Here is a 64591-nt window from a genome sequence, read left to right on the forward strand (position 1 = left end):
ATGGTATCTTCATATGCAATGACTTATACCTGTATACAATGGCCTCAACACAACAGTGCATCTACATTGAAAACTGTTCTAATGTATTTTTCTGTACATCATTCCAGATAATCATATACATGATGTGTGTAGTGTATCTGTAGTCTGAACCATATCTCAGTGGTTGGGCATGTAATGAGAGGTCTGACCATGCAGCGTGTCCACAAGAGTGGAAAATGGTCCAGTTCGGTAACTGGGTAAGAGCAGTCCAGAGCTGGTTGGGAATATATGAGAAGATCAATGGGAGATGGGATAAAAGTTGGCTCTCTGTCCATTGCAGGGCTTGGAGAGGCTGTGAAGGGATGACAGGCTTCATTAGCAACAATACTGGGCAGCATGCAGGGCTCCCACAGGACCCTCAGTGCAGGATGATGGGACAGTACGCTAGAAAGGTCAAGCGCAGACAAATCAGCATCGCAGAATGAAAGCCTGATAGAACCATAAAACCATACAGACCAGTGCAACTTTCTGCCCGCAAATAAATGGCCTATCAATTATACAGATCTACTTTGTATCTTTGAATCAAGATAGTTAGAAATACAGTACTGTATACCTTCATGTGAAATGTTCACCCCCCCTGCTCTAATAAAACCAAATAGTGATATCTGATTATATTGTTAAGTTATGTGTGGATTTCACATACCACAGAATTAAAAACACAACTGATTTTGTAGGCTATACTGTAAAGCAGAGAAATGTACAGTATGAATGTGTCTATTATAAGATTATGCCGGGGCCAGATAATCACTATCATATTCCACAGTCTTCATTCTCGTAAAGCTACTCATATACTATACACATTAGTTTTCACTAACATGTCCCTTCTGTATAACAGTGACATAGACTTCCTGTGAAAGGCCCTTATGGCTAGGTTTCATTTCACTGTGTTGTCAAGCATTGAATAAACTCACTGAGAGTGGGCTATTGAAAAGCTTTTTTTATGTCCCTCTACTGATTTCTGACAGTGAAATCATTTACAGATCTCTTCTCAGTGTCAGCCATATTGACTTCTTAGTAATGACAGTGTCTCACCCTGTTATACACTGACAATTATCACCAACTGCTCCTAGTCCACCAGGCGACAATTATGCTCTGTATTATCATATTGACACTTCTGACAGCCTTTTGACAGCACTATCAGATAGTGTGAAGAGTTACTGTGGCAGAGCTATAAGCATCCGTAAGTACACTTTGAGCAATTAAATTAAGCAAAATTGCAGGCCGTTGTCCCAAGCCTGGGAAAATGTTTTGTCACGATTCAAAACACCTTTCTGGTGATTCCAGAGCCATCATTTTGTCCACTTTTGTATCCGCTCTACCACTCCCATTGTTCTGCAATGCTAAGTTATCAAACCTACATAATGGCTCACTATCTCTCCTGGTCCATACATGGACTACTTTATATGTAATTTTTAAGATTATGCAAATGTTTCGTTGAACTATCACTTGAACATATATTGATTTGAAAACATACTTTGTGGTTAAAAAGTGTTAACAACCCTGTGAGTATAAGCATTTTAGCCCCGTTTCCATTAGCTTTCAGTTCACACTGAGAATGTGGCGGAACATACACATAAAATCATTAAGTTTCCGTCTCTTTAAATTGTGAGTAGGACACCAGGTGGACGGCATTGGCAGCCTCTCAGGTTCTCTCAGCACCTTACCACCATGTTCACCAATTGTCTGGATTTTTCTCTTTCCACAGTTAAAATTTGGTCACAAATTTACAAAAGGGACTTGTTCTCTCTTGACCCCAGCGAGGTACCATCACTCGGTGGAAAACATTGTGAAAATATCAAAGGCAAGCGGACTCGACAGGGGAGAGGTATAAACAGCCTAATGATTTCCCCTGAGTTTCTGCCTAGGAGCAGTGTCACAGAAAGCAGCATAAATGGTGACATATCCTCACTTAGGCTCTCGGGGAAATCGAACACTGACACTCCCTTTTCAACTTGGGCTTCCTCATCAGCCAATTACCGCAGTAACGGAAGAGCGCACTCACATCTTGGGACGAGAGAGCCACTAACCTTCTGAGATTATGACTGTGTACAATGCCAAACAGGCCACACTGCACAGACTTCAGGGCCACCATGCCCTGAGGAGCTATTTAGAAATGAATAGAGGATTCTTCACAGCAGCTCCAGATCACACCTCCATGTAATAGGGCTTTTTTTGCCAGCTGCCAGACAGAACAAATACCCACAGCCTTTTCCCCCCAACTCTCCAACGGATGGGAATACATGAACAAACAAAAATATGTATTTGAAAAATTCTTCCTGTTTACTAAAAACTTGAATATCTTTTGGGAAAAAAACTGAGTTTATAGAGGAAGATGGAGGAAAAATGTTAGGCGGACGATCACTGCGATGTTTAATCATTAAGACGAAAGGTTGGCGCGGGAGCCATTGTGTTAAATTTATGCATTGCGCCACATTTATCATAAGCTGGATTCCAGGCTCAGAATGCAGAAAAGAAAAGCTGCTTAATAAATCAGGAGATACTGAGCTGTAAGTGCTTTCCACTTGAAAGCATTGAGAGAGTAGAGGTTCTCTTCTCCACACCACCACTCACCACTTCACTGATAACCTGTGGGTACAGTGCATGTGTAAACTATCTCAGTGCATAACAGATCACTGATAACCTGTGGGTACAGTGCATGTGTAAACTATCTCAGTGCAAAACAGATCACTGATAACCGTGCACAAATAAAACAACAGTAAAGCATTCATAACATCTAAAGTATCCACAACAATTCTATTACTATTAAAGGTGAATAAATTATGAACAGCTTCTGCATAATCTTATATGGAGTACATAGGACATTTTTACAGACCACATTAACTCCTGCTATATTTTATTTTGGTCCTAACCAGGGATGTATAAGGTTCTAAAAAGGTTTTAGTACAACAACATTTGTTGAACACACTGAAACAACCAGTTTATAACAGCCAACTACTAGGACTGAGAATATTCTCTGCATCCTCACCAGAATGGTGCTGCTGCAGTTTTCCGGCAGTATTTGTCTCACTAATGTTTCTGCTCTGCAGTCATACACTGTGTGTCCTGGGCTTGGAGTAAGGAGCCCTCCGCTCCCTCTGAAACTAATTAACTGGGAAGGCAAGGAGGGGAGTGCAGGGAGAAGCGAAGGGCTGGGAGAGGAGTGACGATGAGACACAGAGGGCTGCGGGTGAGCTCTCTCTCAACCCTGGAAGCCCACTCAGCCGAGAGACAATGGATACTCCACTGTGTCCAACCTATCTGAGCATCAAGGCCTCATTACAGCCATATCATTAGAGGATTATTTCCATTCACACTGCTTTTGCCCCCAGATTGCCAATGGAAGCTGGTCAATATTCAGATTTAACTGAAACAATACATACTGTATGTTCATAGTTTAGTATGTATTTGATATTGCATTAGTGAAGGGGATTATTAAAGGGTAAGATAGTCCTTTCTTTTCTCTGCTTCAAACCACTTTGGAAGAGGTCCATATTTCATCGACTGGATTAAAATACTGTACAACTATCAGAAAAATCTGTCATAACTAATGGATTACATATGCAAATGATTCTTGCCGCATGGAGGAAGTAGACAAAGATGTCCATTATCTCTGCTGTTATTTGCTCTTTTTTTAAAAACCTTGTCTAATATTACACAAGAGTGGCTAGTCTCAGCTCAAACTCCAGTGGATTATGCACTGTCCCGGTATTATTAGAATAGTGAAAGGTGAAGTTACCATCTAGTAGGCTCGCTATGAGCTATGGCGTTAGGGATGGGGGTGAGGATGGGCTAAAACTGTGAAGGTTCGGGCTAAAGTTTGGGTTAGGGTTAAAACAGAAAAAATAAAGTGCCTAGCACCAGGAACATAAACCGGTAAATTATGGCTCTGAACATCACGGGTTTAATCACTCTGATTTAATGCCTAAACTTAACCCTAGTGCCTAAACTTAATCTGAACTTTAACAACTACTCTGAATGAATGCCTAAACTTAACCTTCGAGGTTAATAAACATGGTCTGAACCTGGGGAGGGGCTCGCGTAGCCCCTAACCCTAAACTGCAAGTTATGGCTCTGAACATCATGGGTTCAATCACTCTGAATGAATGCCTAAACTTAATCGTCGAGGTTAGTAAACAGACCGCAACAAACTCCGTAATTAAAACGGCAACACACTCAGTAATCTCTGTTGCCTGCAGTTATGACAATTCTCTCAGAATGCCTTAGAGGTTGCGTTGCGTAGCTTCATGGTGAACTATCATGGCAACATTTAAATTTCTGCTGTGGGTTGGGTGTGATGGCCCTCTGGTGCCCAATGTCAATGGGGAAGGAGGAAGGCAGGCCAAAGTAATTGTGATTTCACACACCTGTCTCTTCCTGGCCACGTATATCGTTTTTCTAATGAAAATTTAGTGAGAAATAGTGAACTTCCCCCTGTTGTTTCCCTTTGTTTAGCTGGCTGTAGCCTATGGGAGGATATCAGTGGGGATGGAGGGGCCCAGTATTGGTGCCCGCCCAGCCCAGCCTGCCCCCCACTCGCCTGCAGGCCTCAGATCAATAACAGCTGAATGCCATCTGCTTGGGGCAGCAGAATGCCACCAGAGGTCCACGCCATGCATCTTCCCCTATTGAAAGGTTATTTTTATGCGAGTAAACAATTCATCCTCTGGCCGCATGCTTGATGCTCGTTTACCGCGCCCGATCAATACATTATGCAAAACGGGGGGGAGGGGGGGGGGGGAATTTAATCCTAAGAGCAAACCTGACGCCCAGGTGATGGCAAATCGATTCCCCCGACCACTAAACTCTGACATACAGTCAGGGTGTTTTATAGCCGGAGATGCAAATTATGCTCAACTCCAAATGTTGAAAATGTTTTGTCATTCCGAACATGCCTTAAACCTGCAAACAATGTAGACCAACGTGGAGAAGATGAAGATGTATTGCATTTCATAGAGATACGCTACAGACAAAGAGCAGAGTGGTAATGTTTAGGTATTACAAAAACAAAAATTGTCCCCTTTGGAATGAACTTCTCTATCTCACCTTTGCTTTAGCAGTTCTATGGGCCAGTGGCACCATTCTGCTGTCTGTCTAGTGGTGCTTTAATCCCTGCAGGGTTACAGGGGAGGGGGTTTAGTAAAGAAACAAGCGAGTGAGCGGCATGACGAGATGATGCGTGTGTTTGGGGGCATCATCGCTGTGATCTTGCCTGTCTGACACACAACACAGGCGTCGAGGGAGACAGATATTTCCAGCACACGCTCTGCTGGCCACACTGAACCTGTTACAGCTCCACAGGGGATTGTTTGCCTCTTATTAGATTTTCTACAGCACAGCCATTAGTGATAAATGTACTGGTGTATTCACTGTCAAGTTAATCAATGCTGCCAAAGTTTTGTTGACCTAACAGCAATCTATAAAGCAAACCGGCTCTTTTTTTCTCCCCCACTATGACAACTCTGTCCACCACGGGGTCTAAACAAGGCTGATTCCCCTTCAAAGGGGGTAGTGCAGTTTGAAGTACTGTCTACAAATTGAAATACTGTCTTTAAAAGCACCCAATTGCTGTGACGCCTCGCCTGTCCAAGAAATTGTTTAAAAACCAGGGTCACTCAAATAGATCCAGTTTGATGGTTAAAACACTGGCAAATCGATAACTTCACAGATGATAGAACGTTGTCAAGTAAGAGAAGAAAAAAAATCATGCAATTGTCTTGACAACCAACTCCTTATTTCCAGTGGCGATAGCTGTTAAAAAGGAAAGGCGTTAGGTCAGGGGGTAGGCAGAATGGAGTATGGAGTAGAAATAAGACCTTGTTCTCCAATCTCCATTGTAACCCACTGGGCACAAACTGGTTGAATCAATGTTGTTTCAATGTAATTTATCAACGTATTGTGATGTGGAATCAACGTGAAAAATACAATTGATTTGTAAACTGTTGTTTAGAGGGTGAAATTTCAACCACTGGATTATGTCATCATGGTAACCAAATTTCAACATCGACAAACATTGTATAAAATATGTTGAATTTGTACCTTTAAAACAATGTCAGATTTTCAACAGTACATCCAATATCAGAAAAAAAGCAATAGGCCGGGCAGCACCTCCTACTGGTGAATTGATCTAGCTAGAGCTACCCTCTTGTTTCCCATCCAAGGTTTTAATCAAGCTCAGCCATGGTATTCGTCTCTGACTATTACCAATGTGCTATCATGAGAATGATTGTTGAGAGATCTCCACTTAAAAACAAAATAGATTCACGGTTTCTATAGAAGTAATTCCAAAGGGTAGGGTTAACAGAGCAAATTAAATGTGACTATACTTTATTAATCATCAATGATGCTATTTGAGCAAAAACTGGTTATATCAATGTTGTTTCCACATCATTTCAACAAAACAAATCAATCTGATGACGTTGAATCAACATGGAAATATGATTAGATTTGCAAAAAGCCATCAACGTAGGGGAATTTCATTTTTTTTTTTCACCAGACTATTAACCAAAATCCAATGATACGGTGACATTTTTTGTTGATTTCACATTGAATTCCCGTTAGTTGACAACTCAACCAAATGTAAATCTGTGCCCAGTGGGTAGCATTTGCAAAGTCATCAACAGCAATTGTTTGAATTCCTCCCAGAATTCAACTGAAAATAGACAATACAATAGGCTAGGGTTTCCAGCACTGTTTGATTTCAAATGGAATGTTATTTAGGGATATTGAATTGTGTTTGGTTGTCAATGCAACCAAATGTCAACATTTGAAGGAAATGTATCTTCTGCTTGGATAGTTCATACGTGCCACTTACTTAGCATGGCTTTAATTCCAGTTTGGCTTCAAATTAATAATCGATATGTTGGATTCAGGTCTCCATCTCAACCAAAAAATCTAAGTAAAAGAATAGGAATAAATCAAATCAAACTTTATTTAAAGTTTGATTTGATTTAATTCTATTCTTTAACTGAGATATATAATATATATATATACAGTATATTATACTTTTATGTAATCATATAAAACATGCATGTTCAAGATAGCATGCAAAGGTCATGCCAGGTCTGTGGAGATCTTTACAATTGCTGTAATAATCTTGCAGAATCTCAAACTGCATTTATCACTTGCAACATGCAGGCTGTTTTTATTGTAATCTCAACTTTGATCCAGGTCATTTGGTTCTGCTAGTAGAAGAAGAACAGTGATAAAACATTAATCTATTGTATAAATAAACAAATTATCTGACATTTTATTCCCATTTGAACTGCTGTGCTTTTAAATGGTTGAAAGCGTAGTGATAGACAGTTGTTTGACAACTAAACCAAAAATCAAACACTTTCATTGGAATTTTGTTGTGCTTTATTATAATTATTTTGTACTTGTAGCCGTTTCTCTCCCCAATTGATAGTTACAATCTTGTCCTACCGCCGCAACTCCCCTACGGACGTGGGAGAGTCGAAGGTCAAGAGCCATGCACCCTCTGAAACATGACCTTGCCAAGCCGCACTGATTCTTGACACACTGCTCACTTAACCCAGAAGCCAGCCACACCAATGTGTCAGAGGAAACACTTTCAGCTTGCAGGCGCCCGGCCCACCACAAGGAGTCGCTAGAGCGCATTGGGACAGAAAAATACCGGCCAGCCAAACCCTCCCCTAACCTAGACAACACTGGGCCAATTGTGCGCCGCCTCATTGATCACAACACAGTCTGGGATCAAACCCAGGGCTGTAGTGATGCCTCAAGCATTGCAATGCAGTGCCTTAGAACGCTGCGCCACTCGGGAGGCTTTATTGTGCTTTTAGATGGTTGAACATATAGTGATAACACATTGGAAATTCAACTAACTTTTTGCTGTCTTTTTGAGTGGGTGAATATAGGTTGCAATCTCATTGATCAACGTCTCAACCGAATATTACCCAATTACTCATGTTGAAATGGCGTAGTGTGCCCAGTGGAAAGGCCAGCCAGATCACCTGTGATAAAAGTCAGTATTCGACGTCCATCCATGTCTGAGGACGTTAGAAGATGACTTGGAAACCGGCCACTAGGGGCAACAGTAAGCGCTGATATCTTCAAGTAGGTTTCGGTTTTGTTAGGGTATTGTGGACTGGGATGGGTATCCGATTCTAAAGGTTGCAAATTCAAATCCAACAATAGGAAGATATATTTGTTTAATCCCAAACTTTAACCTTTGCCTTAAAAAATGGAAGTTAATGCCTAAGAATTAGAGTTAAGGCCTGAACTTAACCTTAACTTTGAAATAGGACGTTGGGAACAACTTCGAAATTTGAAGTTTTAGAAACATGGATGGCCGTCTAATTTTGACGTGAGACTGTGAGAGCACCTTCCAAAGCAATTATAGATTTCTCTCATTGTCATTCTGTTACTTGTATAAACATTAAAATAACCTCTCTGTATAAATTGTGAGGGAGAGCTGACAATATTTGTGATTTTTTGTTCTGTATTTCTGCCCTTAGTGAGAAATATAATCTCTGTGCAATCACAGATAATTAGTTATGGCTGGTCTGCAGTGAAGCCTTGCTCCGCTTTCCTTGCCGGTGAGGCCCGAGTTGATAGGGGGCGCAGAGAGGCACAATTACTCTGGAGAAAAGAGAGACCACTATAACCTGGCTGGAGAATACTGATTAACCTTTTTCACGCTGTTGACAAATGAATTGGATCAACGGTGTAAGACTGCATTTATCACGGACCTATCTGCACTTAGGCCCCCATTCAGCAGAGGAAAAATAAAAACGTTCTGCTAATAAACCCAACTAGCATGCCACAACGCATTACACTGTCATAGACCTCCCAGTGTCGCATCGATCTTCTTTGATCGCCCACAGAAAACCAGCAGACTGCTGTATTGACCAAACACATTACAGAATGTTGAATTATTACTGCATTTGTTACCAACATAGCTAGATATTAAACATTCAATACAGTACATATACCATACTATATATCATTGAAAATGTCCTGTGTCTATATTGTACTATATAGTGGGTCTATAGTTTGTGTGAAACATGGTGGTTTCTAAGATAGCACTTGATATACATTCTAGGAGTCTGTAACTGTATTGTAAATTGAGCATAAAAAAAATAGTTGGATGTTTTCTATATTACAATGTGGTCAGCAGGACTAGCTATGATAAGTTTATTTATTTTTATTATGCACTCTTGGGAAATGTCTAAGTATTAGTTGCAACTATCATTTCAAAGCTACTGAAATGAGCCTGTGAATCTGTCCTTCTTTCCCGCACAAAGGTGGCCTTCTGTGGCAGGTTACAGTGCCATTTGCATTTAAGTGTACACTGTATTGACCTTCAGTTGCAGTGTCCTGACTGCATGCCATTAATGTGTTTCAGGCTGTGATGTGTTCACTCAGCAGATGTAGCACAGAGGGTCAATTAACCATGCTTGCTAATTGCACATCCATTCAGCACCCTTTCCCTTTGCCATTCTGCTTGCTTTACAAATTAAGAACAATTGGGAGGGTGGTGTTAATTTGGTCTCTCTAATGAGTCATCTAGAGGAAATAGGCTCTGCAAATGATGATACAACTCTCACCGAACAATGTCCTGCAACCCTCATCCATTTCCCCCTTTATTAACTAGATTTGTTTTCAGGGTATCTGGCCGGTTTGAAAGTAACAGCCCACCCGGTAACGAGAACAAAGCTTTCCCTCCTCCTTGTCTGCACTCTGGAATAATTTCAGAATAGCAGGCGAATCAAGAAGAAGAAGGAATTATTTTTCTTTATTAAGTGACCCGGGTCCCTTGGGGGACAAAACAAAGCAAACAATTAATCTTTTCCTATTGGTTCTGTGTTGGGGCAGCTGTGGCGCTTGGTTCAAGGCGGCCCATACCTCTGGCAGGCCAGGCAGAGTAATTAGACTTGGCCTGGGAATAAATGGACTCGACTGAGTGGCCATGCTCTGCAGAGATTTTACGTCCAACAGCAAGCTTACCCTTCTAATAACATCACCCTAGCAACCATCAGTGAAAATGACCAATCAACAAGTGCATAATCAAGCAGGGCTGGCCATATTAGATGCGGCAAGCTTTGGACAATTTTTTTCTGGAGAACATTACATTAATTGCTACAAGTAACAAAGTGTTTAATAAGATAAAAGCAAGCCCCCCTGTTCACAGTTGGCTTGGCAGCAAAAACCTCCTCTGGTTCAGAACAGAGACTCCTGTGGTTCAGTGACCCAAAATATCAATACAAGTGTTGGGCAATACTAGTCAAATGGACTACTGTTTTGCATATACCGTATGTCCCAAAATGTTGTTTTCTTTTTGATGAACTGAAGAAAAATAGCGATCTAGTTTTTCATTCTTTCTTTCTTTCAATTCAATCGTTTTCCAATATCTGTTTTGGATCCCAACAAATAGTTGGATACCTGTAGGATTGTACACAGAGAGGATTCAAATGATGAAACTGGACAGGTACATTGGAATTTATACTGAAAAAAAAATATAAAGCAGTTTGCTGATGTCAATGTTGTGAACAGCATGCCCCATGGTTGCGGTGGAGTTATGGTATGGGCAGGCATAAGCTACGAACAATGAACACAATTGATTTTATTGATTACAATTTGAATGCACAGAGATACCGTGACGAGATCCTGAGGCCCATTGTCGTGCCATTCATTCACCGTCACCTCATGTTTCAGCATAATGCATGGCCAATGTTGCAAGGATCTAAACACAATTCCTGGAAGCTGAAAATGTCCCTGTTCTTCCATGGCCTGCATACTCACCAGACATGTCACCCATTAAACATGTTTGGGATGCCCTGGATTAACGTGTACGACAGCGTGTTATAGTTCCCGCCAATATCCGGAAACTTCGCACAGCCATCGAAGAGGAGTGCGAGAACATTACACAGGCCACAATCAACAGCCTGATCATCTCTATGCGAAGGTGATATGTTGTGCTGAATGAGACAAATGGTGGTCACACCAGATACTGACTGGTTTTCTGATCCACACCTTTTTTAAAGGTATGCATATCTGTATTCCCAGTCATGTGAAATCAGTAGATTAGGGCCTAATTTATTTATTTAAACTGATTTCCTTATATGAACTGTAACTCAGAAAAATCTTTGAAATTATTGCATGTTACATTTATATTTTTGTTCAGTATAATTTCACTTTTCTCCTTGTCCATTGCAAGTACAGGATATAGGGCCATGGCAACTATAGTTTCACAGCCCATTGACAAATAATAGTCCAGTCTGTGTTGTCCTACATTCCTGGGCCTGCCCGCTCTCCAAAACCTGTGGACTCGGGAGAGGGAGAGAGCCTGGGCCTGATAGAAACAGTGATGGATTTCAGTTATTAGCAGATCAAAAAGATGGATGGTGCTCTGCTTCTTCCAATCAACATCATCATCTAGATCTATTTAAAGATAGTGGGTGTGCTAATCAACTTATTTAAGCCTGTGATAATATCAGGCAGAATAATCTTCTGTACTGTGCTGCATTCCCCAGTGATCGATAAAATCACTTGAGCCGGTACAAACCGAGGTAAGTAATGACTATCCCGGTCATTAATATTATTTAACACTCTTCTCACAGAGCCTAATGAAGAAGAAAAACTGTGTGTTCCTCTCCGCTCACTGTGCTTCTGTTCCAAATGGCACCCTATTCCCTGTGTAGTGCACTACTTTTGACTAGGGCACATAGGGGCAGTGCACTACGTAGGGAATAGGGTGCCTTTTGGGACGTATCCGTGTGTAATCTTACCGCTGCCTCCTCCAGACCCATCCACACATCCTCTCAAGTTCAAATACAGGACTGTTGTATAATATCTCATGGAAGTTTTATTGGGGAGAAACTAACATTATGGTTAAAAAAATATAACGCTTCATCATTGGGACAAACATTGCTTCTATAAGAAAGGCAAAAGGTTGTAGCACAGACAGAATATGTTGACTACATTTAATAAAATGAAAGAAGTTTCACATACAAAGGAAATTCATAAAACACAACAAATTAACAGACCAAAACTAGTGACATGCGTAATAGATAGTGCTGGTACAGTATGTTGAATAATTTGAAAGCAAAAAACTACCAACCAATTTTTGTGTGTGAAATCCTTAGACATGAGATAATAACATGTCTAGCCGGATATCTAAAAGGTTGCATCTTGCTACAGATCTATAAAGATGGGTACCCTAAGACTGGACTAGGGTACTATATGACAAAGACTTGATGTTCTCTTGTCAGTGATAGGGATCAGCACTCTCCCATCATTCTGTGAAAATGTTCGTCACATTTCTGTCAGTTTCTCCCGCTTCACCAAATGACGGGGTCAGCTCCTCAGCTCCTCAGAAAACCTCAGATTAATGCACCTTTAAAGCCATGACAGCTGAAAAACCCAAGTTTGATTCTTAGAATGTCTATATCTACATAAGGTCAGACACACCAGGAGCTGTGCTTTGGAGAATAATGTCTGCTCATCCTCTCAATTGATCACTATATGGAGTACCCTGGTTTAAATAGCAGGTTGCAAAAATCCCAATAAAGGACAGGTGCATAGAGCCAGTTTCCCGGACACAGATTAAGCCTAGTCCTGGACTAAAAAGCATGTTCAACGGAGACTTTCCATTGAAACAGGTTTTCAGTGCAGGACTAGGCTTAATCCGTGTCCCACAATGTTGCATGGTTATGGCTTTCTCACCTTAGGTTGTATAGGTTGTATAATTTACATTGTCAGCCTTGTTAATTTTCCGTATTTTCCACCCACTTTGGCTATCCTGGGGTATCTGGACAGGTAGTGTGGCCGGTGACAGTCATTAACAATGGCTGGTGCTGAATGAAGACAAACGGTAGACAAGGCCAGTTTCCAGTAGGGCTAAGCTGCTTACAAGATAAATACTCACAGGGTGACCCTTCAGTCCATGATGAACAACCTCTTGTGCTCTGCACAGCCTCCGCCCACCACCTCCTATAGCCAGACCAGACGCTGGGGGAAGGGGCCACTATGAACTCACCTTCTTTAGCCCTAGATGGAATGTACCATAGTAGCTCATTAGGATACCTTCAGGTGAAAGAAATGGTGGCAAAAAAGAAAAATAATATCATAGTATGGCAAGATTCTGTCACAAAGAACAACTCAAGGTATTGAGCTACTTCAATTCCATCAACTCGCCAATCCGGTCATAAAGCAAGGACGAAAATGGATGTAAAGCAGCAGACACCAGCTCCCTTTTCACTTGTGATTGAATTACTTGGGCACTCTGGATACCTACAGAACACACTACAAACCCCAATATTTTCAATATTTACATTTAGAATATTGTATTACAAGGATGCTCCTGCCTGTTTAAAAAAACGACCCATCAACTAAATGTTATATCAAGTTGGACATATGCTAGGTTTAAAGCTGTTTTTGAAAAGAGAAACACAATGCACCCCCTGCTCCTCCATGTAGTTACATCCAGAGGAACAAGGACACTATTTTGGATGGTTTTCGACACACCTTGCCAATTAAATCTCAAAGAGGGATTCTCTGCTACAGTAGCTGTAATGTTTGTGGTTCCTGTCTGTTCAGGGACCAAGGTCAAGATAGGAACCCCTAGGCCACCCTAATTATGACCCAAAGCCATGCCACTCAAGAGCCACTGGGGTTGCAGGGTCAGAGGTCAAAATCAGAGTGGGGGTGCCTAGAAAGGGATGCAGTCCACACCTATTGTCCATTGATGTCTAGTGCATACCTCTCTGATATACAAGACTTATACAAGAGATACAAGAGATATATACAAGAGATATACTAACTTGTAAGATAGTGATACATTGATGTTGATATCTGGTGCAGATATTCATGAATCAATGTCACGCACACAGTCAGTGTATTCAATTACTTCCTGACTTGATTAGTTTAGATATTGGAATATCTTCTGTTCCATTAAATAGTACTTATAAGGCCTATATTCTGAGTACTTTGGTACTTGATCTAATATCAAATTGTATTCAAATCGATGTCACAATAGATCCTTAGATTAAGGATCAACAATGTTTAAAGAGGAAGGCAAGACGTCTTTTTTATGGTTTCAAAATTTCAATTGGTTTCATTTGAAATTGCTACTGTATCATCTGATCTCTGGGTGCTAGCTAGGTTGCCATTAAGAGCTTTTTCACAAGATGTTGCATTCCCCATACAGCAACTGTCTTAACACCTATATACTCCTGCATATGTTGTATATCACTTGTCATGATTGAGAAAAAGAAAACCCTCGTATCATTTCTGTAGATGATCAGCTTCACTTCTTCCTCAGTATGAAAACTATTTTCCTACTATCTCCTACTGTAGAATCTAAAAATAAGTCAATAGTAAAGGTTCCCTGCTTCCCGCCAGCTTCCAGACCCCCAGCCCTTAACCTTTCCCAAAGTTGCAGATGAAATGTCAGCGGCAGACCCTCAGGTATAAGTTAGAGGCCTAACCGGACAGCACCATGGTATGAATCACTGTCATTCTAAATGTGGAATCAGCAATTCCAGACCCATCCTATCTGGACATTTAAAAGGGAAAAGGGCTGCTCCAGGAGCTTTGGTATTGATTTTTTCCCCGAACAAAGAGACTTTCTCTAATACATGATACATCATAATCACTTAATTTGTAACCTTGCCACAACAGATGTACAGGAGTTTCAAAACAGACATTTACCTGTAAGGGTACGGACCGACTCTTGTGTCTAACAATGACACACAGAACAAAAAGTATGTCGGCCCTAATGTATGGGGTATCTACAATATCCTCTATTGAAATTGTTTACACAATGAAAATGTTGGTCTTTATTTGGTTTGTTCATGTCTATTTTCCTTTTCTCAGTGAATTTGACATGATTGTAAGTCACAATGTACTGTCTATCTGCGTTTTGTCTTCAGTATGTTACTGGTAGAAAAAAATACACATCTGATGATGTGGATGGCCTCCAAATGATGGATGGCCTCCAAACAAAAACACTGTTTGAGGAAAGAGGGACAGTGACATATACATAACTCAAAATCGTAGTGTCTGTTTTTGTTGCAGCATATTATAATATTGTATTTATTATTTTCTGTCCTTTGTCCAACATTCTGAAGTAGAAAATGACTATAATTTATCCTTGTCGATTGTATATGTTTTAAATGTTTGATACATTTTTTTCTGATATTTATTGTAAAGATGTGGTAATTTAAGCTTAAGCCAGGGTTCCCAAACTGGCAGCCTGCAGGCCAAATATGATTTTATTTGACCCCCCAAGTTTTCTGAGCAAACAAAGATAATATATATATACTTTTTTTTAAATTGTTGGCCATAAAATAACTTAAAAACAGCAACGAATCAGCTCCAAATAATTTCAATTTGGGAAATCTGTTCCAAAGTATTCCCAAACATAATAGAGAGATGATCATAAAGAAATGTGAGTAAGGTTTGAAATGATTATGTTTAAGTCAGATATTATATATAATTGGGATTATTGAGGTCAATTTGCAGTCAATAAATTATTTTTAATTATGTTCCATTCCCCCTGACCATCCGTTCAAGAAAAAATCGGCCCGCGGCTGAATCTAGTTGATGATCCCTGACGTAAGCTATCATTTGCCAAGAACTTAGTTAATTATTAATAGCCAGAGAAATGCACTTTCTTAACAACCACATTTACATTTTCATTTTGATTTCTAATAGGAGAATCATCAAACAAAAGGTTCAATCAGCCCCCCCCCCAGCCCCCACCCCTCCCTCCCACCCACCGACACACCCCACCCACCCTGAACACTTTGCAATCTGGGCCAAGATGAGGATGGCGGCCCTTGAAGTGGCTCGGTGAACGATGTGAGACACACACTGATGCCTCCTCTGTCTGATCTGCACTGAATCTCCTCTCCTCCTCTCCTGGGCGGCGAGCCTCACAGCAGATGCCACACTGCATCAGAACCAGTTTGCCTTCCTCTCTCGGACAGTCTAAAACACTTTTCCTGATCTCTTTCATCTTGATGGATTGTCAATATATGGATTGTCTTGCTCTCTAATTCAGTGAAAAAATCTAGTTTTCCATTAGTCTCTGCCTCTCTAATTTTCACTACAGCTTTTCTAAGTGTAATTATTAAAGGCAGATTCAAGAAAGCAATTACTGAACTAGTGTTCGTATCTTTGAAATCTTAATAAGCAGACAGAATGGGGTGTGGAGAACACAATACGATGGTACAATTCCCTGCTAGCCTTGTTATCACCTGGCACTATCAATTTATGTTACTCAAATTTAGCGTTTAAGGGTGTTTACCAAAAAAAAAAGAAATTCAATACTAAGCCAACCGATGATGTGAAAGTAATAGCTATATTACATTGCATGACGCAGACATTCATCGGTCAAACATTTACAATTAAATGTTACTGTATGAAATGATAAACTCAGACTGGCATCTACAGATTACTGCAGTATTGAACTGCAAGAGATGCAAATTCATTTATTAGAACAACATGTAAAAGTATTGCAAAAAATCAGGGATGGACAGAGACCAGAAATTGTCTCTTTTTTTACGAAGCATTGTCATAGAAGTATACAACTGTATGTACAATGCAATTTATGTGCCAAGACAACAGAACATACAACACTTCCAAACTAAATGGGTACAACAAAAACATCATGAAAAGAAAAAAATCCTGAGACAAGACAAACAAAAATGTAAAAAATGTGTTACCCCTGAACCCCCTCAAGTTCAAATCAAATCAAATGTATTGGTCACATACACATGGTGTTACACACAGATGTTAATGCGAGTGTAGCGGAAAGTTCCTCTGCTGGTCAGGTCCAATCTCCTGATGAGTTGAGGTGGTCTGAGCATGGTTCTTCCTCTGACCCAGTGGGCAAAACTGGTTGGAATGACACCATTTCAGTGTGTCTTCAAGTCTTTGACATGAGACAGTATTGTTTTAGTCAATACAGTGGGGATGATACCATGAAGTTATCTACACCACAGTAAACTCAAGCTATTGTACCACATTCAAAATAGATGCTTGGTACTGCCCTGGTCCTCCCTGCAAAAATGTATACATCTTCTCTCTAGACCACAAGTCTCATCTATGAGGAATGGTAGGCACTTTATGTTGACCACAGCTCAGCTTTTCATTTATGATATTATGCCTCTCAATATACATCATTCACAACATCACATTATTCATGTACTGATACCGATGTCGACATTTTCATACGCTTTATGTGCAAGGTGTTGATTTGTCATGTCGTGCACTTCTAAGAACTTTGCTGCCATCAACAGAGACTCCCCACTGGGCACACCATGTCATTTCAACGTGGATAATTGGGTAATATTTGGTTGAGACATTTGATCAACAAACTATATTCACCCACTTAAAAAGACAGACAAAAAAGTTTGTTGAATTTCCAATGTGTTATCGATTCTAAAAGCACAACCAAATTCCGATGGAAAAAAACATCTGATTTTTAGTTCAGTTGTCACCCAAATGTCTTTCACTCTGCTTTCAACCATTTAAAAACACAACAAAATTCAAATGGGAATACAATGTCAGGTATTTTGTTTATTTATACAACAGATTAATATAAGAGCAGAACCAAATTACCTAGATTACAGTAAAAGTACAGGGTACGAGTGATCAATGCCATTAGTGATTCTGTACAGATTAATACAGCAATTGTGAAGATCTCCACAGACCTGCGATGACCTGTGCATGCTATCTTGAACATGCTTTATACGATTACATAAGAAGAAATGTATAGTTGCAAGTAACCTCAAAATTTAGCCATGGTTGTGTTGGTTTTGGTTTAGGCCTGGGTGTGACTAGGGTGGGCATTCTATGTTCAGTTTCTATGTTTTCTGGTCCACACCTTCTTCATACCACGACCGTTACAGTTCAATGGTACATTTGTTTGTAAAAGTGCTTTCCCTTTAGGCTATTTATTGTATTTCAAAAGTGATATTGTATTTGGTTGTCAACCAAAACTAAAAATTTGAAGGAGATGTATCTTCTGCTGAGAAAGTTTAAATCTGTGCCACTGACTTAGTCTGGCTTTAATTCCAGTTTGTCTACAAATTAATAATTGATGTGTTGGATTCACGATCTCCCATCTCAACCAAAAATCTAAGTCAAAGTACTAATTCAAACTCTGAGATGGAGAGATTTAAAACTATTAATTTGTAGACAAACTGGATTAGTCTACAACTCATTCAAATGTTGATATTTGGTTGAGTTGACAACCAAACACAATTCAACATCACTAAATCTCTTACAATTTGAAATCAACCAGAGCTTGAAACCCTATACCGATTGTAGTGTCAATTGTTTGTTGAATTCTGGGTGGAATTGAAACAAAAGCTGTTGATGACTTTGCAAATGTTATATACAGTGCCTTCAGAAAGTGTTCAAACCCCTTGACTTATTCCACATGTTGTTGTGTTACAGTCTGAATTCTAAATGGATTCAATTCCTTTTTTTTCTCAAACATGCACACAAAATACCCCATAATGACAAAGTGAAAACATGCTTTTAGAACTTTTAGCAAATTCATTGAAAATAAAATACAGAAACATCAAATTTACATACAGTACGTATTTCTCACCCCTGAGGCAATACTTTGTAGAAACACCATTAGCAGCGATTACAGCTGTGAGTTTCTCTGGGTAAGTCTCAAAGAGCTTTCCACACCTGGATTGTGCAACAGTTGCCATTATTCATTTAAAAATTATTCAAGCTCAGTAAAATTGGTAGTTGATCATTGCTAGACAACCAATTTCAGGTCTTGCCATAGATTTTCAAGTAGATTTAAGTCAAAACTATAACTCGACCGCTCAGAAACATTCACTGTCTTGTTGGTAAGTCATAACCACCATCGATAAAAGACAGTACTGTGCAGCTGTCTTCATCGACCTGGCCAAGGCTTTCGACTCTGTCAATCACTGCATTCTTATCGGCAGACTCAACAGCCTTGGTTTCTCAAATGACTGCCTCGCCTGGTTCACCAACTACTTCTCAGAAAGAGTTCAGTTTGTCAAATCGGAGGGCCTGTTGTCCGGACCTCTGGCAGTCTCTATAGGGGTGCCACAGGGTTCAATTATCGGGCCGACCCTCTTCTCTGTATATATCAACGATGTCGCTCTTGCTGCGGGTGATTCCTTGATACACCTCTACGCAGACGACACCATTCCATATACATCCGGCCCTTCTTTGGACACTGTGTTAACTAACCTCCAAATGAGCTTCAATGCCATACAACACTCCTTCCGTGGCCTCCAACTGCTCTCAAATGCTAGTAAAACCAAATGCAAAACCATACAACCGTTCACTGCCCGCACACGCCCACCCGACTAGCATCACTAATCTGGACGGTTCTGACCTAGAATATGTGGGAAACTACAAATACCTAGGTGTCTGGCTAGACTGTAAACTCTCCTTCCAGATTCATATTAAACATCTCCAATCCAAAATTAAATCTAGAATCAGCTTCCTATTTTGCAACAAAGCCTCCTTCACTCACACCGTCAAACATACAATAAATAAAAACAGTATGGGGATGAGGTAGGTGAAAATGGGTGGGCTATTTACCAATAGACTATGTACAGCTGCAGCGATCGGTTAGCTGCTCAGATAGAAGATGTTTGAAGTTGGTGTGGGAGATAAAAGTCTCCAACTTCAGGGATTTTTGCAATTCGTTCCAGTCACAGGCAGCAGAGTATTGGAACAAAAGGCGGCCAAATGAGGTGTTGGCTTTAGGGATGATCAGTGAGATACACCTGCTGGAGCGCATGCTACGGATGGGTGTTGCCATCGTGACCAGTGAGCTGAGATAAGGCGGAGCTTTACCTAGCATGGATTTGTAGATGACCTGGAGCCAGTGGGTCTGGCGACGAATATGTAGCGAGGGCCAGCCGACTAGAGCATACAAGTCGCAGTGGTGGGTGGTATACGGTGCTTTAGTGACAAAACGGATGGCACTGTGATAAAATAAGCATCCAGTTTGCTGAGTAGAGTATTGGAAACGATTTTGTAGATGACATCGCTGAAGTCGAGGATCGGTAGGATAGTCAGTTTTACTAGGGTAAGTTTGGCGGCGTGAGTGAAGGAGGCTTTGTTGCGGAATAGAAAGCCAACTCTTGATTTGATTTTTGATTGGAGATGTTTGATATGAGTCTGGAAGGAGAGTTTACAGTCTAGCCAGACACCTAGGTACTTATAGATGTCCACATATTCAAGGTCGGAACCATCCAGGGTGGTGATGCTAGTCGGGCATGCGGGTGCAGGCAGCGATCGGTTGAAAAGCATGGATTTGGTTTTACTAGCGTTTAAGAGCAGTTGGAGGCCACGGAAGGAGTGTTGTATGGCATTGAAGCTCGATTGGTGGTTAGATAGCACAGTGTCCAAGGACGGGCCGGATGTATATAGAATGGTGTCGTCTGCGGAGAGGTGGATCAGGGAATCACCCGCAGCAAGAGCAACATCATTGATATATACAGAGAAAAGAGTCGGCCCGAGAATTGAACTCTGTGGCACCCCCATAGGTTAGTCTCCCAGTGTCTGGTGGAAAGCAGACTGAATCAGGTTTTTCTCTAGGATTTTGCCTGTGCTTAGCTCCATTCAGTTTATTTTTCATCCTGAAAAACTCACCAGTCCTTAACGATTACAAACATACCCATAACAAGATACAGCCACCACTATGCTTGAAAAAATGTAGAGTGGTACTCAGTAACGTGTTGTATTGCATTTGCCCCAAACATAACACTTTGTATTTTTGACAAAAGTTCATTGCTTTGCCAATTTTCTTTGAAGTATTACTTCAGTGCCTTGTTGCAAACAGGATGCATGTTTTGGAATATTTGTATTCTATACAGGCGTTCTTCTTTTCACTCTGTCAATTAGGTTAGTATTGTGGAGTAACTACAATGTTGTTGATCCATCCTCAGTGTTCTCCTATCACAGCCATTAAACTGTAACTGTTGTAAAGTCACTATTGGCCTCATGGTGAAATCCCTCAGCGGTTTCCATCCTCTCCAGCAACTCAGTTAGGAACGATGCCTGTATCTTTGTAGTGACTCGGTGTCAAAGGGACATTCAATGTTTGCTTTAAAAATATATATTATTACCCATCTACCAACATGTGCCTTTCTTTGCAAGGCATTGGAAAGCCTCCCTAGTCTCTGTGTTTGAAATGCAGTGCTTGACTGTGGGACCTTACAGATAATTGTATGTGTTGGGTATGGAGATTTAAAAATCATGTTAAACACTACAATTGCAGACAGAGTGAGTCCATAAAACTTATTATGTGACCTGTTAAGCCAAATTTGACTCCCAAACTTATTTAGGCTTGCCACAACAAAGGGTTCAATTTGAATTCATTTGTAAACATTTTGAAAAACATAATTTCAAATAGACATTATGGGGTATTGTGTTTAGGCTAGTGACAAATAATCATAATTTAATCCATTTTAGATCCAGGCTTTAAGACAACAAAATGTAGAACAAGTTAAGGGGTGTGAATACTTTCTGAAGGAGCTGTAGGCCTAAATAGCATCATTGATTATATATGAGTCATAAAGTATGGTCACATTTCATTGATCTATTAAACCTATACCCTTTGGAAAGACTTTGATAGCAACAGTGACTCTATTTCGTTTTTAAGTGGTCTAATTAGTTCTCAGTCATTCTCATGATAGCACATTGGTAATAGCCTGTGACAAATATCATAGCTGGGCTGGGCCTGGTTAAAACCCTGGATAGAAGACCAAAGGGTGGCTGTAGATAGTTCATTCCATTTTCTCCTTGCCAGCCATTATTATGAGTCGTCCTCCCGCCAGCAGCCTCCACTGGTGGTTATAACTATGAAGATCTGACGTTTTTTTAAATGTACAAATTCAACATATTTTATACAAGGTTTTGTCTGTGTTGAAATTTGGTTACCATGATGACATTATCCCATGTTTGAAATTTCACCCTCAAAACCACAATTTACTTTTTTTTAATCCAATGTAGTTTCCATGTAGATTCCACCACCACAATACATTGACGAATGAACGTTGATTCAACTAGTTTGTGCCCAGTGGGAAGGAACTTTGTGTTTGAAAATGACCTCCGCAGTAGCCGTCAACGTTTGAGTAATTTCCAAAGTAGCAAAAGGAAAACTGTCAAGCTAGTTTCTGACATAAATTTCCATCCCTCAGTGTCAAGTGACACCAGTGAAAGGCCAGGGGAAACTGTTTATTGATCCGTGTAAAACTATTCAAGGGAGCAGATGAGGTTATATCTGAGATAGGCACTTACCAACCAAGACATTATGCTGCCCACCAGAGTGCTTTAAAGAACACAACTTCATTACATCACGCCACTTGTATTTATATCATTTTAAAGACCCTGCTGATTGGTTTGTATAGGTGTTGATGGGAGCGGCTTCCTAGCACATCAGAGCTATTAACTGATAATCGTGCCCATTCATAATCTCCTGCATACTAAATGCTTGGATGTCACAGTGCATTTACAGGGCCAGGAATTGGAATGTGGCCAGTTAATGAAATGGGAAGAACTCCAGCCCAAGCCATTTGACACTGCCAGCTGCACCCTCTCACAATTAAATTAATTCCATTTGCAATTCTGACCTTTCCCCGAAGCGAACAAAGAAAATAGGCAGCAGGAGACTCGATTTTGGACCGCTCACAATGAGGCAAATGATCTTTTCTCAACGCATTCATAATGGCTTTGATTGTTGGTGACATTAATAAAAGCACTTGATCAATATCTTAAATCAGATAATCAAAGAAGTTCTATTAAAATAAAATAACAAACTGAATTTTATAACATCTGCACTCTACTGTTTTGCCATTCATTTCAATGGAAAGAGCGGAAAAGCAGTTAACTGCTCGTATTGACATGAGTAGACAGTGAGGGAAAACTGTCAGAGTCCATAAAATGCCCATCACAAATGATAATGTGCTGTGCAGGAGTCAGCACCACAGCTCTCAAGATGGGAAAATATTGGCAAGTGTCAGATAGCCAATAGATTTATGTATGCAAATGCGCAGGATCAATATGTCTGCCATTGCTGAAATTCACAATGGCTTTTGTGGTTCTCAGGAATATTTTCTGTCAAATAAAATCAAGTCGCAGAAAAAACTGAATATGAAAGGAAAACAGTCCTAACCTGGAGGAAGAGCAGAGATATTGTGAAAAAGCCACTGTCAATGTTCCACAAGGACTTTCAGCATGATTAAATCAACAATGAATGTCACCAAAAGGACAAGGGAGAAGTATAGCTACATCACTAAACATTTACATTGTGGTATTGAAATTCACTTTGTGTCCTTCAAAAACATTTATTACATTAAATAAATATCTCTCCTCCTCCACGCGTCCTACAAAATGGTACACCCGACTACTTTACAAATAAAGAACTGAATAGATAATATGAACGAGAAATAAAAAAACAAACTAAGCACAAGGGGACAGACATGCTTGTAACAAGACAGTGGCATTGGTACCCATGGGAACTCAAGTCAAACGTAAAGGTTGTGGTATCTGCATAATCATTACCACTTGGACAGTAAGTCATTCTGTGAAGACAATCAATGTTTTTTTAAGGAATCTTAAAAACAAGGGAGAGTGCTTTAACGAAGATCTAGTGGTCATGTAAATGGCCAAGTTGACAATATTGCTATAAGCAATTGAGAAGTAATCTGAATTCACATACATATTCTAGTTTGTTAGCAAACAAAATACTATTATATTATTCGGAGTGGCTGCACAACCTTTGTTTGAACCACCCCTAAGGCTACTTTCCCCCCATTTTGAAACCTCCTTTTGATGTATATTATTCACCCCATAGGATAAGAAGCACCTCGTGTATGGCAGTCTCTAACTTTGACTAAAGTGATAGCACTCTAGGTTAAAATGCTCGTAAACAAAACACTTCAACTCCTTTAAATGCTGTGTCCACGCTTGCAGACAGTGACCCTCATTTGGAAGTGCAGATTGAGCCCAGTTTAATAGTCACCCATGGATAATATCACATCTTCTGCATTGAACCAGAACAGAACGACTTGCTCATCTGAGCACTTTTCTAGTTATCAGGCCTCATCTCCTCTGACTCCAATGACCCGGAGTCCCTGACGCCAGAGGGCCACATGCTCAGTGTTGAGCTGTGGAATTAAGGTTAGGTGGTAAGACACAGAAACTAACGGGAGCGCAATGGGAAGTCATTTCTCTTCCAGCCACAAAATGAGCAGGCAAAGGATCATCCGAGACCACATGAGCCCCACTATCAACAGATAAGAGAAAGAAATGAATACGATTGGGCACTGAACTTCAGCCCTCCCTTATCCTTTAGTATATGAACTCGAGACAGATTTAACAGAAATTTGCGAAATCAGGAAACCCTAATATCATGCAATCTATCAGTGAGTTAGCTGTGGTACATACTCTTTTCTTCACACTAAAAGTCAGAAAAAAATACTAAAATCAAAAATCTAATTGTATTTGAAACAACAGGTGTAGACTAACACTGAAACACTTACTTACCGCCCTTCTCAATAATGCAGAGAGAGAGAAAATAAAAAATAATAGAAAGATAATAACACGTAATAATAAAAGTAATAATAAATACACAATGAGTAACACTGTTTATAAAACTTATGTCGTTCACATCATTTAAGCGTGAATGTCATGTAAGCGACTGAGCAAACACTTTGGAATGAATGATCACCCGGTACAACTTTGACTAAAATATGTAAAGAAAAACCAAAGGCATAACCAGGCAGATTACACAAAGACCACCAAAAATAACCACTATGGGAAACAGTTTATTTTACATCATGTCCACAATCCTGCATAATTACAAAATAGTACAATCAGATGCTTTCAAATATTTTTTATCTTTATTATCTCTTTATCAGCACAACCTTATAGAAAAATACAAAGCCCAGAGAGTAATCATTGCTCACTGATAGTGACAGTGGAAAGACAAATGTCTAACCACTGGGACGACTGCTAGAGATCTGGGAGAAAGGGGGCTCACATTTGCAAGCAAATTATATTTTGGGAGAGCTGGCAGCAGTGTGCATGACAAACTGGTGCAATTTCAGCCATGTCGCAGGAGCAGGGCGATATTTGTCTCATGTTGGCAAGGGTTAGTTTCCTGCTGTACGTAGTGCTCTCAGATTTGAATCGCTAGGGGTCCAGGGGCCTTCTCTTGACAGGGCACAAATAATTACAGTACACTCTTTTCAGTGTACTCTATTATATTGTTCTTCTTATCTGTGGGCTGAGGGTGTACTTGATCAAGTAAGGTCACTGTATTTTGACCACAACACACCATTACATTGCTATTTGGAGATATGATAAATAAAGCCAATGCTAGACAACATTTTTATCTGTTCTGTAGCTTTTTGTTCATTCGGCTCTTTTTTTTTTTACCTCATAGTGTACATATACTGAGGAATGTTAAAACTACAAAGGGAAAATAGAGAGACATTCAGAGTGTTTTTGTGTAATTGATGAGGTAAAATAAATGTACCTACATTATTCTAAACCTGCACTGAATGCCTCCGATGTCAGGATAAGTTTTGGTCTATAGGATGCAGAATAGGCTTTTCTAGAATAATCCATGCGATCACTTTGTGTCTCCTTTACAGTGCAACTCAAACAGCACTCTTACAAACAGCTGATTTATTAACAATACGTTATTTACATAAAAATGTAATTGCATTTAACTAAAAGCAAATGACAACTTTAAATACAAATGTACAGGATATCACATCCAGAGTACTGAATACAGTGGGCTAGAAAGAGTTTTTTTCCCCATAAACAATCACATATAAAAATATGTTTTGATTAGCTCAACCCTGTCACAATTTATTTTTCCTTCTTTTTGATAATAAGAAGATTGATGCATGTTCCATGCAGTTCCTACATGGAACACAGGGTGTGTCAGTAAGAGAGAGACAATACTACAAAACAGTACGACAAAATCCTATAGTGAGATAAGGTTCATACAAAATCAAATCAAATTCTATTTGTCACATGCTTTGTAAACAACAGGTGTAGACAAACAGTGAAATGCAGGTCCTTTTCCAAAAATGGTGAGTTAAAGATGAAGATACACATTTGAATAAAACATTCAATTAGTGACACGAGGAATAAATACATAGTGAATAACAATAACAAGTAAAAATCGCTATAAACAGGGAGTACCAGTAGCGAGTAAATATGCAGGGGTAAAAGGTCATTGAGGTAGCTATGTACATACAGGGGTAAAGTGACTAGGCAACAGGATAGATAATAGAATGTAGCCGTAGCATATGTGGTGAGTGTGAAAGTGTGTAAGTTTGTGTGTGCGGCATCAGTGTGCATGTGTGTACATGTTATATATGTGTGTGTGTGTGTGTGTGTGTGTGTGTGTGTGCACACAGCAGGTATCGTTCCTCTTTACAAGAGTCAGAAGGGAATCTGAAATTACAATTCCATTTTCAATGCTTCTCTATGAGTACAAATTTGGAATTTCAGTTTACTTCCTGAATTGAAATGGAATTTACTCCCAACCCTGGCCCTGACTTTTATCTCACCAACAAACAATATCCTAACTAACCGGTTTAACTAACAATTGGTTGAATCAACCAAACGTTTGATGAGGTGGCATTACATGTCCCACTGAAACTAACTATGGGTGGATATATTTAATTCAAGATGTAGTATAAGTAGTACAGTACGTGACAACTTGTAATCATTAGTCCAAACAAATGAGTTTCTATTGGAGAAATTCAGGTGGGTCCCTCGCCGTTTTGTCCATTTAAGAACATTTTGCAACAGAATCGGCATAATGAATACACCCCTGATATGATTTTGGAGTGTTTCCTGTTTCAACAGCTTAGTCTCCTGCATTGTATCAAATCCTGATAAAGGGTAGGAATGTGTGTGCTATTGAAAACACCTGTGAGTTTCTTGTGAAACTGGGCTTTGTGGTTCCCTGCAAGAGCGCAAAATTGAGTGGTGTCAATAGTGACATGGTGCCATACACAAAGGCCCTTAAGGAGTGGACTCACTTCGTGTCTCTCATAATGGGCTGCCTCACATATGAATTTCCTCTTTTACAGATACCTAAAGCAATGCATTAATAAGACAGCTTGTCAATATGACAGCGACAATGCAAAGTCATGTGCACTGGACTTTCTGACAGCCTCTTTGAAGACGTATTATGCAGTTCTAAACACTGGACAGGACATGTCGGGATGGTTGTGTTCTGTATAAAGTTGTTGGGCTACAAAGAGACGTAATACTGGCCAGTAAAAGAAAATCAAGTTGTAAATTGGCCACTGCTTATAACAAACTGGTAGTTCTAGCAATAAGTGTACAAAACAATAGAAACAACTTCCTAATACGGAGTTGCACCCCCTTTTGTCCCCAGAACAGCCTCAATTCATGGAGTCCACAAGGTGTCAAAAGTATTCCACAGGCCTATGTTGACTTCCAATCCTTCCCGCAGTTGTGTCAAGTTGCCTGGATGTCCTTTGGGTTGAGGACCATTCTTGATACACACGGGAAACTGTTCAGCGTGAGCACACTCCAGTGTGCCTGGCACCTATTACCATACCCCATTCAAAAGGCAATTAAAATGTTTTGTCTTGCCCATTCACCCTCTGAATGGCACACACAAACAATCCATGTCTCAATTGTCTCCAGGCTTAAAAATCCTTAAATCTCCTCCAATTTATCAACACGGGTTGAAGTGGACTTAACAGGTGACGTCAGTAAGGGATCACAGCTTTCACCTGGATAGTCGGTCATGAGAAGACATTAGATGTGTTCCTAATGTTTGTACACTCAGTGTATGTCTCAATAACATGTACAGTGTTAGTGTATTAAAGTTTATTTGAATGAATGGAACTGTTAAAGAAAATAAACAAGCTCTCCTCAAAAACTATCATGTGGTCTGCATGAAATGCGTATGAAGCACCGTAGTAACCGAAAACTCCTTTGTGTACAGTAAAGACAAGGCCTGTCAGCAAAGTGATATGCACAACGACAACACCATTTCAAAACATCACAACCAACACCGAGATACATTCCTTTATTAGAATTAAAGTACTGAAACATTTGCGGCACGGGAATGTAAAGTCAAAAGAAAAAGGCTTTCAAATTAAACAATACAACAAAAAAATCTAGTAAAAGAAATCGTCAACCATTGCACATTAGGTGGCAATTATTAAATGCACAAATCATACTGGTAGTAAATAAGACAGAGTAGTAGTGTTTGATCAATCAGGGAGTGCGAAGTCCCTGGCTTATCACAGTCCTCGTGCGGTTAATCTCTCAACAGAAATGGGACAGGTGCTTCTTTCAGGTGAAATCATAGGGTAACAGAGCAATTCTCCACCAAAATTAAGTGGTTTTATTATGCATGTCAAAATGTGTATTTTGTTTCTCCATGCATTCTCTTGAAGGCGTGATCTGGACGTAAACATAAGAAAATGTGTGATCATCAGACAGGGGTGCTATGGTTGGCAAAAACGCAGGCAAGGCGGGCCATCCAGTTATTATGCGATAGCTTTGGCTTCGGGTAAGAACGCCTCCCAATACTTTATCAGCTGTGGAGCAGAAGGGAAAATACAGCGAGAATCCAATTAGCTACATGACCATGCTTTAGACTTTTAAGGTAATCCTTAGGAAAATGAAGTTCATGTATGTCTATTGTCAGTATAAAAAAAAAATATATAAAAAAAATCGAACAGCAAAACATTAGGTGGTATTGGGCCCATATGTTTATTTCCCTTTCAAATAGTATATTAAGGAAGTATATTATTTCAAAGTATGTTTTCAGGCATATTTTATTCTAAGTAGAGTATTATGCTAATTAGATAGTATGTAGAATTCTGGGAAAACATGCAAGATAAATACTGAATTGTCAACATATTTTAATACATTTCGTAATGAAACAAATTATGACATTTGTTACAAGTTGGTGCAAGTGGTGTGTGTGTAGTTATGTCATTTTACTCTCCCACTACACTATCAATAGGAATCCAAACCCAGATATGCTGTACCTGCTGTTGTGTTTGCACAAGCGACTCCAGGTATTTAATAATGACAACTTTGAAGTCCTTCACTCTTTCTTTCTGTAACAAGAGAGACATGGTCACAGGTCAGACAAAATTACATTTTGATGAGAACACATACGGTCGGTGTAATAAATCACTATCATAATACTGCAGACTTAAAAAATAATATATATATATATATATATATATATATATATATATATTTTAGTTAGGGCTGTCCTGATATCACAAATCAACAATTCAGTGTTTATGGAAACATCAAACTACCAATAAGGGTAAACATTTGCACTTGTCTTATTTCTAAACTTTAGTTTAACAGGCCCCTCCCATCCACATGATGCCCATATTCTGGGGCGAAACCAAATACATAAAAGGTGTTTTATCGTGTTCATCATACCTCGAATCGGCTCACTTCTTTTCGAATGGTTTTGGAAATCAGCTCAAAGTCTTTTTCACCTTGCTGGACCTTCCCCTCCAACTGCAAAGACAAAATAACAAGTTCTCTCCACTAAGAAAGTCAAAGGTCCAAAACAAGTACACAAGTGTATAGATGTATTCTACACTGGTGTACTGGATTTATACACTAACCTGTTGCATAATTAACTGTTACTGGTCAGTTCCTTCTGTATACATTATCCATTAGTCAATTGCATTTGAAAAAAAAATGTAAAAAAGGTATTAAGTAATTACTAGTAATGAGGATAGACAAATTCTCAGGAGTTGTGGGGTAAAGTAAACTCACTATTCACTGGAGATGATTGACAATACCAAGTTAATGGTGAAGCAATGCATATTAAGTTGGAGTAAAAAAAAGTTTGAATTTAAGACAAGCCCATTTTTACGCTTGCAAATACGAAACAGTCCTGTTCGTATAGATAGTGTAAGACAGTCACATGAAGCAGTTTGCACAATGCTGTGCCAATTTGCACAGTCCATTTATATATTCAGTTCATTAGGTTTTCAACTCTCACTTTGTCAAATCCTCATCCCCTAGTCCAGCATTTCCCAAACTCTGTCCTTGGGACCACAAGGGGAGCACGTTTTGTTTCTTGCCCTAATAGTACAGACGATTCAAATAAAAAAAACTTGATGATTAGTTGATTATTTGAATCTGCTGTGTAGTGCAGGGGGGGTAACTAAAACGTGCACCACTTGGGGTCCCGGGGACAGAGTTTGGGAAATCCTGGCCTAGTCCCAAAGTGATCACTTGTCTATTGATATCATTATAAGTTTCAAATGAAACAGCCAAAAATAGTATTTTTACAAAGATGATCCATGTGACACTAGATAGGCACTCCAATGGGTGCAGTTTAGTGGTGAAATGGAGGGAACTGTAAGTGATGAAGAAAAGTAAATAAAAAAAGCCAAGCCCAGGGTCCTACCTCCTCAATCTCCTTGGTAGAGGCATGGCAGGGAAAATGCAGAAATTAAAGAGGCTGAAAATGTTTTGTTCTTAAAATAATTCAAACATGAACCCACTGTTGCCAAACACAGGTGAACTATAGAGGAATGGCATTCCACTGACCGAAGCAAACAGTTAATAGGGTAGTAGCCGTTACAGGAGTCACCCTGGTTAGCATGCAATGCCCAAGACAGAAAGGGGAGATATTCAACTTAAAAAACAACCCCTCTGTGAATATCTCCAGTAGCATGCGTTATGACAAAATGTCTGAATTAATCTACCACCCCCCGAATCTAATTGTCCTTAGTGTAATACTTATTATTGACCAGAGGGGGCAGTATGGTTCAAGATTTGGTAAATTAGTAAGTACATATGGATAATACAAAAATATGTTTTATTGTCACATACACAGGATAGGTGCAGTGAAATGTGTTGTTTTACAGGATCAGCCATAATAGCAGGCCCCCCCCTGGAGCAAATTATAGTTAAGTGCCTTGCTCAAGGGCATAGATAGATTTTTCACCTTGTCTGTTACAAACATCCTAAGCAAAGTATTTCTTAGGTTTCTCATATTTAATGCAAATATTTACTTATGTTTAAAATAAAGTTTAAAGTATGTGCCTACAATTCAGAAGCGTTTTAACAATTGAATCGATGGCAATACACATAGGGAGGAGATGTAGCAGGAGAGGAAAAGGAGAGAAATAAATAGTGTTCTCATAAAGCTAATGACATTTAAGTTGAGTAGCGGAACATGTAATGATGGCCTAATTGTAAGCATGTCAAAACTGATCATATTCAAATGAGCAATATAAGCTAACGCTAAATCATTTGTGACTCTTTAACCAGTTTTTCCAAGCTGATGCCCAAATAACGGATCTAGAGATGAATGCCAAAATAAACTCAAGTAATTGTTTTACCAAAACAACCGACACACTAAGGTTGGCTTGCTAATCCAAATCAGGGAGAGCAACTGGGGTTAACATGCTACATTCAAGTTGAAACACCCATTCAGGAGTACCTGAATTTCCAGTCAGTAATGGAATGTGAAATAAAGCTTTAGGAGGTGAATTTAATTAAGCTTATGTTTTGGGTTAGACTCCGCTTGATTGAGTAGCATCCAGATACTCTTCTCAATACCATTTTAATGTTGTCAACGTGAAAACTAACTTCTTGAATGCATTTCTAAATTTTGTAACTAACTACACTGAACAAAAATATAAAACGCAACATGCAACAACGTCAAAGATTTTACTGAGTCACAGTTCAAATAAATTCATTAGGCCCTAATCTATGGATTTCACATGACTGGAATACAAATATGCATCTGTTGGTCACAGAGAACTTTAAAAAAAAATTTAAAGTAGGGGCATGGCTCAGAAAACAAGTCAGTATCTTGTGTGACCACCATTTGCCTCATGAGGGCGATACATCGCCTTTGCATAGACTTGATCAGGCTGTTGACTGTGGCCTGTGGAATGTTGTCCCACTCCTCGTCAATGGCTGTGCGAAGTTGCTGGATAATGGCGGGAACTGGAACACGCTGCCGTACACGTCGATCCAGAGCATCCCAAACATGCTCAATGGGTGACATGTCTGGTGATTATGCAGGCCATGGAAGAACTGGGACATTTTCAGCTTCCAGGAATTGTGTACAGATCCTTGAGACATGGGGCCAAGCATTATCATGCTGAAACATGAAGTGATGACGGCAGATGAATGGCACAACAATGGGCCTCAGAATCTCGTCACGGTATCTCTGTGCATTCAAACGGCCATCAATAAAATGCAATTGTGTTCATTGTCTGTAGCTTATGCCTGCCCATACCATAACCCCACCATGTAGAACTCTGTTCACAAAGTTGACATTAGCAAACTGCTCGCCCACAAGACGCCGGTAGAGTTGAAACTGGGATTCATCCGTGAAGAGCACACTTGTCAAAGGTGAGCATTTGCAGAATGAAGTCGGAAACGATGCCGAACTGTAGTCAGGTCAAGACCTTGGTGAGGACAACGAGCATGCAGATGAGTTTCCCTGAGATAGTTTGTGCAGAAATTCTTCGGTTTTGCAATCCCACAGTGTCAACAGCTGTCTGGGTGACTGGTCTCAGATGATCCCGCAGGTGAAGAAGCCAGATGTGGAGGTCCTGGACTGGCGTGGTTACACATGGTCTGCGGTTGTGATGCCGGTTGGATGTACTGCCATATTCTCGAAAATTATGTTGGAGGCAGCTTATGGTAGAGAAATTAACATGGTAGAGAAATTAAATTCTCTGGCAACAGCTCTAGAGTGGACATTCCGCTCATTCAAAACAAATCTGTGGCATTGTGTTGTGACAAAACAGCACATTTTAGAGTGGCCTTTTATTGTCCCCTGCACAAGGTGCACCTGTGCAATGATCATGATGTTTAATTGGGGCGGCAGGGTAGCCTAGTGGTTAGAGCGTTGGACTAGTAACCGGAAGGTTGCAAGTTCAAACCCCAGAGCTGACAAGGTACAAATCTGTCGTTCTGCCCCTGAACCTAGGCCGTCATTGAAAACAAGAATTTGTTCTTAACTGACTTGCCTAGTTAAATAAAGGTTAAAAAAATATCTGCTTCTTGATATGCCACACCTGTCAGGTGGATGATTATTGGCAAAAGAGGAATACTCACTAAGAGGGATGCAAAACACATTTCTGCAAACATTTTGAGAGAAATAAGCTTTTTGTGCATATGGAACATTTCTGGGATCTTTAATTTCAGCTCATGAAATTTCAGCTCACTTTACATGTTGCGTTTATGTTTTTGTTCTGGGTGTCCTGCCACTACAGTGCCTTACGAAAGTATTCAGCCCCCTTGAACTTTGCGACCTTTTGCCACATTTCAGGCTTCAAACATAAAGATATAAAACTGTATTTTTTTGTGAAGAATCAACAACAAGTGGGACACAATCATGAAGTGGAACGACATTTATTGGATATTTCTAACTTTTTTAACAAATCAAAAACTGAAAAATTGGGCGTGCAAAATTATTCAGCCCCTTTACTTTCAGTGCAGCAAACTCTCTCCAGAAGTCCAGTGAGGATCTCTGAATGATCCAATGTTGACCTAAATGACTAATGATGATAAATACAATCCACCTGTGTGTAATCAAGTCTCCGTATAAATGCACCTGCACTGTGATAGTCTCAGAGGTCCGTTAAAAGCGCAGAGAGCATCATGAAGAACAAGGAACACACCAGGCAGGTCCGAGATACTGTTGTGAAGAAGTTTAAAGCCGGATTTGGATACAAAAGGATTTCCCAAGCTTTAAACATCCCAAGGAGCACTGTGCAAGCGATAATATTGAAATGGAAGGAGTATCAGACCACTGCAAATCTACCAAGACCTGGCCATCCCGCTAAACTTTCAGCTCATACAAGGAGAAGACTGATCAGAGATGCAGCCAAGAGGCCCATGATCACTCTGGATGAACTGCAGAGATCTACAGCTGAGGTGGGAGACTCTGTCCATAGGACAACAATCAGTCGTATATTGCACAAATCTGGCCTTTATGGAAGAGTGGCAAGAAGAAAGCCATTTCTTAACGATATCCATAAAAAGTGTTGTTTAAAGTTTGCCACAAGCCACCTGGGAGACACACCAAACATGTGGAAGAAGGTGCTCTGGTCAGATGAAACCAAAATTGAACTTTTTGGCAACAATGCAAAACGTTATGTTTGGCGTAAAAGCAACACAGCTCATCACGCTTACCACACCATCCCCATTGTCAAACATGGTGGTGGCAGCATCATGGTTTGGGCCTGCTTTTCTTCAGCAGGGACAGGGAAGATGGTTAAAATTGATGGGAAGATGGATGGAGCCAAATACAGGACCATTCTGGAAGAAAACCTGATTGAGTCTGCAAAAGACCTGAGACTGGGATGGAGATTTGTCTTCCAACAAGACAATGATCCAAAACATAAAGCAAAATCTACAATGGAATGGTTCAAAAATAAACATATCCAGGTGTTAAAATGGCCAAGTCAAAGTCCAGACCTGAATCCAATCGAGAATCTGTGGAAAGAACTGAAAACTGCTGTTCACAAATGCTCTCCATCCAACCTCACTGAGCTCGAGCTGTTTTGCAAGGAGGAATGGGAAACAATTTCAATCTCTCGATGTGCAAAACTGATGGAGACATACCCCAAGCGACTTACAGCTGTAATCGCAGCAAAAGGTGGCGCTACAAAGTATTAACTTAAGGGGGCTGAATAATTTTGCACGGCCAATTTTTCAGATTTTGATTTGTTAAAAAAGTTTAAAATATCCAATAAATGTCGTTCCACTTCATGATAGTCTCCCACTTGTTGTTGATTCTTCACAAAAAAATACAGTTTTATATCTTTATGTTTGAAGCCTGAAATGTGGCAAAAGGTCGCAAAGTTCAAGGGGGCCGAATACTTTCGTAAGGCACTGTATATAGCTGCCCTCCCTTGCAATTCTATCCAGCCTATTTGATCACACGTATCATTAAAATGTCTGTTTGCTTGTTAGTGAGGTGCACTTTTCGCTTACCTCTTTGATTTCATCCTGAGCCTGCTGTAGCTTGTCAGGCTTGTTTGCGAACTGGAGTTTGGACTCAGCCTCACGCTTCTTCTGCAGCAAGAGCTGGGTGTCCTGCCACTTGGACCAAGTCTTCATCCGGTGGTCAAATACACCCTACGGAAAGAGACAAAGCATACGTTTAGGTTCCCTGCTAACCTCACATTAAAAGGAATCAAAATGGGAATGTGCCTTTATTACAACAGCCAAGACAAAATGTTGAAAAGCAGAATTGGGGCCTGCAACACGGTTTATAGCAGTAGAAGGCTGGTGTGTAAGTTATTTTACCCTAGGTGAAATTCAACAACTAAAGAACATTGGAAATGTATTGCAGATAATGAAGCCTTGGTAAAGGTATACATTCATAGTACTGTGCTAGGTGTCCAATGATCAAAAAAAGAAGGTGATACGCACATCCTAAACCTGAGAATATCAGTATGGGCTAAAAAAATAATACAGATAAAGAAATGTGAGGCCCACACAGAATATATCTGTTCCCCAGTGCTTTATTCCAGCACAGTGGCACAGGTCTCCAGTGAATACCTTGACTGCAGTGATGAGACGTACATAGTCCCCCAGCAGCTCGGAGAACAGGTAGAAATCAGCGTAAGCCTGGTCCTGGTGCAGCTGGTCGATCTTCTCCTCCACCTCGGCCAACTGCGACAGGGCCCGCGACAGAGCTGTGTGGTCCTCGGAGTTTCCAAGCATGGCTGCCGACTTGGCGAAGGATGCCGTGTTTACCGACAGCTCTGAAGATGACGAGAGAAGAGAAAGTGATCATGACATTGTTCAGAAAGAGAGCAGGTTCATAGGTGAAGAATTGCATAGTGGTCCAATTTAAATGGTTCACAAATAATGTGCAAGACAATTAAAAAAAGGTCCAATGCAGCCATTTTTATCTCAATATCAAATCATTTCTGGCTAACATATAAGTAACTTACGGTGATTTTTAAATTAAAACAATCAAATATAAAAAAAAACAGCTTCTGAGCAAAGAGCAATTTCTCAAGCAAGAATTATCGGAGAGACTGTCTGGGAGTGGTCTGAGTGGGGAGAGGAAAACGGAAAACTAGCTGTTATTGGCAGAGAGCTTTGGAATGCGCTTTCTTGTTGGTCTATTAACTGGTAACTCCACCAGGCAGGCCAAAACTCCATCCCGCCAAAACAGACTGAAATTTCAGGCAGTCTTTTCAAACAGTTCTTACACTAAAACGGGTATTATCAAACTTTCAAACATGTACAGTATCATTCTAACCTCAGTGTGGAAATATAAAGTATATAAAACACGGGAAATCACGTTTTTGACTGCACTGGGCCTTTAACAAAATAACAACATTGTTCAATTGAGAATTGTATTACACATGGCAATTGTTTGATAATTGTAACACCAGACATTGTCCAGAATTAGACAGCACACGATATATACAGTTGAAGTCGGAAGTTTACATACACTTAGGTTGAAGTCATTAAAACTTGTTATTCAACCACTCCACAAATGTCTTGTTAACAAACTATAGTTTTGGCAAGTCGGTTAGGACATCTACTTTGTGCATTACACAAGTAATTTTCCCAACAATTGTTTACAGACAGATTATTTCACTGTATCACAATTCCAGTGGGTCAGAAGTTTACATACACTAAGTTGACTGTGCTTTTAAACAGCTTGGAAAATTCCAGAAAATGATGTCATGGCTTTAGAAACTTCTGATAGGCTAATTGACATCATCATCAATTGGAGGTGTACCTGTGGATGTATTTCAAGGCCTACCTTCAAACTCAGTGCCTCTTTGCTTGACATCACAGGAAAATCAACATAAATTAGCCAAGACCTCAGAAAACAATTGTAGACCTCCACAAGTCTGGTTCATCCTTGGGAGCAATTTCCAAACGCCTGAAGGTACCACATTAATCTGTACAAACAATAGTATCTATATCCACAGTAAAATGAGTCCTATATTGACATAACCTGAAAGGCTGCTCAGCAAGGAAGAAGACACTGCTCCAAAACCGCCATAAAAAAGCCAAACTACGGTTTGCAACTGCACATGGGGACAAAGATCATACTTTTTGGGGAAATGTCCACTGGTCAGATTAAACAAAAATAGAACTGTTTAGCCATAATGACCATCGTTACGTTTGGAGGAGAAACGGGGAGGCTTGCAAGCCGAAGAACACCATCTCAACCGTGAAGCACAGGGGTGGCAGCATCATGTTGTGGGGGTGCTTTGCTGCAGGAGGGACTGGTGCACTTCACAAAATAGATGGCATCATGAGGGAGGACAATTATGTGGATATATTGAAGCAACATCTCAAGACATGAGTCAGGAAGTTAAAGCTTGGTCACAAATGTCTTCCAAATTGACAATGACCCCAAGCATACTTCCAAAGTTGTGGCAAAATGGCTTAAGGACAACAAAAGTCAAGGTATTGGATTGGCCATCACAAAGTCCTGACCTCAATCCTATAGAACATTTGTGGGCAGAACTGAAAAAGCGTGTTCGAGCAAGGAGGCCTACCAACCTGACTCAGTTACACCAGCTCTGTCAGGAGGAATGAGCCAAAATTCACCCAACTTATTGTGGGAAGCTTGTGGAAGGATACATGAAACATTTGACACAAGTTAAACAATTTGAAGGCTGTGCTACCAAATACTAATTGAGTGCATGTAAACTTCTGACCCACTGGGAATGTGAATAAATAAATAAAAACTGAAATAAATCATTATCTCTACTATTATTATGACATGTCACATTCTTTAAATGAAGTGGTGATCCTAACTCACAGAATTTTTATTAGGATTAAATGTCAGGAATTGTGAAAAACGGAGTTGAAATTAATTTGGCTAAGGTGTATGTAAACTTCCGACTTCAACTGTAGTATATTAAATATACATTATAGGAAGAATTTTACTGGCAGTTTGTGAAAAAGCACTACACGCAGTGCAATCAAGTTTTGGGTGTAATTGCAGAGTTGCAGATATTTTACACAATGCTTGTGCATTTAAAAGAGCAGAATGTGGCCTTACATGTCTAGAGTATGTCTCTAAACTGGGGCTCAGGGTCAGGACTCATGGGAGGATTACCTTTCCGGTGGCAGACCAGACACTCCACACTAGCATGCAGTTTTCTGAGTTGCAAGTCGAGGTTCTCAAACTGCTGGTGCTTCTCCTCAAACCACTGTTGACACTCACAGAAATAAAATCAAGCTGAAACATAATACAGTTTCTCCACAGAATTAAATTATAATAGTATGAATAAGTAATGATAGTAACTAGTAACTATGTATGTTTTCAAAACATTTGCAATTATTGATTAATAAATAAATTAACACATTCAATTTGAAATTATTTTTACATACTGAGTCACCCTGTGCGAGATGCTAGGTTTACATTCAACACATTGACGGTGTAAGACAGGCCCCATATCCACAAGCTTTCCAATGCCAAAAACGCTTTTACAGTTTACATTTGAATGACAAGTGTATCAAAAATAAAGGCAGTTAATAAATTGCAATGAAGTGGAAAATAAAAATATAGCTTTTCCCAGTAAGGAAGGAAAGGACCACCCCCCGAGCAGCACCTGGCTTGTGCCTCTACTTCTTTTCACTCACACGATCTTAGAATTCAAGTGGAAAGCCTCATTAATTCGTCTCATTATTCAAGTCCAAAAATCAGCCCTTACCGCATCCGATTCATTCATCTTGATTGTCATTTTGTTGACAGCGTCGGCAGCTTTGTTTACCATCCTCAATATTCCGGCCCCACTCAGCGCCTGGGTGCTAACCGCTCTCGGCAGCTGGGATAAAATGACAAATAAGTGCAAACAAACCGGTTAACAGGCTAGGGCTCCGACCCAATCCCAGAGGGAGCCCCGCGCCAGGAGCTGTGTGGGGTTTTCTCCACTCCCATACATTTCAATGTTGTTAGAATCTAATTTAATCCATTTACTGGGAAAACTCTCAGAGGAACAATGGGCAAAAATAGCTTTCAATTGCTTTCAGCCATTTATCCTTCTTTTCTAGTGGCATTTCATTACATCTGGATTAATACAGTAATTTCATTGGAACATATTGCTGTGACACTGGCCATTTTAAAAACAAAGGTCACATATGTTCTTGAGCTTATCCCAAACTATTTCCAGAAGTTGGCTTTATTAAAAGGATAGTGAAATAGGGGAAAAATATCACCACAAAATAACAAAAAATGTGCTTTTTTAAAATTCATTCTCAAATTGGGTGTTGTTCAATTGGGTGCCGTACACAGATGGAGATTAAACGCTACCTCTGAACTCTCCAGGAACATCATGACATCCGGATCCTTCAGCAGGATGGGATGTTTCACTGTTCTCATCAGATACCTATTGAGCATAAAAGAAAAGGTTACATTGTGTAGATAAATCATTACCATTCTCAGTGCAGAGGTAACAATTAATTTTTATTTTTATTTTTTTTATTTCACCTTTATTTAACCAGGTAGGCTAGTTGAGAACAAGTTCTCATTTGCAACTGCAGCCTGGCCAAGACAAAGCTTAGCAGTGTGAACAGACAACACAGAGTTACACATGGAGTAAACATTTAACAAGTCAATAACACAGTACAAAAAAGGCGAGTCTATATACATTGTGTGCAAAAGGCATGAGGAGGTAGGCGAATAATTACAATTTTGCATTATGAAAATATGTATGAAAAAAATATTAAATACAGTAGGGCTAGGATTTGCCAGGGACCTCACAATACCATATCATGATACTTGGTCCTGTGTGGCTCAGTTGGTAGAGCATGGTGCTTGTAACACCAGGGTTGTGGGTATGCACTCACTACATTACGTCGCTCTGGATAAGAGGGATCGCTAAACTACATGAATGTAAATGTACTTCGGTGCCAATACAATATGTATTTTGATTTTCACAATTCTATATGTATTGCAATTTGATGTTCCAAACAGATTGCTCTCTATATTTCTGCTACAGAGAGATGAAAGCACATGAGAAAATTAGTTGATCCTTGTGCTTAAAACATGTCTCACCATTTATAAAAAGGAAGATGGAGAACAAGCTATCTATAGGATAAAAAACACCAAGGTTTTGGCGCAGGTACAGCAGACTAGTGTTAACTAACGGTACCTAGCAAAAAAAAATATATATATATATATATTTTTTTTTTTACAAAAATCGGTATGTGGAGACAAAATATCGATATAATAGCATCCAAAATAATATTGCACTATGGAACTATCACTCAAAATTGTCATCCAATTCAAATTGGCCTGACTGATGTCTTGAGATGTTGCTTCAATATATCCACATAATTTTCCTTCCTCATGATGCCATCTATTTTATTAAGTGCAGCTGTCCCTCCAGTAGCAAAGCACCCCCACAACTTGATGCTGCCACCCCAGTTCTTCACGGTTGGGATGGTGTTCTCCCCATTTTTCCTCCTAACATAATGATGGTCATTTTGGACAAACAGTTCTATTTTTGTTTCATCAGACAAGAGAACATTTCTCCAAAAAATGCACGATCTTTGTCCCCATGTGCAGTTTCAAACCGTAGTTTGGCTTTTTTATGGCGGTTTTGGAGCAGTGGCTTCTTCCTTGCTGATCGGCCTTTTTAGATTATGTTGATATAGGACTCATTTTAGTGTGGATATAGATACTTTTGTACCCGTTTCCTCCAGCATCTTCATAAGGTCCTTTGCTGTTCTTCTGGGATTGATTTGCCCTTTTCGCACCACAGCACGAGACCGAACACGTCTCCTTCCTGAGCAGGATGACGACTGTGTGGTCCCATGATGTTAATACTTGCGTACTATTGTTTGTACAGATGAACGTGGTACCTTCAGGCATTTGGAAATTGCTCCCAAGGATGAACCAGACTTGTGGAGGTCTACCATTTTTTTCTGAGGTCTTGGCTGATTTATTTCGATTTTCCCATTATGTCAAGCAAAGAGGCACTGAGTTTGAAGGTAGGCCTGAAATCATCCACAGGTACACCTCCAATTGACTCAAATGATGTCAATTAGCCTATCAAAAGCATCTAAAGCCATGATATCATTTTCTTGAATGTTCCAGTCTGTTTAAAGGCACAGTCAACTTAGTGTATGTAAACTTCTGACCCACTGGAATTGTGATGCAGTGAATTATAAGTGAAATAATCTGTCTGTAAACAATTGCTTGAAAAATTACTTAAGTAGATGTCCTAACAAACTTGCCAAAACTAGTTTGTGAACAAGAAATTTGTGGAGTGGTTGAAAAACAAGTTAATGACTCCAACCTAAGTGTTCCGACCTCAACTGTATATATCATCCGCCCATTGACTGACATGAAGGTCAGCGTTTACAAGTGAGCAGGGTGTCAGCTTTGTACACCTCACTGTTAAAGAACCTAATCCTGATGGCCAAAACAATTAATTTGAAGTAAGTTATTTGAATGCACATATATTAAAACACCTTATGTTACAATTAAAATTAATTGTTTTGGCCATCAGGATTCAGTTCTTTAACAGTGAGGTGTATAAATCTGACACCCTGTCCACTTGTAAACACTGACCTTCATGTCAGTCAATGGGCAGATGATAAAAAGGGCAGAGAAATGTCAGGGCCTCACTTAACGTAAATTGTTATTCGATTCATCAGAATGGGCTAAAACCAGGGATGGGGCAGCAGTAGTCATCCTCGGGCTGAACACAGAAAATGTTGGACAGCTCTGTCCAGAGGATACGGTGTGAAGCTTGGGGAGGAAACCCCCCCATTCGCGTGTTGACAGCATCGAATCCCTGGAGCGCTGTGATAATTATTTACCTAATATTTCTAGGTTAACCTTTCAAGCCACAAAAGACCAGAACAAGAATGCTCTTTAGACTGAAGGGGCTTTTCACGTAAACGTTTTGTGTAAGACATGAGAGCTGTCTCGTCTGACAAGTAGGGCATTAAATGAGCTGCGTGGCGAGGATCATTCACTGTTGGAGGACAGGCGTGGATGTATGTCGTAAAGATCGCCAAAACAAATGAAACAGCAGAATAATGATTTGATGTAATGGTTACATGTTTGCAGTAGGTCTGAAGTACTGAAAAACTACTGATTTTGAGAAGAGTTTCTTGTATGTTCATAGATACCTTTCTAAGGCTGATCTTCTCTTCTCGACAAATTCTGCAGAAGACAAATCCTCTTTCCCAACTTTGACCTTAGTCATTCCTGTAGATGAAGACATATACAAATGTTTACACACAGTCATTCCTGTAGATGAACAACGTTGCCTAGGCAAAATGACTGCCCTCTTTACACACTACTGTAGGAAATATCAGCTCTCCTGTTTTGCAACCACAATTCATGACTAAACTAGCTGATGCAACAACAATAATACCGTATTCAATTCAATTCACTTCACATCCATGCAGATTTCACTCACCCACAATGCTTTTCTCTGGAGCGGGAGGGACTATGTATCCTATATGCAGGTACCTGGAGGCTAGTTTGCTGTGCAAGCCTAGAAAGTCACTAAACCTCCTCCTTACAGTGGTTTCATTCTTGCTGAAAATGGTCATAGAGGTCTAGAAGAAGGAGGAAGAAGACATTGACAAGGCAAGAGTGGAAAACGTCATTTTTCTTTTTAAACTTATCACAAATAATACAACTTATTGTGTATAGTGCATTCGGAAAGTATTCAGACCCATTTACTTTTGTCACGTTACAGCCTTATTCCAAAATTGATTAAATTGTTTTCCCCCCTACACACACACACACACACACACACACACAATACCCTATAATGACAAATCAAAAACAGGTTTAGAAATTTTTGCACATTTATATAAAAAAAATAAAACTGAAATATTACAGTTACATAAGCATTCAGACTCTTATCTCAGTACTTCGTTGAAGCACCTTCGGCAGCGATTACAGCATCAAGTCTTTTTGGGCATGGCGCTACAAGCTTGGCACACCTGTATTTGGGGAGTTTGTCCCATTGTTCTATGCAGATCCTCTCAAGCTGTCAGGTTGGATGGGTAGCATTGCTGCACAACTATTTTCAGGTCACTCCAGTGATGTTTGATCGGGTTCAAGTTCAGGCTCTGGCTGAGTCATTCAAGGGCATTCAGAGACTTGTCCTGAAGCCACTACAGAGTTGTCTTGGCTGTGTGCTTAGGATCGTTGTCCTGTTGGAAGGTGAATCTTTGCCTCAGTCTGAGGTCCTGAGCACTCTGGAGCAGGTTTTCATCAAAGATCTCTCTGTACTTTTCTCTGTTCATCTTTGCCTCAATCCTGACTAGTTTCCCAGTCCCTGCCGCTGAAAAACATCCCCACAGCATGATGCTGCCACCACCATGCTTCACCGTAGTCATGGTGCCTCGTTTCCTCCAGACGTGACACTTGGCATTCAGGCCAAAGAGTTCAATCTTGGCTTCATCAGACCAGATAATCTTGTTTCTCATGGTCAGAGTCTTTAGGTGCCTTTTGGAAAACTCCTAGTGGGCTGTCATGTGTCTTTTACTGAGGAGTGGCTTCCATCTGGCCACTACCATAAAGGCCTGATTGGTGGCATGCTACAGAGATGGTTGTCCTTCTGGAAGATTCTCTCACCTCCACAGAGGATCTCGAGAGCTCTGACAGAGTGACCATGGTCACCTCCTTGACCAAGTCCCTTCTTCCCAGATTGCTCAGTTTACTGGGCGGCCAGCTCAATCAAGTCTTAGTGGTTCCAAACTTCTTCCATTTAAGAATGATGGAGGCCACTGTGTTCTTGGGGACCTTCAATGCTGCAGAAATGTTTTGGTACCCTTCCCCAGATCTGTGCCGCGACACGATCTTGTCTCAGAACTTTACGGACAATTCCTTCGACCTCATGGCTTGGTTTTTGCTCTGACATGCACGGTCAACTGTGGGACCTTTATATAGACAGGTGTGTGCCTTTCCAAATCCAAACAATTGAATTTACCACAGGTGGACTCCAAGTTGCAGAAACATCTCAAGGATGATCAATGGAAACAGGATGCATTTCGAGTCTCATAGCAAAGGGTCTGAATATGTATGTAGATAAGGTATCTGTTAAAAAATTAAAAAAAAAGATTTGCAAAAATTTCTAAAAACCTGTTTTCACCTCGTCATTATGGGGTATTGTGTGTAGATTGTGGAGTATTTAAAAAAAAATCAGTTTTAGAGTAAGGCTGTAACTTAACAAAATATGGAAAAAGTCAAGGTGCTGAATACTTTCCGAAGGCACTGTATATTTTTATGTCGGAAAAAGTCAGTTAAGAATTCTTCTGTGGTGGTTAAAAAAAAACATTTTCATGCAATAGGTTTTGGTTACACTTGTAATATCTGTGCCCATATGGAAATTCTGTAAGAGAGAGAGAGATATATATATATATATGCCAATAATTTGATGGTCCGATCTCGTTCTGTCTCCTATCAAAACCTTTAAAAAAAAACTTTTGGTGCCAGCGAGAATGACATAAGAAAGACGACTAGACCTGGTGTATATCTCACCAGGTCAGGATATTTTAGCCATATATCCACTAGTTCCAATATATCCACGATATTTGTGATTTCCAATAAGAGCATAAGGGTGATATTTTGTAGCGTGATTTCCTTTACGGTCACCTGAGGTATTTAAAACCCTATTATAATCTCCCACCATAACAATAGAGTATTGTATTGCTTGTAGGTTTGATACATTAGTATATGTATTTTCAAAGAAGCGTGGATCATCATTATTCTAACCATTTATATTAATGAGCCAAATCTGTCCAAAACATATTTAAAAGAATTGACTCATTCATCTAATAACAAAAACTTAACACAAATATACTTATTGTACAGGTACTAAAAAAAAGGGAATCACTTTGTTGTCTTGAGTCACCTCATGATACAGTTTACAAATAATAACTACAGAGATATCAAATATGGGCACAAAAACCATGCCTATTAACACCATCAATCTATTTGTTGCCTTCTGCCCTAACATACAGTATACCCCACTCAAAGTGTGGATACGAATGTGCAGTACATGTGTATAATCTTAATATCAACTTCAACGGTAACCTTCCCTGATAACTTTTTGGGGAAAGTTACCAGAATTTTGCAACCCTACTCTGAACTTGTCCCAAGTACTTAAAAAAAAGTAGAATATGAAGATATTTTCCTTACCTTTGTAGTTACTTTGTATCCCATGTAAGCATTCATTCCATCCCCTTAAAGAAGAAACATAAATATTAGCGTAAACCAAAGTCACGGCATTGGTTTAACTATTCCCTCCTCGATACAACAGCATTGTCGCTCATTTTCTATTTGAGAGGATAATACAATGTATATGATAAGTATTCATCCCCTTGGATCTTTTCAAATTTTGTTGCGTTACAAAATGGGATTGAAGTGGATTTAATTGTTTTCCCCCCTCATGGACCTACACAAAATGCGGCATTAATGTCAACATGAAAATAAAATTATATAAATTAATAATAATGTCTTCACCCCCTTTGTTATGGCAAGCCTAAATAAACACAGGAGTCAACATTTGCTTAACAAGTCACATAATGTTGCATTGACTCACTCGGTGTGCAATAATAGGGGTTAACATGATTTATTTATGACTACCCCCTCTCTGTACCCCACACTTACAATTATCTGTAAGGTCACTCAATTGAGTAGTGTATTTCAAGAACAGATTCAAAAACAGACGAGGGAGCTTTTCCAATGCCCCGCAAAGAAGTGCACCGATTGGCAGGGTAAAAATAGAAAGAACAGACAAGGAATATCCCTTTGAGCATGGCAAATGTATTAATTTGGCTTTACATGGTGTATCAATACACCCAGTCACTATAAAGACACAGGCATCCCTCCTAACAGAGTTGCCACAGAGGAAGGAAACCGCTCAGGGAGGCCAATGGTGATTTTTAAAAACAGTTACGGTGTTTAATGGCTGTGATGGGAGAAAACTGAGGATGGATCAACAACATTGTAGTTACTTCACAATACTAACCTAAATGACAGAGTGAAAAGGAAACCCTGTAGAGAGAAAAAAAATACTCCAAAACATGCACTCTGTTTGCAAAAAGGCACTAAATGTCCTAAATGTTGTATTCTGGGAAAATCCAACACAACACATCATTGAGTACCACTCTCTATATTTCCAAGCGTAGTGGTTGCTGCATCATGTTGTGGAAATGCTTTTCATCGGCAAGGACTGGAGGAAATCTGGTTCAGTGTGCTTTCCATCAGACACTGGGAGACAAATTCATTCATTCCTTTCAGCAGGACAATAACCTAAAATCTATACAGCAGATGCTTACCAAGAAGAGAGTTCATGTTCCTGAGTAGCCTTGTTACAGTTTGACTTAAATGTACTTGGAAATATTTGTCAAGACTTGAAAATGAATGTTTGTGAACAACCAACTTCACAGAGCTTGAAGAGTTAAGAAAATAATAAAATGGGCAAATATTGCACAATCCAGGTATGCAAATGCTGGAAAAAAAGATTGTATTGACTCAGGGGAGTGAATACTTATCTAATGAAGTTGGTGTTTTATTTTTCATTAATAACAAAAACAAAAAAAGCATTTTCTTCCAGTCATTGAGCTAACGCTAGTTAGGATTGGCTCGCAAAACCACCTCTTACTTCCGTCAGACAGAACACAGAGACATAACAATGGTATCCATGAGTTCATCTGACTCTGGGGAAATAGACAAAGGGCTTCATTGCCAAAATCCCAAAGTATCCCTTTAATATATGAATACATTAACACGGTATTAAACGTACCAACTTTTTCTGGATCGGACACTGCTATATGCATGTCAAAGGTGTCACCACTATCGTCCTCTTCAATCTAAAAGGAAACAAAAATAAAATGAAAGTTGCACTCTCAACCTCTCCTTGCAGTGAACCTTTTATACCACCAATGCTTTGGAGGCTAACATTGGTGGTATTAAAAGTCCACCTTGACCTTTGTGTTATGAGAATGCTCCATGGTGAAGTTTCCCCAAGGTACAGATCTAGGATCAGCATCTCCTCCCCCAATACGAACCTTAACCATTATTTTGGAAAATCCAAAACTGGCCCAAGATCAGAATCTAGGGCCAACTTAACCCAACTACTTACCTCATCCAGGGATCTCTCAAACATCTCGGCAGTGCCCAGGCCCATCCTGGGGGTGAGCATAGCTGTGGGGGTGACTGGGGTGATGGCCGGAGATGGACCGTCTGACAGGATGGGCTCCCTCTCTGGACTATCCAGAGAAACCTCCTCTGTTGCTTCTGAAATACAGACAAAGAATAGAGAATGATACAAACAAAACATTACACTGGAGAAACAAAATACAAGTGATGACTCCAAATGGAAAGGGAAACACTTGGAGAATTATGGTATTCACGTAGTGCTACGGTTTAACCTTTGAAGAGCGTAATACAAACGCTGCCGAGTTAAACGGTTTATTTTTAAAAAGGGATAGTTCACCCAAATTATAATTTGCATTTCTCTTGTTTCAAGTCCAAAACATCTTACAATAACTTTATTGAGCTAAAACAATGAATTTTACACTTTGGGATGATTTGGACATGCAATGTGAAAAATTGCTATATTCCATTTGACACCAATCACTTTTTGACCACACACCTTCTTATTTGAACAAAACTTAAAGAACAGTTGAAGTCTGAATGATTTATTTAAGTTTTTATTTCTTTCATCACATTCCCAGTGGGTCAGAAGTTTACATACACTCAATTAGTATTTGGTAGCATTGCCTTTAAATTGTTTAGCTTGGGTCAAACGTTTCAGCCTTCCACAAGCTTCCTACAATAAGTTTGGTTAATTTTGGCCCATTCCTCCTGACAGAGCTGGTGTAACTGAGTCAGTTTTGTAGGCCACCTTGCTCGCACATGCTTTTTCAGCTCTGCCCACACATTTTCTATGGGATTGAGGTCAGGGCTTTGTGATAGCCACTCTAATACCTTGACTTTGTTGTCCTTAAGCCATTTTGCCTCAAATTTGGAAGTATGCTTGGCGACATTGTCCAATTCGAAGACCCATTTGTGACCAAGCTTTAACTTCCTGACTGATGTCTTGAGATGTTGCCTCAATATATCCACATAATTTTCCTCCCTCATGTTGCCATCTATTTTGTGAAGTGCACCAGTCCCTCCTGCAGCAAAACACCCATACAACAGGATGCTGCCACCTCTGTGCTTCATGGTTGGGATGGTGTTGTTCGGCTGGCAAGCCTCCCCCTTTTTCCTCCAAACGTAACAATGGTCTAATGGCCAAACAGTTCTATTTTTGTTTCATCAGACCAGAGAACATTTCTCCAAAAAGTATGATCTTTGTCCCCATGTGCAGTTGCAAACCGTAGTCTGGCTTTTTTATGGTGGTTTTGGAGCAATGGCTTCTTCCTTTCTGAGTGGCCTTTCAGGTTATGTCGATATTGGACTCGTTTTACTGTGGATATAGATACTTTTGTACCCGTTTCCTCCAGCATCTACACAAGGTCCTTTGCTGTTGTTCTGGGATTGATTTGCACTTTTCGCACCAAAGTACGTTAATCTCTAGGAAACAGAATGCGTCTCCTTCCTGAGCGGTATAATGGCTGTGTGGTTCCATGGTGTTTATAATAATGTACTATTGTTTGTTCAGATGAGCGTGGTACCTTCAGGCATTTGGAAATTCCTCCCAAGGATGAACCAGCCTTGTTGAGGTCTACCATTTTTTGTCTGAGGTCTTGGCTGATTTCTGTTGATTTTCCCATGATGTCAAGCAAAGAGGCACTGAGTTTGAAGGTAGGCCTTGAAATACATCCGCAGGTACACCTCCAATTGACTCAAATGATGTCAATTAGCCTATCAGAAGCTTCTAATGCCATGACATCATTTTCTGGAATGTTCCAAGCTGTTTAAAGGCGCAGTTAACTTAGTGTATGTAAACTTCTGACCCACTGGAATTGTGATGCAGTGAATTATAAGTGAAATAATGTGTCTGTAAACAATTGTTTGAAAAATTACTTGTCATGCACAAAGTAGATGTCCTAACCGACTTTCCAAAACTATAGTTTGTTAACAAGAAATTTGTGGAGTGGTTGAAATACGAATTTCAATGACTCTAACCTGAGGGTATGTAAACTTCCGAGTTCAACTGTACCTATTTGCCCATGGTAGAAAGAAACATTTTGGACCTGAATGCCAAAACATTTAGGAGATAGAGAAGCTCAAGTTTGACCCATTTCGCATAACTTACCATGACCATCCATGACGGTTGAGATGTAAAAAAAAAAAATATATATATATGGCCAGTCGTGCCGCCCTGTTCTGAGCCAATTGTAATTTTCCTAAGTCCTTCTTTGTGGCACCTGACCAAACGACTGAACAGTAGTCCAGGTGCGACAAAACAAGGGCCTGATAGTGTTAAGAATGCAGATTAGCGCTTTATTATGGACAGACTTCTGTGTGATTTTATACACCAAACAGCAATGGGTGTGCTGAAATAACCAAATCTACTCATTTGAAGGGGTGTCCACATACTTTTGTATATATAGTGTATGTACAAAATTACATGACTTTAGCTCAAACATGGGCAGGAGAAATGTTTGTTCAAAGTTTGGAAGGAGACAAAGTCTAATTTACTGAAATTCTGATGGGTGGAGCTTATACGTCCTTATAGGACACGTTGCTCATGAGGGGCTGCATATTCGTACAACATTTCATGACTGTAGCTCTAACAGGACAGGAGATATGCTTGTTTAAAATTCAGTTGATTAGTATAGCACCCCCCTTGGGCCAATCAGTGTAAATGCCGGTCCTCTATGGCAAGACGCATCATTCACCCAAGTTGAGTCAAAATCAGGCCAGCGGTGTCTGAGATATCTCGTGTGATTAATGTACGTACGAACGAACGGAGACAGATCTATTCATCGTGGGGGAGAATTACAGACATAATGTACGAGTCACCAGACCTGATCACAGGGATGACGAACTCTTGAGGTCCCGTTGATTATTACAGAATTAGGTAAATCTGCATTTCGTTTTTTGCAACCTGTGTATGGAATGCACCTTGATGCTCTGGTGCCTCTAGTAAAGTTAAGGTTGTTAATGGAGGACCTCATTGTTGTCATTGTTGAGGAATGTGTTTCTTTCTTCGGGGGCTTTCACACACCCTTAGTTTGCTTCGTTTGGACTGGTGTGAACACCATCTGCACTTGGGAGCTCACTAAACAACGCACTGTGGTTTGTTCAAAAAGGGTGGTCTTGGCCCGAACGCAGACCGGACCAAACACAGGAAAAGAACCAGAGTTGCACATTATTATTGGTTGTGCAGCATTATAACTTTTTTATAACCTTGGATCTCTGAATTATTCTGTAGGTACCAGCACATTTATGAACTCATCCGATGCAGATTAGAGGAGACGGGGGCTATACCGGGGATACAGGCTACTGATATAGGCTATAGTCCTATTCATGTCGCAGTTAGAGCAGCTATTGAACTATTTACTCCTGCATGTTGTTGGAAGACAAGTGATGCTTCATGACAATCAATCATAAATGGATTTAACTTGAGTATTTTTGTCCATTAAACAAAAGACTTACATGGACACATGGTTTTGTTTCGGAATTTTGTTCATTTGACATTTGGCAATGAGAAACCAACCAGACCAATTGTTTTTAATTTAACCAGGCAAGTCAGTTTAGAACAAATTCTTATTTTCAATGATGGCCTAGGAACAGTGGGTTAACTGCCTGTTCAGGGACAGAATGTCATATTTGTACCTTGTTAGCTCGGGGGTTTGAACATGCAACCTTCCGGTTACTAGTCCAACGCTCTAACCACTAGGCTACCCTGCCGCCCATGAAGAAAATACAAATGTAACAACAAATAGTCAAACTCGGATTTGAACTGTAGCTCAAAACTGTGTGAAAAATACCTTAAATTTCTTGGAGCACTGTATGCTTTTATTACACTATGTTTGAATGATGTACATTTGATAAATTGTGTTAATTCAGGGATCCCTTGAAAAAGAGGCCTTGGTCTCAAATGGGACCAAAAATAAAGGTGAAATATATTTAAAAAAATACATTTCAGGCACATAAAAGAGAAGGACTACTCCTTAGTGTATGGGTTGCTCAGTTGGGTGTCTTCGGGTATAGGGTTGGAGACCGTTCCATCATGATAGGAGAATAAATAAATAAACTATATTTCCAATTTATTTTAAATTGTATACCCCTTATCTGCACAAAGTGGAAAGCTCTCTCTCACAACGACTCCCATTGTTAGGGCGGAGACATGAGCATCTCGTCATTATATAGAGATCTCTGGTATAAATGGGAAGATGCACAGCACAGAAGGAGCGAACTAGACCAAAAAGACAACATGAGAACAGAAACTCTCATAAAACCATTAAATACAAAAACAAACTAGATTCTGCAATACAGACATTTGGAGTATTGCGCAAAAACAAATTTGAATTAATAAAGTTAATTCGATATATCGCCCAGCCCTACTTTAGACTAGGGCTGTTACGGTGACCGTATTACCGCCACACCGGCGGTCACGAGTCATGATGGCAGTCAAATACAACATTACCGTTTAGTCACGTAATTATGCTTCTCCAAGCTCTGATGCTGCTGATTGTCATTAGTAACCTACCAAACTTGCTAAGGTTTGTATCACAACTAAAGTGGCCAAATTACTTAAAATGAAGCACATTAATTCGCTTTACAATGGGTGTAGAGCCTAACTGCCATTCATGCACAGTGCGTGAGTTTCAAGTTTGGGAAAGATAATTTTCAACATAAAAATGCACCTTTATAATAAAAGCATTAAATGCTTTTATTTGTGGTCACTTTTGAGAATGGTGTTTTCCAGCTAATGGAACATATGCGCTGTGTGTGCGCCTTGCTGCGCTTATGTAAACAAATAGCCTAACAGTTTATCAACATTTTATGCTTAACGTTCTCATCTGTTGCATTTCTTAAAACATGTTTTTTGATGCTAGTGGTTGTATTAATTTGGGATCTATCGCATCCCATAACGGTTCCAGACTATGTTGGAAATATTTATTTATAGCACAGAATAGGTCAACTTTTGTACTATGGGGGACAGTAGATTGACATAGCCTAGTGCTTTTGCTAATAGAGAGCCTACTCATGTGTTATTCAGCAATGTTTAATTGTATTCTTCATACTATAAAATAACACCATGGAATTCTAAGCAAATCTTGTCTGCTAAATGAACGAGCATAGCCAGATCAGGGCCTAACATAAGGACAACTCAGAGTATGCTATTCTGTTAATCTGAAATAGAATACATTTTCTTCATATCATAATTCTTTGGACCTGTCTAAAATAAATAATGGCTTTATTGAGATGGTGTAGGTTATATTACAAGGATTAATTGGACTTTTTCAAAGGTACATGTTCCAAAGGCCTGCATCAGAGGCTATGTGTGGAAGCCAGGAGACGCTAAATGTGTTTATGTTAATGAACAGCCAATCACCGTGAGACTGGCAGTTATTTGCATGACAATCACCGGCTGAGAAAATGTCACTAACGCCACAGCCCTACTTCAGACAAGAGGTCGACCGATTATGATTTTTTCAACGCCGATATCGATTATTGGAGGCCCAAAAAGCCAATACCAATTAAATCGGACGATTTTTATTTATTTATTTGTAATAATGACAATTACAACAATACTGAATGACCACTTATTTTAACTTAATATAATACATCAATAAAATCAATTTAGCCTCAAGTAAATTGTGAAACATGTTCAATTTGGTTTAAATAATGCAAAAACAAAAGTGTTGGAGAAGAAAGTAAAAGTGCAATATGTGCTATGTAAAAAAAGCTAACATTTCAGTTCCTATGCTCAGAACATGAGAACATATGAAAGCTGGTGGTTCCTTTTAACATGAGTCTTCAATATTCCCAGGTAAGAAGTTTTAGGTTGTAGTTATTATAGGACTATTTCTCTCTATACCATTTCATTAACCTTTGACTATTGGATGTTCTTATAGGCACTTTAGTATTGCCAGTGTAACAGCATAGCTTACGTCCCTCTCCTCGCTCCTCCCTGGGCTCGAACCAGCAATACAACGACAACAGCCACCATCGAAGCAGCGTTACCCATGCAGAGCAAGGGGAACAACTACTAGAAGACTCAGAGCGAGTGACAGTTGAAATGCTATTAGTGCGCGCTAACTAGCTAGCCATTTCACTTCGGTTACACCAGCCTCATCTCGGGACTTGATAGGCTTGAAGTCATAAACAGCGCAATGCTTGACGCACAACGAAGAGCTGCTGGCAAAACGCACGAAAGTGCTGTTTGAATGAATGTTTACGCGCCTGCTTCTGTCTACCACCGCTCAGCCGGATACTTAGATACTTGTATGCTCAGTCAGATTATATGCAACGCAGGACACGCTATATAATATCTAGTAATATCATCAACCATGTGTAGTTAACTAGTGATTATGATTGATTGTTTTTCATAAGATAAGTTTAATGCTAGCTAGCAACTTACTGCATTCGTGTAACAGGCTGTCTCCTTGTGGAGAGCAACGAGAGAGAGGCAGGTCGTTATTGCTTTGGACGAGTTAACGGTAAGGTAGCAAGATTGGATCCCCCGAGCTGACAAGGTGAAAATCTGTCGTTCTGCCCCTGAACGAGGCAGTTAACCCACAGTTCCTAGGCCGTGTTCTTAACTGACTTGCCTAGTTAAATAAAAGGTGTAATGTAAATATATATATATATATATATATATATACACACACACACCTTTTATTATAAATAAATATATATATATAAATATTATTATGAAAACTTGAAATCGTCCCTAGTTAATCGTCCATACCAATTAATCAGTCGACCTCTACTTCAGATCACTGCAATTTACAAAGACTACTTTTAACAACTCGCACAGGAAATTTAACAAAAACACTTGAGGAACAGTGCAGATGCAAAGCTTGGTAACAGAATGACAGTTTGTGCTGTTGGTGCCATCATTCTATTACCATACTTTGCAGCTGCACTGTTCAAGTAAATCTGTTTTTGTAGATGTTCTGTGTAAATTGTTAAAAGTATAGTCCTTGTGCATAGCTATTTTGCATTTGCATTTATACCATGGACAAATATGTATAAAAAGTTTAATTCAAATCAAAAGTCAAAAAGTGATTAAAATCAAATGGAATGACCCCTAGGGGATATCCACTTGGATTGGTTTTGCGCCATAAGTGCAAAAAAAGTTAGCATTTTAAGACAGTGGCCAGGTAAACAAAACCAAAAAGAATAGATTGGTGTCTTATCTTCCATAGACTGCTTACAGCAGGGGTAGGCAACCCTGGTCCTGGAGTGCTAGTTTTTGAAGACCAGGTGTGTTGAATTTAGGCAATCACTGAACTGCTCAATTAGCTTCAGTTGGTCAGGTGTGGTGGCTATCTGGAACAAAATCCTGCGGTACTCCAGGAACAGGGTTGCCTACCCCCTGGCTTTTAAAGGGTAAGGAAACCAATAGGACATTTTGTAATTTAGGTTAACTATCCCTTAAATAATAGAGTTAACCGAGGAGAGGCATTTAATCAGAGGTGATGGGAATACCTGCAAACAGATCCTCTGGGTCATCATCCAATGAAATGTCTTCTTGCTTAGGCCCATTTGTGCTGATGCCTTCTGCAGGCATGCTGGGTGGATCTGGAGATGAGGGTTCTGGAGACTGCAGAAAAGCACAAACGTAATAAAAATAACAGAAGCCCAAAGACCAAAATAAATCTGATCAGTTAAGACTAATCTTATTAGGGGAACATTGGTTTAACCTTTTATCTAAGCCTATGTTAACTTAAAAACCAATTAATTTCAGTATAGGCCTATTATGTGACATGTTGGAAACAAACTAGCATATGGGCCTACAGGAACCAAGTACAAAAACTGAAACTGTTGCATCATCACGCCCTCAGATGACAACATTATTTTATTGGAAAGTAACACAAAAAAAACACATGTCAGGTTCCAATGAAATAGGATATGAGCAGCCATACTGTAAAAAGGAGGAATCATAATGGGCAGGAAAATATTGTTTTAAATGAATTTAAAGGTGCAATATGCAGAACACTCAATTTCCTGGTTGCTAAAATTCTAATAGTTTGCCTAATTTCAGTTTGCGATAAAAACATAAAAATAAGCCATGTATAATGTAGAGTATCATTGTGCCATCTAAACCGCTGTGAAATTTATTTTCAATAACCAAAAATGTTATTTTCAGTTGGTGTACAAAACTAAAAGTAAAAGACACCGTCACAATTCAAGAACACTTTAGTGTACGTAAATAAAAGCTGAGCTAAGAAGAAAGGAGCGGAAGTGGGACTGATAATGGGAGGTTTCCTCCACCTACTACTCAGCACAGGATAAGAGAAACCAGGAAACTCTCCTTGGCATCAATGTTTGTTTGCTGCTGAGTTCACCACAGGCAAAAAAACAGCAGCAGCAAAGCCGTATGCCTCGATCACACTTACAGCGTGTTTGCGCAAAATGGTATGCAGCATGATCTGGATGTGTGCAGCAAAAGTTCGACATTCACGGAATGACACTGTAGGTGTAACATGTTAATGAGGCCTCGATCACACCTACAGTGTCATTGCGTTTTGGTACACCAGAAGTACATTCATTTCCAAAGGAATGCTGCATTTGCCTTGCAGCATTGCGTTACAGAGGCAGTTGTGGTGCATTCTGTGTAGTGCATAGGTTGGATTTATCAAACGTATGCATCAAATGGCACGCGTAGATGGCTTGACGGAAAGGGTAGCAAAAGGTGAATGTTGAACTTTTGCTGCACACATCCAGATCATGTTACACAATGAAGCTGTAAGTGTCCTATCTGATGGGCCTTCTGGCTTCACATTCAATCAACATTTTTAGCTTTTGAAAAGTAAAAGTTACCAAACTAAGTTAAGGTAAAAGTTACCAAACTAAGTTGGGGCAAAAACCTACCACTTCCTTGATAGTAGAAAAGATGACAGAACATTAATAAAAATTGTAAAAATATATAATAATAATAATAATAAGAAGAAGAAGAATTGTGTGGGGGGGTGAGGCAGCGGTCAATGGAGACTACTCTTAACCTTAGTCCCACTCCACTTAAAAGTGCAGAAAGAGGTCCACTTAGTTAACATGTATGCTCATCATTTTTCATTTGTTTATTGGAAATTTCCAAGGACCATCTATTTAATAAACACGCACCTGACTTACACCTGTAAATTCACAGCTCACAAGGGAAATGTATGACTGACGGAGAGATTAGTCTACATTTCAGAGAGGGAGTCAACTTCTAGGATTGGGCTCGTGCACTCTCCTATAATTGGTGATATTCCAAAGAGATATTTCTAAACGTTTGTAGAATATTAGGCTTTTAGCATTTTACAACTAAGAGCATAAGACCGTCTGTTAAATAACTATCAAATATAAATTGCACAGCAACAAATTTGGCTAAACACCAAGCTAATGTTTGTAGAACTCCAATTAGTGTCCCATTGTTGGTTTATCCCATTTTAAACAAATAATATGAAATTAAAATTGTACCACACATGTGATTATCCCCTGATCTATTGAAAACCCGGAAACCAGTAAAAAGTGCAGACGTTCTGCGTTTTTCTGACGCACGGCTGAATCTCAAGAACAAACCCCCTCCCAGTATGCGTTATTGGCCATCATCAGGATAGTGAGCTGGCTATAGATTATCATTCATGATTATAATAAACTGTAGTGGCTACTTTGTTGCATGATTTTAATTTAAAGAAACTAACACCCGAAGCACAACCGTGTCATAAGCCTAGCAGCATCTAGCTCACAACAACGGAAGGTCGCCTGACTTACTTGTCGTCTCGTACTGTATCAATGAGCATCAAGCCCCTAGTTGCTTTCTATCCTCGGCCTCGGATCACTCTTACCTCTAGTGTAGTGACTGTACTGACAAAAAAGCCTTCTCCATCTTCTATTTCCCTGAAGTCAGTCTGTCCTGCATCTCCCAGTGGTGGCGGTTCCATCTCCGCAGCCATCTTCCTTTAGCAATAATATCCGAGTAAGAAAACAATCGACAGAAAGGAGTCAGGAGGTCCGCCAGCTGTCATGTGACTCACAGGAACAGTTTAGTCAGAGAGGAAGAGGCGAAGCGAGAGCATTTACTCCGCCCAAAAATCTGTCCGCGTAAGCTATGCCCTGTTTGTATCGAGGTGCACGAGTGAGTGTTGAATTACGTGAGGCTTATTTGACCGAATAGAAGTTTGTAACAGAAGACTTTTGTACTGATATAAGGAAATGTACGTGGCATTACGGCAACTTTGAGAAAAACAACCACGACAGTTGTACCTGTTGTTCACAAGCGTATCTGCCCTCTCATCGCCCTTTTTCAATTATTGAGGGCGTGTATGTTCATTGTTAGAGCGGTCACTTGGCTATCTTGTCCATATAATATATGATCTTTGATTTAGTCTTGTGACAGCTGGCGCTTTCATGGAGATCATATTTCGCTCTGGTCGCAGTAACTCATTTAGTTTATGCTGATGACGAAAAGGACGATGACCAAGTGCAGTGTTTGGGTGAAGTGAAGTAACATTACATGTAATTCAACTGCATTTTGCAGTAGTTGAACTAAATTCAAATCTGTTTTCAGTAGTTAATACAAATTGTTTTGCCATGTAGCAGTGTAGCTAACTACTGGAACTACACACTAGTTATTTTGCTAAAAGGCAAGAGAATATGGATTAAGTAGGCAGTCATTTCCTTTCTTTTTCGGCATCAGACCTGCCTAATTCCCACTTAACACATTGTTTTAGTGTTTAATACATTAACATATGACCCCAAAGTGATATGTTCTTGCAATTTGTAGTCTATGACATTTAAGATTTACATAATGAGTTTTTAACAAAGTAGTTTGGATCTAGTGAACTTCCTTTTTCAAAGTAACTTTGGTTAAGTAAATAATATTTTTCTTAAACTGATACGTTTGGATTTTGGCAATGAAGCCTTTTGTGTATGTATTTCAGTCTGATGAATGCTTGGATACCATATTTATGTCACTGACTACTTCCGGCGCCGACAGAGATGGCCGCCTCGCTTCGCGTTCCTAGGAAACTATGCAGTTTTTTGTTTTTTTACGTGTTATTTCTTACATTAGTACCCCAGGTCATCTTAGGTTTCATTACATACAGTCGAGAAGAACTACTGAATATAAGAGCAGCGTCAACTCACCATCAGTACGACCAAGAATATGACTTTTGCGAAGCGGATCCTGTGTTCTGCCTTTCACCCAGGACAATGGAATGGATCCCAGCCGGCGACCCAAAAAAACGACTTCGTAAAAGAGGCAAACGAAGCGGTCTTCTGGTCAGACTCCGGAGACGGGCACATCGTGCACCACTCCCTAGTATACTTCTCGCCAATGTCCAGTCTCTTGACAACAAGGTTGATGAAATCCGAGCAAGGGTAGCATTCCAGAGGGACATCAGAGACTGTAACGTTCTTTGCTTCACGGAAACATGGCTCACTGGAGAGACGCTATCGGAGTCGGTGCAGCCAGCTGGTTTCTCCACGCATCGTGCCGACAGAAACAAACATCTTTCTGGTAAGAAGAGGGTCGGGGGCATATGCCTTATGGCTAATGAGACGTGGTGTGATCACAAAAACATACAGGAACTCATCCTTCTGTTCACCTGATTTAGAATTCCTCACATTCAAATGCATTATCTACCAAGGGAATTCTCTTCGATTATAATCACAGCCGTATATATTCCCCCCCAAGCAGACACATCGATGGCTCTGAACAAACTTTATTTGACTCTTTGCAAACTGGAATCCATGCATCCTGAGGCTGCATTCATTGCAGCTGGGTATTTTTTTTATTTATTTTTTATTTCACCTTTATTTAACCAGGTAGGCTAGTTGAGAACAAGTTCCCATTTGCAACTGCGACCTGGCCAACATAAAGCATAGCAGTGTGAACAGACAACACAGAGTTACACATGGAGTAAACAATAAACAAGTCAATAACACAGTAGAAAAAAAAGAGAGTCTATATACATTGTGTGCAAAAGGCATGAGGAGGTAGGCAAATAATTACAATTTTGCAGATTAACACTGGAGTGATAAATTATCAGATGGTCATGTAGAGATATTGGTGTGCAAAAGAGCAGAAGAGTAAATAAATAAAAACAGTATGGGGATGAGGTAGGTAAAATTGGGTGGGCTATTTACCGATAAGACTATGTACAGCTGCAGCGATCGGTTAGCTGCTCAGATAGCAGATGTTTGAAGTTGGTGAGGGAGATAAAAGTCTCCAACTTCAGCGATTTTTGCAATTCGTTCCAGTCACAGGCAGCAGAGAACTGGAACAAAAGGCGGCCAAATGAGGTGTTGGCTTTAGGGATGATCAGTGAGATACACCTGCTGGAGCACGTGCTACGGGTGGGTGTTGCCATCGTGACCAGTGAACTGAGATAAGGCGGAGCTTTACCTAGCATGGATTTGTAGATGACCTGGAGCCAGTGGGTCTGGCGACGAATATGTAGCGAGGGCCAGCCGACTAGAGCATACAAGTCGCAGTGGTGGGTGGTATACGGTGCTTTAGTGACAAAACGGATGGCACTGTGATAAACTGCATCCAGTTTGCTGAGTAGAGTATTGGAAGCAATTTTGTAGATGACATCACCGAAGTCGAGGATCGGTAGGATAGTCAGTTTTACTAGGGTAAGTTTGGCGGCGTGAGTTATGGAGGCTTTGTTGCGGAATAGAAAGCCGACTCTTGATTTGATTTTCGATTGGAGATGTTTGATATGAGTCTGGAAGGAGAGTTTACAGTCTAGCCAGACACCTAGGTACTTACAGATGTCCACATATTCAAGGTTGGAACCATCCAGGGTGGTGATACTAGTCAGGCGTGCGGGTGCAGGCAGCGAACGGTTGAACAGCATGCATTTGGTTTTACTAGCGTTTAAGAGCAGTTGGAGGCCACGGAAGGAGTGTTGTATGGTATTGAAGCTTGTTTGGAGGTTAGATAACACAGCACAGGCTACTGAGTCTGCCGATAAGAATTGGTGATTGACAGCTGTACTGGGTCGATGAAGACTGCTGCACAGTACTGTCTTTTATCGATGGCCGTTATGATATCGTTGGAGGTGCACGGAAGGAGAAACCAGATTGCACAGCGGAGAAGGTGTTGAAATGATCAGCGACCTGTTTGTTGAAGCTTGGCTTTCGAAGACCTTAGATAGGCAGGGCAGGCTGGATATAGGTCTGTAACAGTTCGTGTCCAGGGTGTCTCGGATGACTGCGGCAGCTTTCCAATCCTTGGGGATCTCAGACGATATGAAAGAGAGGTTGAACAGGCTGGTAATAGGGGTTGCACAGGAAATACAGATGAGTCTGATTAAGGTTTTGGCTGAACATCTGCTATCTGGATGTTGGAGAGGCCGAGTAGCTGCTCAGTTGGCAGTGGGCAGGCGGAAGGCATGGCCAGAAATGCTTATTGAAGTTTTTGATAATCATGGATTTATCGGTGGTGACCGTGTTACCTAGCCTCAGTGCAGTGGGCAGCTGGGAGGAGGTGCTCTTGTTCTCCATGGATTTCAGTGTCCCAGAACTTTTGGAGTTAGAGCTACAGGATGCAAATTTCTGCCTGAAGAAGCTGGCCTTAGCTTTCCTGACTGACTGCGTGTATTGGTTCACTTCCCTGAACAGTTGCATATCGCGGGGACTATTCGATGCTATTGCAGTCCGCTGGGTCTGGTCGAGGGCAGTCAGGTCTGGAGTGAACCAAGGGCTATATCTGTTTTTAGTTCTGCATTTTAACAAGGCTAATCTGAAAACAAGACTCCCTAAATTGTATCAGCATATCGATTGTGCAACCAGGGCTGGTAAAACCTTGGATCATTGCTATTCTAACTTCCGCAACGCATATAAGGCCCTGCCCCGCCCTCCTTTCGGAAAAGCTGACCACGACTCCATTTTGTTGATCCCTGCCTACAGACAGAAACTAAAACAAGAAGCTCCCACGCTGAGGTTTGTCCAACGCTGGTCTGACCAATCTGATTCCACACTCCAAGACTGCTTCCATCACGTGGACTGGGATATGTTTCGTATTGCGTCAGACAACAACATTGACGAATACGCTGATTCGGTGTGCGAGTTCATTAGAATGTGCGTTGAAGATGTCGTTCCCATAGCAACGATTAAAACATTACCAAACCAGAAACCGTGGATTGATGGCAGCATTCGCGTGAAACTGAAAGCGAGGTGACTGGAAACATGACCAAATACAAACAGTGTAGCTATTCCCTCCGCAAGGCAATCAAACAAGCTAAGTGTCAGTATAGAGACAAAGTAGAATCTCAATTCAACGGCTCAGACACAAGAGGTATGTGGCAGGGTCTTACAGTCAATCATGGATTACAAAAAGAAAACCAGCCCCGTCACGGACCAGGATGTCTTGCTCCCAGGCAAACTAAATCACTTTTTTGCCCGCTTTGAGGACAATACAGTGCCACTGACACGGCCTGCAACGAAAACATGCGGACTCTCCTTCACTGCACCCGAGGTGAGTAAAACATTTAAACGTGTTAACCCTCGCAAGGCTGCAGGCCCAGACGGCATCCCCAGCCGCGCCCTCAGAGCATGCGCAGACCAGCTGGCTGGTGTGTTTACGTACATATTCAATCAATCCCTATCCCAGTCTGCTGTTCCCACATGCTTCAAGAGGGCCACCGTTATTCCTGTTCCCAAGAAAGCTAAGGTAACTGAGCTAAACGACTACCGCCCCGTAGCACTCACTTCCGTCATCATGAAGTGCTTTGAGAGACTAGTCAAGGACCATATCACCTCCACCCTACCTGACACCCTAGACCCACTCCAATTTGCTTTCCGCCCAAATAGGTCCACAGACGATGCAATCTCAACCACACTGCACACTGCCCTAACCCATCTTGACAAGAGGAATACCTATGTGAGAATGCTGTTCATCGACTACAGCTCGGCATTTAACACCATAGTACCCTCTAAGCTCGTCATCAAGCTCGAGACCCTGGGTCTCGACCCCGCCCTGTGCAACTGGGTACTGGACTCCCTGACGGGCCGCCCCCAGGTGGTGAGGGTAGGCAACAACATGTCCACCCCGCTGATCCTCAACACTGGGGCCCCACAAGGGTGCGTTCTGAGCCCTCTCCTGTACTCCCTGTTCACCCACAACTGCGTGACCACACACGCCTCCAACTCAATCATCAAGTTTGGACGACACAACAGTGGTAGGCTTGATTACCAACAACGACGAGACGGCCTACAGGGAGGAGGTGAGGGCCCTCGGAGTGTGGTGTCAGGAAAATAACCTCACACTCAACGTCAACAAAACTAAGGAGATGATTGTGGACTTCAGGAAACAGCAGAGGGAACACCCCCCTATCCACATCAATGGAACAGTAGTGGAGAGGGTAGTAAGCTTTAAGTTCCTCGGCATACACATCACAGACAAACTGAATTGGTCCACCCACACAGACAGCATCGTGGCTGAAGCAGGAGGCTGAAGAAATTCGGCTTGTCACCAAAAGCACTCACAAACTTCTACAGATGCACAATCGAGAGCATCCTGGCGTGCTGTATCACCGCCTGATACAGCAACTGACCCGCCCACAACCGTAAGTCTCTCCAGAGGGTAGTGAGGTCTGCACAACGCATCACCGGGGGCAAACTACCTGCCCTCCAGGACACCTACACCACCCGATGTTACAGGAAGGCCATAAAGATCATCGAGGACAACAACCACCCGAGCCACTGCCTGTTCACCCCGCTATCATCCAGAAGGCGAGGTCAGTACAGGTGCATCAAAGCTGGGACCGAGAGACTGAAAAACAGCTTCTATCTCAAGGCCATCAGACTGTTAAACAGCCACCACTAACATTGAGTGGCTGCTGCCAACACACTGACTCAACTCCAGCCACTTTAATAATGGGAATTGATGGGAAATGATGGGAAATATATCACTAGCCACTTTAAACAATGCTACCTAATATAATGTTTACATACCCTACATTATTCATCTCATATGTATACGTATATACTGTACTCTATCATCTCTATGTAATACATGTATCACTAGCCACTTTAACTATGCCACTTTGTTTACATACTCATCTCATATGTATATACTGTACTCGATACCATCTACTGTATCTTGCCTATGCTGCTCTGTACCATCATTCATTCATATATCTTTATGTACATATTCCTTATCCCCTTACCCTTGTGTATAAGACAGTAGTTTGGGAATTGTTAGTTAGATTACTTGTTGGTTATTACTGCATTGTCGGAACTAGAAGCACAAGCATTTCGCTACACTCGCATTAACATCTGCTAACCATGTGTATGTGACAAATAAAATTTGATTTGAAGTTATTAACTAGCGTTAGCGCAATTACTGATTCTATAGTAATTGCTAGCATGCTAGTATATAACAGAATTCCAGTCATTGTGCTTACGCTAGTTAGCATTGGCTCACACAACTACTTCTAACTCACTTATTACTGGATGTAGAGACATAAACATGGTATCTGTGAGTTCATCTAACTCTGGGGAAGTAGATAAATCCAGAACTGTCACTTTTTAAGGGTAGATTTGGTGTAGCTAAACTTCTTTCAGTATAAAGTAATTGGTAGAAGGTAATTCTCTCTTCTCTGAGGACCTGAACCCTAGGACCATGCCTCAGGACTACCTGGCCTGATGACTCCAGTCCACCTGGTCGTGCTGCTGCTCCAGTTTCAACTGTTCTGCCTGCGGCTATGGAACCTCGACCTGTTCACCAGACGTGCTACCTTGTCCTGAACATGCTGTTTTCGACTCTCTACCGCACCTGCTGTCTCTAACTCTGAATGATCGGCTATGAAAAGCCAAGTGACATTTACTCCTGAGGTGCTGACCTGCTGCACCCTCTACAACCACTGTGATTATTATTATTTGACCCTGCTGCTCATCTATGAATGTTTGAACATCTTGGCCGTGTACTGTTATAATCTCCACCCAGCACAGCCAGAAGATGACTGGCCACCCCTCAGAGCCTGGTCCCTCTCTAGGTTTCTTCCTAGGTTCCTGCCTTTCTAGGCAGTTTTCCTTAGTCACTGTGCTTCTACATCTGCATTGCTTGTGGTTTGGTGTTTTAAGATGGGTTTCTATATAGCACTTTGTGAAATCGACTGATATAAAAAGGGCTTTATAAATACATTTGATAGATAACTTGGTAAACTATACTGAACAAAAATATAAACACAACATGCAACAATTTAATTGATTTTACGGAGTAAAAAAATCAGTCAATTGAAATAAATAAATAAATTAGGATTAGGCCCTAATCTCTGGATTTCACAGATAGCAGATGTTCTGAAAGAGCTGCAAAACCTGGACTGGTACAAATCAGCTGGGCTTGACAATCTGGACCCTCTATTTCTGAAACTATCCGCCGCCATTGTCGCAACCCCTATTACCAGCCTGTTCAACCTCTCTTTCATATCATCTGAGATCCCCAAGGATTGA

At 40.3% G+C, this 64591-nt stretch overlaps 1 protein-coding gene across 1 annotated transcript; it reads right to left on the reverse strand.

The window, feature by feature from the left end:
- Window positions 1–28092: 28092 nt before the first annotated feature.
- snx2 (sorting nexin 2) lies at window positions 28093–57157 on the reverse strand. The gene is made up of 15 exons (XM_064974647.1): window positions 56974–57157; window positions 54632–54746; window positions 47154–47308; window positions 46815–46881; window positions 45206–45249; window positions 42468–42609; window positions 42175–42253; window positions 39344–39419; window positions 38745–38858; window positions 38147–38240; window positions 35608–35813; window positions 35038–35181; window positions 29494–29574; window positions 29082–29153; window positions 28093–28625 (listed from the first exon to the last, which is right to left on the reverse strand). The coding sequence occupies exons 1-15, from the start codon at window positions 57079–57081 to the stop codon at window positions 28575–28577; spliced, it is 1548 nt and encodes a 515-aa protein (XP_064830719.1). The 5' UTR covers window positions 57082–57157; the 3' UTR covers window positions 28093–28574.
- Between the last annotated feature and the right edge of the window lie 7434 nt (window positions 57158–64591).

This window comes from Oncorhynchus masou, chromosome 1 (genome assembly GCF_036934945.1).
Source record: "Oncorhynchus masou masou isolate Uvic2021 chromosome 1, UVic_Omas_1.1, whole genome shotgun sequence".
Lineage (NCBI taxonomy): Eukaryota > Metazoa > Chordata > Actinopteri > Salmoniformes > Salmonidae > Oncorhynchus > Oncorhynchus masou.

Bases quoted from the DNA above. Each gene is read 5' to 3' on its own strand.
- snx2 (XM_064974647.1), bottom strand. From the start codon at position 57,081: ATGGCTGCGGAGATGGAACCGCCACCACTGGGAGATGCAGGACAGACT. The intron at 54,747-56,973 runs GTAAGAGTGATC...GCTTTTCTGCAG, and splicing joins GTACAGTCACTACACTAGAG to TCTCCAGAACCCTCATCTCC. The intron at 45,250-46,814 runs GTACGTTTAATA...TTCTTCTTTAAG, and splicing joins GTCCGATCCAGAAAAAGTTG to GGGATGGAATGAATGCTTAC.